The sequence below is a fragment of the Aythya ferina genome, assembly GCF_964211825.1.
Source record: "Aythya ferina genome assembly, chromosome: 4".
NCBI classification, from domain to species: Eukaryota; Metazoa; Chordata; class Aves; order Anseriformes; family Anatidae; genus Aythya; species Aythya ferina.
Genome location: NC_140300.1, coordinates 45,756,691 through 45,811,035, shown reverse-complemented (window position 1 = coordinate 45,811,035; position 54,345 = coordinate 45,756,691). Strand labels below are relative to the sequence as shown.

Sequence of the window (54,345 nt, the reverse complement as noted above, 5' to 3'; positions counted from 1 at the left end):
GTTTTTTTTTTTTCTGTATTCCTTTCCTCACAATTCCAGTGGTTTATTTGGGTTTTGATACTAATAAGCACTGAAGCACTGTTTCCATGGAGTCACCTACCACATCGCAATGGTCTCTATCATGAGCACTAATGATCAGTTCAGAGCCCATTGCTTTGAATATGAGTTTAGGATCAATTTGATGAAAACAGATAAAAGTTATTTAGAGGACCCTTTCCATATAGACTTGGGAAACAATATCTTGTCATGTTGAGATTTTGGCCTTCATGTGATTAAACAGATTTTGGAAAAAGTTTATTGCTCTTTGAGGACATCAGATGGCACTGTGGGGTTTGTAGTGGAGCTGCTAGTCAGTAGTAATGAGCCTATGCAAAATACATATGTGGAGGTATTAGTTAAATGTCTCTACTTATAGCCTGGATAGGTGTTGCAGGCTAACACTGATAGATGCCATAGCTCTGTTGCATGGTAAAAAACCATGTCCATTGGCTCTGCTGCTTAATGTACAGCTTTTAAGCATAATACATGTTTTGAATTCCTCTCATAAATTGTGGGAAGAGAGGGAAAATAGCCTGGCTGTATTTATTTATTTATTTATTTATTTGTTCTGGAGAAAGATAAAGATTACAGAGTTAAAACAAAAAATAAAAATATTAATAATAAAGGAATATCATTATTTTCCTGATCAGGAAATGTATTTGACTGTATTGACAAATGTAGGTCAGTCTCTGATTCACAGTTTCATTCAGTGGCCCTAAATGCTTTCATTAAATTCTATTATGTTAGTTCCATTAATATTTCAATTTCAGGCCTGTGTTTCCCTCCTTGTAAACAGATTTGTGCATCAGCATGGAGCACAGAGGATGTGTAAAGGAAACGTGAAATTAGTTGTACCATCATCCTGAAGTAATCGTAATCCTGGAAGTCAGTGCAGACAATGCAGACTACATTGTTCCAAAGCAAACTAGCTTTTTCTAGGATTTTTTTTTGGCAGACAGACGTCCTAAAAAATGACTTAAAAAGTACAAGCAAGGTATTTCACATGCCAATTTCTTATTGTGAAACATATTACATTTTTTCTATTTTCTGTTAACACCACTGTAAATAAGTTCCTTTCCAAAACAATACTATCAGCAGATACCAATAAATATTTCAGTGTATAGAGGAGGGTCTATTTAATATATTGAAGTTCTGTCCTCTCAACTAATTACAAAATATTCAGCAAATATTTGAATTTATTACTTATCTTTTTCCCACAAATTAGTGGATGTCTTTGTTTAACAAATAGAGTTCACTGCTCTTGCCCTCAAGGTAAAGCATACATTGTAATCTCTCTTTTTCAGTTAGTCTAAAAGCCAACATTTTCAAAGCAAAGCAATGGTTGAAAATGATCTCTGTAAATCAGTAAAGGGAGAGAATTTGCAATGTTGCACCTAATACCCCCATTTGAGGCACAAGCTGCCCAAAGCTAAATAACAATGTTTAACTTGTCTCAACTGATGGTTTGTTTTTTTTTAATATGTTTGGTGGATTTTCAGTATGTTGAAGTATAATGTTGTGTTCTGGGATGCAGAAAAACCTCAAGAGTGATAAAGCAAGAAATCATGTAATCTGAACTACGTTTTATGTTGCTCCATTATGTATAAAAAGTGATGGAAAAAGATGACCACAATAGCATAAGTCACATGCCAAATGACTTTTAGCAAACATCATAGCAGTTTCCCTGCTTAGAATAAAAAAAAAATAAATCCATCATTATTTAAGAATATATTCTAAAGTGAGGAAAATTATCTTTTCTGTATCCATGGTGTGCATGCAGCAAAATATCTTCTTAATTCTTTCCAAAACACTCTAAACGCAACCACAGCTGACATGAAACACATGGATATCATATTCGACCTCATGCAGCTTTCAAAGAATCAGAATCCTTTCCAGCACATATTGGAACAGAAACAGCCTGGATCTGTGCTGGTTTCATAAGTGAAAAGAAATAAAAGCCCTTCCTATAGAGAGCAACTGGTTGCTAATATTTACTGACTCCAGGTACTTCAGGAAGTGCAAGGAAGAACCTCTGCTGCACAGAGTGGACTGTTGAATTGGCAAAAATGTTGCCATTTGCATTTTGCCCAAGATGTAAACATTGAAAGAAAAAGTGAAAGATGACTTACACAACTTTTTTTCATTTTCACTTTTCTATTTGTAAACCAGTTAGTTTTATAGCATATGAGAAGCATAGCTTCATTAGTAGGTAGCTTTTTTATCACCTCAATTTCTCAGCCTAATTATCACTTCTAGCAAGTGTGCCCACTAATCTTTAGAGATTATTAATAGTACAAGCAGGGTAGTGTGTATTGGCAGTAAACTTTCTTTTTTTTTTCATATTTACTTTTGGGGGTTTTCAATGCTTTTTAAAAATTATTTCTACATTTAAGTTTCCATTAAAACAACAGCAAAAAAAAATGAAATGCTAAAATAAATCACTGTAGCATTTCTGAAATTGTATAGATTGATATTACAAGTTAGACTCTTAAAGTACATGAGTAGGAGTCATAAATTTGGAAAACTGTTGTTTTTCCAAGACGGTCATCAAAATAATCTGATATTCAAGGAATAATTTACAAATACGAGAATATTCTGACTGGTATTTCTGAGGGAAAATGTACTGTGAATAACAGGAAGGTGTTGGATACTCTCCATGTGGTTGTTTGACAAAAATACTAATCAACTAATTGAACTGAACAAGACTCTTCTAAATAAATAATGATTCACTTTTACTCTCTGCTTAAAAAAATAAATTGGAAAAAAAAAAAAAAAAGTAAACTGAATTTGAGAAGTCCTCTTTCTGACCATGCTAACATTAATCATTCCTCATTTGTTAGCAAATCAGCAAATAAGTTTACTGGAAGGAAAAAAAACTGGCCAACACAGCAAACTTATGTTGGGCACGTCGCTGGGTAAAACAAGGTCTCTAACACGTTTGTTTTGTAAAAGGGTCAGCTATTTTGCAGCCAGGACCAACCAAGAGAAAATGACATGAAAAGGAGGAAAACTATTACATTGCCATTTCGCTAAGAACACATGCTGGTTTTGACCTAATAAAAAGTGGGAATAAGTTACTTCAAAACAACGCAGTGTGAAACCATAGAACTAAAGGGAAGGAAGCAAAGAGATGAAAGGACTAATTATTCAAGGCTACACCATGACCATGTAATCAGTAAAACAAAGACATTGTCAGGTTTAAATAGTTATATCTTCTACTAAGAAGCAAAAGAGTTTAGAACCAGAAATACAACTAGGCAGCTCTTATAAATGCAATATAGAGATATTTGGTAATCATTAAAGAAATGTTTCAAATAGATTTACATATATGTTACACACAATGTGGTGGAAATTCACTGAAAATTCAGTTTTCCCATTCCTAGCCCATTTGTAGTCACAATAATCCTTTTTTTCTTTTTTTTTTTCTTTTTTTTTTTTTTTCCTAAATTCAAATAGCCAGTTATCTGGAGCAGTGAAACTGTTTTGTTGTTGTTGTTATCCGAGATATTGGTGACTTTAGCAAAAATTATTGCATTATAAATTGAAATTATTTCATTACAGCTATTGTAATGTATTAATTCTAAAATGTTAGCTTTTTTTTTTTCTCAGAATGAACAAATATAGTTCAGTGCCAATGTTGACTGTTGTCATCTTTTCTTAGTCCTGAAACTTTTGCCTAGAAATGCAAGACAAATTTTTGCATGTTCTGTTATCAAATATTCTTCTGAAAGAGTTTCCAATGTATATGTACTACTATTAGTAACAAAAGGGAAGGGCATGTTCTTTACTCTGTTAAAGGACAAGGGCTGCCTGGATTTAGTTATGCAGTTCACGTACTGTGTCACAAACATTATGTGCCCATGTGCCCTCGAGAGTACATCTGTGATTGAACCTGACCCAGTTATTGGAGGAAGTTCATTCCAGGAACATACTCGTGCTATACACACATAGGAAAGGAGTCCTGGTTATGCACAGCCACTGAAATTGAACTTCCAGGATCCTCTGAATCCCGTGTCATTCTCACACCAGCAAATGCAGCAAAGCAGGCTTGAGCAATGTGCAAGCTGTAATAGCAAGGAGAGTCACTTGTAGTTTCCTGAGCCCATGTTAACAGCACTAATAAAGAGATAATAGAAAACATGAGAGCAGTTGACTTGTATACATTTTTATTTACTCCATTTTCACTATTTAGGAAACAGAACTAGCCGTGTAAAAGGTGAAGTCTTGTCCTGAAAATGTATTGAATGAGGCAGAGTACAAACACAATCTCAGAGCTGGTCTCTGTCCCTGGAGAGATAGATAGCACTTTTATCTAGAAGCAGCATGTTTCCACAAACGCTTGTTGCAGACTTGTTGCAATAGGAAAGAAAACATTTCTTATCCCAGGATACTGATAGCACTAATACCCCAGCAAGGCAGCTTTTATCAGTCATTCAAACAGACTCCCTGAATTGAAGGATAGAGAATATTCATGCTTCCATTGCTTGTGAGAAATCACAGAATGTCACAGGCATGTTTTTCAGCTATGGCACTGCTCAACGTGGCTTTATACGTGCCTCAGTTTTATCATCTGCCAAGTGGGGGGAATGATGTTGAGCCCTTTTTGCAAAGCATGTTCAACTCTGCATAGAGAAAGTACTACATATGCGCAAAATGTTCTTAGCATTATCTCACATTAGGCTATGGATAGGTGTTGCACACAATTCAGGTAGTTACTGTGGCTTTTCCCTATGCTGAGTGACATTTCTGCCAGTCCCCATCCCAAAGCCACGTGTGAGTCTGCTTACACTTGTGTTACTAGAAGTAGCTTCTCCAGTCCTTGTTTCACCTTTCTGCCTCCTTTGAGACCTGGCTGGAACAAAGTGGACAAGTAGGAAGCAAGCTCTGCAAACGGGAGGAGTGTGAGATGAGTGCAAATTCTGGGAATCCACCTCAAACCACTACCCCACCTCTTCCCGCTACCTCACAGAGCCCGCCCCCAGCTCCAGCCTGCTCCCTTAAACCACTGTGGCTGGGTGCTGAGCCAAAACTGGCTCCCCATAAAGGTGCTGCTACCTTGGGCACCAGGCTGAACACTTTCGGCTGGCAGCGCACGGTGGGGCAGGCACGATGGGGCTGAAGCCAGGCAGATGGGCACCACTGGGGTATCTCCTTTCCTTGCTCTTCTCTACCAGCCTGGCGGTAAGTGGAGAGGCAGTGTTAAAAAATGTGTCAGAGCTGAAAATGCTGCTGGAGAAAATTCACTGAAAATGGTCTTGTTTCTTCTGTTCAGTACCTTCCCACCAGAGAAAACTGCTGCATATTAGATGAACGATTTGTAAGTACATGAACAATTTCCTTTTATATTAAGAGTCTAAACAAAGCCTTCCTACTGATTATTAACTGCCATTATCTTTTGTAGCTTCATTAGATCCCTATTGTTATTTTCAATACTTATTAAATGCACTGTGCTTAAACCCATTGTTGATTAGTAGCTATAAACATCTGTAGAAAAAGGCAGCTGCGCTGCTGATAAAAGCATTTTAGAAGACGCTATAAGTAACAGCATGCACTGTTTTCTTGCCAAGTGTGCATGTATACACAGTATGAAACTGAACTGTCTCTGTAAATTTAAACACCGCAGACAGTGGCAAATGCCTACCCCTTTTTTACCCAGTCATTTGTACAAACCATGACTTAGAGCTCTCCTGCCCAAATGTTCTGCTGTCCTTTTTTTGCTCCTGAAACATTATCATTTATTATTCTTTCCTCTTTAGGGTAGCTACTGCCCAACAACCTGTGGCATTGCAGATTTCTTTAACAAATACCGTCTCACTACGGATAATGAACTGCTGGAAATTGAGAGAATTTTGCAGCAAGTTACTAACGCCACAGGAAAAGCAGATTATTTGATTCAACACATCAAAACCCTCTATCCTCCAGATAAGCAGCAACAACAACGTGAGAATATAAAAATAACCATGCAATTGAAAAATCTTATGTCACTTGTTTTTCTAATTTGTCTAACTGCAATTATTTTATCCATTTGTCTGTTTTAGAGTCGGTTGAGGGTTTGACTCAGAAGTCCAAGAAAATAATTGAAGAAATCATCCGATATGAAAACACTATTTTGTCTCATGAAAGTACTATACAGTAGGTATCTCCCAACTTTTTGATATCACTTGACGGTCCAAATAATTTTATTTCTCTACTTTTATCAACTGCAATTAAGATTTCTTCAGAAAGGGTTTTTGTGCTTATGTGTACCACTATGCCCACACTGTCATTACTAGCTCCCTAGCAAGATACATTAGGATCATAAGGGTCTGATAGTGCATTCTCTGCTCATCTGCGTAATCTATTAATTGTGCAAGAAGTGCAAGATAAGAATGTCATGAAGCCTGGCAACATTTTTATGTTTCTTTTGCTGTGTCAACTACTTATAACTTTATTTTTTTTTTCATTGGCTTGGGAGAATATATTAATATGAATTTGCTTAGTAATGCAAAGTGTTTGGAATATTTGTGCAGTCATTCACTCTGGCTAGTTTTTCTGCATATATCCTAGAATATCAGCTCAGTTCCACATACATAAATCACAAGTAATTATAAAATCAATGGTAGTTTTCTGTAAGCCAATGTTGAAAATATAAATGAAAACACCATTAACTTGGCTAAAACTTGAGGATATGTTTTTTGTCCTGAATGTAGCAAAACCTCTGCCTCTATAACATTATATCAAATATGGCGTAGGCACACTGACTACTGCAGTAGTTTATTTACATAATTTATGTTTTACAAATGTGCCCACAATTAAGGAAGAATAATTTATCATTTACTAATGAGAACAAAGAAAAACTTTCCATAGCATTACAGTCATGCATGAATTGCTGATTTGAGTTTTGCTGATTAGAGGCAAGTCAAGTTTTGCATAAGATTAAGTTTACGGTTTCCCATTTTGGCTAATTTCCCAACTTTAAATATCAGTGTTAAGAGAGTCTTCCCCTTTTGCAGGGATGTATGTTGCAGCATACTACATCAGTCAGGCATGTGTGCAGAGAAATGTGTATTACTGTCATTAAGAAACACCTGAAGCAACGAGGCATTTTTATGTTTCCAGACAGTTGACAGACGCACATATAACGAACACCAACAAGATCGCACTACTGAAACAGAAGATTGCTCAGCTTGAGTCAAGCTGTCAGGAACCATGCAGAGATACTGCTGAAATACAGGAGACGACTGGAAGAGGTGCACAAAAAGTTTCTTGTATGGTGGAGGGTTAATTCAGTTGCGTGTATTGCCAGCATGCATCACAGCAATGAAGTACACGTAGTCTTAAGGAAGATAGATTTTTACAAAGATATGTAAGATTGCAAGTTCTGAAGTCAGCATTTGGAACAATTTAAGTACTGGGTAGGTGCTCCGCAAGTAGGACATTCAAATGGAACAGAGGTCTCACTTGCCCCTTTGGACTTTTTGACCAAAATATGATTATCCCAAAACGTATGCTATACATCAGTGACAGAAGGAGAGTTGCTGTGGACAGAGTGAAAACAGAAGATAACTCATTATGACATTTCTGCTGAGTAATATGAAAAAAATTAGCTCCAGAAGTGCTGTTTTTGTTGTTGTAGAAACTAATGCAATGGCTATATTTTACATTTAAGTTGCTTAAACTCCATGGAAGACCAAAGTCATTCTTGTCTTACACAAGTCCTGTGACCTTCAGTGAGTTTTTTTATGGCAATGACATCAAAGTATGTAGACTAAATAGTGAACTTTGCAACAGTATTTAGATGAGTTGTATTTTTTGCACTAAGAAAGTTGCAATATCAAATAAATGTGAGGATAGAACTGCAGCTAGATTAATAACAATCCTTTGAATATATGTTTATTTCAGATTGTCAAGATATTGCAAATAAAGGTGCCAGAAGAAGTGGTCTTTACTTCATCAAGCCTCAAAATGCTAAGCAATCATTCCTAGTCTACTGTGAGATTGACTCATACGGCAATGGCTGGACAGTATTACAGAGGGTAAGCCACTTGTGTATTATTACCATAAGCAAGCTGACTGCATCAGCACTGTTTTTATTTGCTTACATAAAATATATCACATTTTGGTTGATTATTTTTTTAAAATATTTTTTTCCAGAGATTGGATGGAAGTGAGGATTTCAGAAGAAATTGGGTTCAGTACAAGGAAGGATTTGGACATCTGTCTCCAGATGACACCACTGAGTTCTGGCTGGGCAATGAAAAGATTCATTTAATAACTACACAATCTACTCTGCCGTACACCCTGCGAATAGACCTGGAGGACTGGACTGGCAAGAAAAGGTATTTGCTCATGAAGCTTCTGAAAATGATGGCTTAAAGCTTACTGCTTGTACTGTTGTGTTGCTTTGTACATATTTTTGAAAAAAAATGTGGTGCTGTTAGGTCTACTAACATACAGAGGACACTGAACTCACAAGTGTAATGCCAGCCTCTGTGTGTGTCTGCCTAAAGGCCATACCACAAGCAGTCCTAGTGGATTTGGCAGAATAGATCTGTTCCTTCCTCCCTCCGAGAATTTCCTTATGACCATAGTAAGCCTAAGCAGTAGGGGATACATACAGGGATACACACGTGTGTGTGTGTGTAATGTAGGTCTTCTGTACATCACTGAAGACTAGGAGTCAGAAAACGCATCTGATGCTGGAGCATAGAAGTTGTTTGTGAATTTTTCATTTGAGCACATACTAGGAATGCAGTATGCTTACGTTCACCATTATCCTCTGTTAACAGCACTGCTGATTATGCTGTATTCAAAGTGGGAACTGAACAAGACAAGTACAGATTGACCTATGCATACTTTATTGGTGGCGAAGCTGGAGATGCCTTTGATGGCTTTGATTTTGGAGATGATCCAAGTGACAAATCCTATACCTTCCATAATGGCATGCGATTCAGTACCTATGATAACGACAATGATAACTTTGAGGGCAACTGTGCTGAGCAGGATGGATCTGGATGGTGGATGAACAGATGTCATGCTGGCCACCTGAATGGCAAATATTATATAGGTAAAATATCTTCTAAATACCTACTTTTATGTGGAAAAAAGTAAGCAAGGACAATATATTTCAATGACAAAAAAAAAAAAAAAAAGGTCACTTTCATTGAGTATATTTTGCCATCTGTTTTCTGCAAAATATACATAGCCCATTTTTTTCAATAACTGTTAATATTAATGCCAGAAGTAGGAACTTCTGGCAGCTCTCCAGCCCAAAGTGGAACTATCAGTCCTCAGAGAAGTAAACTGGGGGACAGGGGCAGTGAATGCATACTGTTAGGATGCCTAGGGATGTCATAGAAGTGTTAGTATCACAAATATGAATGGGATGAGCACATTAATTATTTTAGAAACAACTAAATATTTTGTGCCAACTGATATTTTTAGATGGCGTGTACACATCTCGAGATTCTGATCCAGCTGGATATGACAACGGCATTATCTGGGCAACCTGGCGTGACCGGTGGTACTCCATGAAGAAAACTGCAATGAAAATCATCCCATTCAACAGACTCTCAATAGATGGACAGCAACACTCAGGCAGCATCAAGCAGGTTCGACCTCAGGAGAGAGGAGATGTTTAAAATGAAAACAGAACATAGTTATCATTTTGAATACAGAGCATGGACAGCTGAAGTATTAAGCCCTCTGCATCCTAGGGGCATCAGCTTTGCTTACCATTTTGTCATAGAAATATTTGTGTTTTGATTTTAGTATATCTTCTACTTTAATGTTTCTTTTAACAGATAGATAAGTGGTTGGTCTCATGATCAGAAATAATTCCTTGCCTCCTTTTACTTTGAAGGCTACGTTTTTAAATTCCAGCTAGTATCACAGAATCATTAAGGTCGGAAAAGTCCTTCAAGATCATCTGGTCCAACCATCCCCCTACCACCAATGTCACCCACTAAACCATGTCCCCGAGTTCCATGTCCAACCTTTCCTTAAACACCCCCAGGGACAGTGACTCCACCGCCTCCCCAGGAAACCCATTCAAATGCCTAGCTACTCTTTCTGAGAAGAAATGTCTTCTAACTTCCAACCTGAACCTCCCCAGAGCAACTTGAATGCATTCCCTCTTGTTCTATCTGAGGCCAGTTATCTGAGGCTGACCCCCAGCTCCCCACAGATTCCTTTCAGGTAGTTGTAGAGAGCAATAAAGTCTCCCCTGAGCCTCCTTTTCCCCAGACTAAACAACCCCAGTTTCCTCAGCTGCTCCTCACAGGACTTGTGTTCCAGACCCCTCATCAGTTTTGTTGCCCTTCTCTGGACATGCTCCAGGGCATCTATGTGCTTCTTGTAGTGAGGGGCCCAAAACTGAACACAGCACTCAAGGTGCGGCCTCACCAGAGCTGAGTACAGGGGGACGATCACCTCCCTGGTCCTGCTGTCTACACCATTCCTGACAGAAGCCAGGATGCCACTGGCCTTCTTGGCCACCTGGACGCACTGCTGGCTCATGTTGCACTATCAACATGTCATTGTAGCCTTATGTACTTCTTTCTTAGAAGAACATTAAAATGCTGTCTTTTTTTTTTCTGTCGTAGGTTGGAGACGCATAAAGGGACAATTTAGCAAAGACTGATACGGACAGGGAAAATAAATCTTTCATCTGTGAGACACTGAACTTATCTCACTTTCCACAGTTTGGAAGTCAACTTTGTAAAAAGCTGTTGGCTGTAAAATGCTCAAGCATTTTCCTTGAGCAGTGCTTACTTCTTATGTGGTTATTTTTTCTGTACAAATTCTCAATAAATTTTTGATTACTACAAAAATGCTGAGCTTACTATTTGTGCTCTACTGTTGGCCAAACAAAACAAAGTAAACACTATAATGTTTGGAAGGTTACTCTGATCAAATCTGTTTGGTTCAGTCATTCCTGAATTGGACACCAGAAATTTCTGCTGTTTGCTTAGAAGTGTGTGTTGGAGCTATTTCTTCATAAAATGTGGTTTGCTTCCAAGAGTCTTCATTTTGTTTTCTGATGAAATTGTTGATTTGTGACACAGATCAAAGTACAAAGCAAATTGAAAGAGACCTAGTTTACTGCTAAAGGCCATATAACTGAGCTTACCACAAAGTAATGAATACATTTTCAACCAGGATATGTTAGGAAATATACTAGCATAACAAAGATATTTTATTTCAGAACATATACATTAACAAGTTTCCCAAATATTATTCAGAATAGAAGTTTGGTTTTCTATATAGCACACACTACCACACTGTACAATGATTATTCCTGAATGCTATTGTAAAACTATTATTCCTGAATACCATATTCATAAGCATTTTAAATGATTCTAATGTATATAGCATGATTTTCAGAGCAAAGATGTTAAAATTTGCAGTAGAAAATAATTACATTTTTGTTGCATTTGCTTTTCCTAGATACAGTAATAATTTTCCAGCAATCCAGATGAGCAATCCAACAGCACAGTTCAAGAACAGCAAAAAGTTTGAGATGCTGCCTGAATGTACTCATTCAGAATATTTGATGAGTATTTCTGGGTTCATTAGCAAATCAGATTAAGTTTGTGAATAAATTGCTCAATGAAAGATATGTTCAGGCTAGAACAGAAATATAGATGCATGTCAAGTTGATATATGAAGAAGTGCTTCCTGGTCTTTCCTTTTAGCTACCATCGAGCAGCCAGAAGTTCACTGGATATTTCTGAATAGCGCATCCAAATAGTTTGTTTTAAAGACAGAGAAGTGTAAGAGGAAGGCAGGTTTTTCAGGAGTAGGTCAGAAGAAGCCATTGCTAACATGGTGCCAACACAGGGTTAACCGCTGTTTGGGACAAGGGACAACCCCTCCTCACCACTGAACCAGTACATTTGCATGGCTCTGTTGCATCCATGCAACCAGCTGTGCTTTGCAGCCCAGCTCCAGTCTTGACACACAATTCTTCACCAAGCAAAGCAGTTATCCTGAATGTTTTGTGCAGTGAGGCCTCTCCTAGGGTTCCTCATGTGGTACATGTAGAGAGGCCTGTGGGAAGGATGCAAGCTGGAAGCTGGCCAGCCCAGCCTGATCCTGGTTCAGCAAACAGTCTCTTGAGTGGCGTTGGCCAAGTCACTTTCACTTTCTGTTTTCAGTTTATCCCACCTATAGGATAAAGGTGGTTAAATAATCTTAAAATCCCACCTATGAAATCTGTAGCAACATTACTCTAGGTCTGAACTGTGGTTTCTCCCCCCTTCCCCCCCCAGTCTATCTTTTAGCTTGCAGTCACTTATTTGATGAGAATCTGCTGTAATTGCACACATTTAGTTGGTGTAAGCTGTCATTTTATGGGTTGCTTACAGGAGCTAAGGTTGGCTCATTCTACCAGTTGTTTTGTTGTCCTAAAGTCTCAAAAATAATTTCTGCTCCAGAAGTCTGTCAGGTCAGGGCTGTTGAATCCAAGTAGCCTAAGGAGTCACATAAGTCCTCTGCCAGTGCTCAGAAGGGAGTCTGACAGATACCAATCTGCAGCTATACCCCATGGGCTCTGAAAGAAGTCTGGCAAGATTCGTGCCTTTTGGAGATCCTTCCTATTGTTTCCAACCATCTAGCTATCAGAAAGGAACCAGAAGAGATCTATTTCGTCTAACTCTTAGAGAGAGAATAATACTCTCAAGTTGTGTTTTGGTGTTTGTTGCTGTTTGTTTTTTTTGTTTGTTTGTTTTTGTTTTAAATTTGTTTTTGTTGTTGTTTTGTTTGTTTGTTTGTTTTCAAGTAAATACATTGCATTTTGATTTAATGCCTCCATTTTATATTCTAAAAGATCTTATTTCTCCTTTCTAAATCAGTCTATAATTGCACACGACCTTCAGAGCATAGACAGTATAATATAGTGTAATCCTTTATATGTAGGCTAACCTATCCTCCTCTGAGTTTATAAGAGTTCGTAACAGGGTTTGGGTGCTACACTGTTTGCCTTCTTTTTATACGCTATGATCACTCCAAAGTAAAAAAATAAAATAGGAAGAGATAGAGGGGTAGTGAGGAAAATCAAGTAGACAGACTGAAAGACTTGGGTAAAGAAACTAGGACTGAGAGGGCAAGTGAGAAGGTACTTACTAGCATTGGCTGTCTGGCCAGTAGAAGCAGGGAAGAAAACAGACTGGAGGAAGAGGGTGGTGCAAATTCAGAAACACAAACACTGACTTGGGAGCTCAAGTGAAGCTGAGGCCCCAGCAATGTTGACTGGGGGAAACATGGGACCAGATGCAGGGACTGGCTAGTAACAAAACCAAGAGAGGCTGAGGAACATGTTAAGAACAAGTGGAGCTCGGAGCTGGAGCTAGAGGGAAACTGTATCTAAGACAAAATTTCCAGAGGAGGGACAGGAACAAGCAGATAAGAGGAGGATAAGGCACCTTCTGGCAACTTGTGGTGGGGTTTGGTGGTAAAACAGGAGACAGAGGCAATGATGGGCAAACAAGAGCTGGTAGACACTAAGTTGAACATGAGTCAGTGATGTGTCCTGGCCACTAAGAAGGCTAACAATATTCTTGGCTGCATTATGCAAAATATTGCCAGCAGGTCAAGGGAGGTGATCTTTTCCCTCTACTCAGCATTGGCGAGGCTGCACCAGGAGTGCTGTGTCCAGTTCTGGGCCCCCAGTACAAGAGAGACTGGGACATACTGGAAAGAGTCCAACAGAGGACTACTGAGATAATCAAGAGACTGGAGCACCTCTCCTGTGAGGAGAGGCTGAGAGAATTAGGACTGTTCAACCTGGAGAAAAGGAGGCTCAGGGGAAATCTCATCAATGTCTATAAATGCCTGAAGGGAGGGTGCAAAAAAGACAGAGAAAGGCTCTTTCCAGTGGCACCAGTGCCAGGACAAGAGGCAGTGGGCACAACTTCTTTCCTGTAAAGGTGATGGAGCACTGGCACAGGCTGCCCAGAGAGATGGTAGAGTCTCCTCATTGGAGATCTCCAAAAGCCACCTGGACGTGGTCCTGGGCACCCTGCTCTGGGTGGCCCTGCTGGAACAGGGGTTGGACCAAGTGGACCCAGAGGTCCCTGCCAACCCCAGCCATGCTGTGATTCTCTGATTCAGAGCTGGCTCTCAGCCAGGGCACACAAACCAGAACTGAATCCTGGAATCCCCAACTATTGTTGTGGCAGCCTGCCAAGAGCAGGGCAGCCGAAGCACTAAACTGCACTTCTGTCCTTTGATCATGAATTAAAGTTAAATCCAAAGTTTATTTAGCTCTTAGCCTTTAGCCTTCTCAAACAAACAGACAGAGAAGTGACTGGATGATTGCAACAGGAAAGCAAAGGTACAGGCTGAAGGTCAGGCCCAGATTCAGCCCTCAACTGGAAAGCCTGAGGAACTCCTCCTTTTCCCCAGCTTCACATATGAAGCAGGAAAACCCTCTTAGCTTACCTAATGTTTATGATCAGTTATCAGCTTTTTTTTTTCCTTTTTTTTTTTTTTCTTTTTTCTTTTTTTTTCTTTTTTTCTTTTCCAGCCCCTCTAGCCTCATTGGCTGGGTTTTACTTGAACCAGAGCTTAAGGTTTTTTTTGTGTGTGTTTGAAGGTCACCAGAGCACCCTCCATCAGGGTCAGAGGAAAGCTGTCTCATACTACTGCAACGTCCAGTCTTACACTAGTAGTGTATGTGTATCACACCATCTAGCAAATTGTCTAACCCTCTTTTACCGTGGTTGAAAAGGCAGAAATCCTTCTACTTGATGTGCTCACATTGCAAGAATGTGGACATGAAGAGAATGGTACAAATTTCCTGTTTCTTCAACACATTTTGTTTTTAAAGCCTAAAAAATTACAAAAATAATGTTCAGAGAGTATTGAAGATCACAAAATCAAGCTCTTTCAAGTTAGGAAAATCCAGAACTAATGTGACACATCACATCTGAATTATGCTTACATATTCATTATGATATTGTCCTAAAGATATTTATCACCTAATTCTTTTTTTTGTTGTTTTTGTTTTGTTTTGTTTTGTTTTGTTTTCCCAATACATTATTTGCCTAATCAGTGCTGAGCATGGGAACTGGTTGCAAGAAGAATGAAGGACAATTTGTTTGTTGTTGAGGTTGTAACAAATGTAGTGAGCAAGACCAGACTGGGTACAGTCATCTCTTACAGCCAATACTCCGCAAAATTAGGTACTGTTCCTGACCTCTTCATCTCATTCCCATGGGACCACAGGCAAGTCACTTGGTGATCTTAGACCTGGCTGCTGGATGTTCCTCCAGACCTCAGTGCTGAGTGGAGAGCTACAGCTGAGGTCAGAGGGGTCTGCACATGCAGTGTATTCTGAAAACTCAATGTATCAAAAAAGATCCCCAAACCTAAAAGCTACTTTTGGACTTAACCTTCTCACCTGGCTTCTGCAGCCGTGAAATGGAGAAAGTGGTGCCCCACGAATGAGTGTTGGTAAGGCACTGGGATAGTTGAGTGATGAGCACCACAGAAAAATCCCTGAGGTTTAAGTCTTCAGAAAAGAACATACAGCTTCAGGCAGCAATGTACACACTAAACATGATCAGGAGAAGGGAGAATCACAGGTGATCCAGCAGTACAGCCAAGTACACGTTTGTACGCACAAGGAGGGCATGTGGAGGTGTATGTGCAATTCTTGTGTTCCTGAGCATGGAGGGCGTAAAGCCATGGTCTTTGAGCAGAGTTTGGTGTCTATCAACTATGCTAAATTAGAGCTTATTAGCTTGAGTGGGGACTGTCTGTGGACCCAAGTATATTTTGCATGTTGCTCATTTTATTCTGTTCTTTGAAAAAAATTATCTTATTGCTACAAGTCTTTTTGTTATCATGATCTTTCCCTCCCTCAAGCATGTTACTGTTTTCTGAGCTTTTCATAATTCCTTAAGATTCTTATATTTCTTTCACACTACTGTTACACCAGAGTCAACACAACTGTGTAGGACTTGGAGTGGGGAAGAGTCATCAGTCTTGCCACTGCTGAATTTAGCAGCGGAGAATTTATGAAAGTATATTATGTGCTTTGAGTTCAGGAGCTGCCTTATGGATGTTTATCAACCAAACAACACAGCCATGGCTGGCTGATCTTCAATCTGAGCAAAGGTAACATGGGGTCTGTCTGGACTTCTGTGGCTGAAGTTAGTTGGATTGTTCTGTTTCTGAAATTAGAAGGTGTTTCTTGCATCATAGCATTACTGGCACTGCGTGGGATTCAACAGAAGTCTTTACAAAACAGCCTGCAGGAAATTAAAATAAACAAACAGTCTTGTTTCAGCTTATGCATGCACAGGTAAGATTAAGTCTTAAATGTAATAGAACCCCTTTATATCTCATTTGCAAAGCCAGATTCTGGCGATATAGGTGTAAATCAGTGGCATAAATCAATGTAGCATCATCTTATTGAACTGTTCTGTTTCCTGCTACCTGAGAATATGACTCAGTAATATTGGTATATGATCTGTTTAAGCTTAAGAGGGTTTTCCTGGGTAAGGGAAATGCGCAATGCAAAGCCAGAGATAGGAGAAAACAAAGGGCCCAATTCAACTTCAATGAACTTTACATGGAGAGCGACAAAGACTTCTGAAGATGGAAGAAGAGGAAAAACAGAGGAAAGGAGGATAGGAGAAAACTCAAGAGGCTGTTTCAATGGATCCAAAGCTACAATCAGCTATTTGTAGTTAAAAATGTACAGTGCCAGAATCAGGCTTAAACATGCCTCTGTGATGCAGAGTATGATGAGCAACCTGTAGTTGACAGAAAGTTTTGTGAATGTCATATTATTTAAAAAAAAAAAAATAGAGTGTTTTATTCTTTCAACTGATTAAGCTGACATTTGCCCAAGCAAAGATTTTCTTGCTCATTTCTGCTCACTGTGGTGGCAACTGTGGTGGAGACAGGCAGCATCTTCAGGTGTTTGACAGCCATGTATAATATTCCCCAGTAATAGTAAGGCTCGTTATAGATCTCACAGCAGCAGCACATTATCATCAATTGCCACACATAAACTATATCCTTTGTTCAAAAATAAATTTTATATATATCTATATATCTATATATATATATATCCCCTTAATTGTTCTCAACATTTTTCTGGGGCATTTTCAAATACTACTATTTTGTGCTCTTCATAAGTATGTGTTCAATTCACACAGTCCATTTGGTCATCAATAGCCTATATCAACCTTTCTAAGACAAGTACTTGCTTTAGGAGGCCCACGGGAACATAGTCACAGAGAAAGGGCAAACCAATGACTTCCTTTTTCAAATATCAACTGTTTGATTACACTAGCTAAATTCCTGTCACACAGAGTGTGTCTTCCAGTGGTTGAGTATTCCTGGATGCTACTAGATCCTGCACACATCTTAGCTGAACATCTGTTTACAAAAAACTAAGCTTTAAACAGATTATTTTTTTCCTGGAATTCATGGTGTTGCCCTCATGCTGGTGCTCTACAATCTTATCTGGAGCAAACAGCACCAGAAACTTGTGCAAGAGGCCTTAGGTAATCACCTGGGGACATCTGGCATGTTTTGTCTCCAAACAGAGGGAAAATAATGATTAATCTCAGATTTTCATTAAGGTTTAAATTGCATCAAAAGACGAGAGAAGAACATCCTCTCAGTCAGAGTTCTGCTCGCTCTTCTCTGAAGATGATATCCATGAGGATCCTCTGTGTGTTGCTCTGCCTCAACTTAGCCTGGGTATGAGTTTGCTTACTTCATTCTTTTCATATCATGATGATTTGAAGAATGAAGGTTTATTTAATCTTAATTCATTAGATATGTTTTGGCTGTCACCTAGCTTGGGAAATTCAATGCGCACACATATGCACAAGCTTACTGTAAGCAATTCAGTGCTGGACTTTCACATCAGCAGTTCTTGAATATCCATTTCTGTAGTTTTTCTTAATCTGTTTTTGCGGAATCTGCCTTGCTTTAGGAGCAGCAAAGCAGATACATTAACATGAATTCCTAGATTCATAGATGATTCTGTGAATCTTAAAACTGACTGACTTGGATGCTAGTGGCTCCAGCAAGTCAGGAACTTTAAAGTTTATTTTAGGGTAAATTCTACTCTCCTTTGGGTAGAACATCTCAGTTTACCTCTACAATATTTTCCAGCTACAAATAACACATAATGCCTTTATCATAAAATACCAATTATACAACAGTGATTCCTGTGACAGCAGCATCAGGTTAAAGCAGATTTAAGCAAGAATCATTTTTTAGATAAGGAAAGTGATAGTCTTGATTTTCAACTATGCTAATATAACTTTGCCCTTTTTTTTTCATTTAGGTCTCAGCCCATAATCTTGTTGTAGTCTTTATGTTTCTCTTTGTGACTGTGTTTTGAAGAAAGTGGATATTTTAACAAATGACAGGAGTTATACAAAGCAGATCTGACAAAACAGAAGCAGTCATGTTGGAGCTGTCAGTGCTGAAAGGGCACAGACCATCTAAAATTAAACTTTTTATTTGTTATTTTGTTAACAGCCAGTTGGGCCAGATCCTCAGGATGAATTAAGCAAAAATGAATAAACACCCAATTCCATAGGGATAAGGTTCTGGCCCTGAAGGCTGAAATTAGGGAAACTTTCTCTGCCTCAGAATAAAGCATTAATATTTTTAAGCATTAATTATACTGCTTGAAAAGAAAGTAAGATGTGTGCAGAGGAGTCTAGTCAGACTTAATTACATATCAAGTCTTAAAACAGTCTACTTCATCTTTTATGAAAAAATAATTATTTTCCAGTCCTTTACTGAGCAATAACGCAATAGGAATCTTTATAATATTTTGATTTAGAATTAGCTAGTGTAAATGTATTCTTGCTTCTCAGATTTCAAGAAAATCTCAATACTTATCTTTCTTCTCTTTCCATTAGCGGAGTAGAATCCATTCATCACTGACATTAGTAATTTTATTACAGCGTTATTAGCTTTCTTGTTCTTTATGTTGGGCAAAACACAGCTACAAAGTTATAGTTAGCAACTCTGATTAAAATCAGAAACACTAATGGGAAAACAAAATTCATATATATATTTAAGACAGTTTTGTGTAGACTGGAGGGGGTAGAATGAAAACAGAAACTTAGAAATATGACAACAAACATAGTGTTTCTGTGTACAAACAGAAATTTCTGTGTAGAACACAGAAATTTCAAAGCATATGCTTTACCTTAAGCAGTTTGAATCTAATTTCAAGTTGTTTTTTAACATTTTTTAAGCTTACACAGAGCACAAGATCACCTTTTAATGATATTATCATATATTCTGAGCACCTTTCATTAATTTTAAGGTGTGTTAATTTTAAGAACTGAAAAGCTTTATTGTAAGAAAATCATATCTTACAAGAAATGCCAGGAATAAAACCCTTGCATTGCTGGGTGATTCTTTCCACATGTCTGCATTTTCTGCAGCCGTGATGACACTGAGTGCTTAAGTGCTTAAATTTCTATTCTCTTGACAACTGTTTAGACAATCTCAGGTTTGCACTTCCCCTTTTTTTACCTGGCAGGCGCAGGATGGAAAGAGCAGCTTTGAAAAGGAGGGCGGAGGTGTGCGTGGTCCCAGGATCGTGGAGCACATGCAGCAGTCCACCTGCAAGTATGAGAAGAACTGGCCCATCTGTGCGGATGATGACTGGGTGAGCAATGAGCTTTGGGGATGAAAACTGGGTACTCACAGCCTTCAGCCAGCCTGCTCTGATGGGTGTCATGCAGGCTGTACACATTTGAGCCTTAGATCTGAGAGAGGGCAGCTAAACCTTCATATCAGGACATCGTGGTGTCCTGGGGAAAAGAAAGAAAGAAAGAAAGCAATGCAGCTGTTACTGAAGAAGAAAGAAAGGGAAGGAAGAACAGTTTTCAGAGGTACAGAATCAGTCTGGAATAGAAAGATGAAATAAAAGAAGATTATTCTGTAAAAAATGATTATTATTTTCAGAATTTTGATATTGCTGCTTTTGGAGTTGGTAAGAGAAAGGCAATTGAAAGGAAAATGTGTGACAAAGAAAAATAAGTAAAAACAACTCATATTTCAGGAGCTACTTTTTAGAAAAACTGATGACAAAACATTCAGTAAAAGATTCGTAATGACTGACTGACTGTCTCTGTGTATAAACTGTCAATTTGTCTTCTTCTTGCCTCTTACATCTCAACTCACCTTTATGCTATATTTGTAAGATGTAATTTTGCCAAAGAGCTTTAGTTTATAAGAACATTAGGCTTTTCTGAGGAAAATTTTGCTTTAATAACTTGACCTAAGACACCCTTTCTCAAACTGGACAACAAAGCTCTCCTTACAGCAGTCTTTTGGGAAACAAATAAGGTTTTTTGTTTGTTTTATTTTATTTTACTCTTGAGGAAAAGAGTAAAAGGAAAATTAAGGGTTCCTAATCCCTGTTTACAGCAGGTTTCATGGGATGCACTACAGTGATTCCATCACACCGGTCTCAGAGGTGCAGGACATGAAGGATGAGGTGGTATGCTCTAAGTCACACAAGTCCTTGGCAAAGTCATTGGATGAATAGGGCAGAACAGCTGAAAAGAAGTTGCAGAATCTTTTTTTTTTTTTTTTTTTTAAAGTGTGTTTTAAGTGCTGGCAAAAACCAGTAAACATTGATAAAAATAAGGCATGCTCATGAAGACTTTAACACAATTATTTCTTTCTTCCAATCTTAGGGTACAAAATGTCCATCAGGTTGCAGAATACAAGGACTGATTGATGACATGGACCAGGATAATAGTCACAGAATAGACAAAATTAGGCAGCTGCTCGCAGACAATCAGAACAACTATAAAACGTCCAATCGGATAATTGTGGAAACCATAAATGTAATAAAACCAGGCCTGGAGGGTGCCCAGCGTAAGTATCTCCCTCAGTTTTATATTTCATGGCTGATTTTTTTGTGTGTGCATAAACAGCATTTAGTGAAAATATATGCTGTACTGGCCCTCATTTTCAAAAGACAGAATAAACATAGTAATACATGACTCTTAACTAGTAACTGGTAAAATCTAATGTAGGTTTTTTAAGTTTACTCTTATGAGAAATATGTTAAGTACATATTTTAATTGTGTGTTTTAACACATGACACTCTTTTAGGAAAGAAAATCACACAAGCATAGCTGACCCTGATGCATTTGTGTTTCAGAGCTTGATGAGAATTATGGGCAGGTGTCAGCAGAACTGAGGCGGAGAATTGTGACATTGAAGCAGAGAGTTGTCACTCAAGTGAACAGAATTAAAGCTCTGCAAAACAGCATCCAGGATCAGGTGCTGGAGATGAAGCGCTTGGAGGTAAGCAGCTTCTACACCATGCATATTGTTTCCAGAGCTTAGCTACAGAGCGAAGAGGGTCTGTTATACCAAGCACAGCAACTGGTGCTCCATCCAGAAGGAAAATACTATCTGACCTGCTGAGGCAAATCCCCAAATGAGTTGCTTTCTGGGGGGCTTGCTTTTCTCTTCCTGCTGCATGAAAACCAGCATTAACTGAGGAGGGCTCCTTCTCTCATCTGCTCTCAGTCAGGCAGCCAGGATTACTGATGCTGTATCTGCTGATAAGTGGCTCCGTGTGGGGCAAGTCTCCTCCTGTAAGGAGCTGCAAGTCGCTGGGGACAAGGGGGGAGATGTCCTGTCCTTCATAAGGACACCCTTATGCCCCAAGAGCAAAAGGAGCAGTAACTGGGAACGTGCCACAATGTACTTCTCCATGGCACTTATGTGCATCGTGCCATTGTGTGTGTTGTATTTGCAGTGGAAATGAAGCCAGAGTAGGTTTCAAAATGGAGCTTTGGAAAAGCTTGGCTGTAGATGGGAGGTACCAATGCAGCTCCCAGTTTTGCCCAGTCCAGTTAAATAATATACTTGCTTGTGAAAGTCAGACAAGTTCCCTAACCAAGTTATTTCTCTCTATTCATGTAGGTGGACATTGATATTAAGATACGAGCTTGCAAAGGAAGCTGTGCTAGAAGCTTTGATTACCAGGTGGACAAAGAAAGCTATGATAACATCCAGAAGCAGCTTACCCAGGCCAGCTCCATCAACATGAACCCAGACCTTCAAACAACCACCTTGAGCACACTGAAAATGAGGCCACTTAAGGACTCGACTGTGCCTGAGCATTTTAAGCTTAAGCCTCTGCCAGAAATGCAAGCTCTGAATGCATTTAATAACATCAGGCAGATGCAAGTGGTGTTAGAAAGACCAGAAACAGGCTCGAGCTCCTCCCGAGGCGAGACCCTGTATCACGTGGCAGAATCAAGGGGGGATGGACATTCCCACACCAGCAAATTAATTACTTCTCCCCATGGGAGAGACACCCCTAGCCTGGGAGACAAAACCACCACTGTTCATAGATGCACCAAAACTGTCACCAAGAAAGTTGTTAATGGCCCTGATGGCCCCAGGGAAGAAATAGTTGAGAAAATGGTTTCCTCTGATGGCTCAGACTGCTCCCACTTGCAAGGACTAGGAAATATTGGAGGTGAAGGAAGCACGTACCATATCAGTGGGCCAGGTAGCTTCCACAACCTAGACAGGTTTTTCCCTGAGTTAGAGCCCTTTCTTACCCATGAATCTGGATCCAGTAGCAGTAGGTACTCTAGTGGATCTGGCACCATTTCAACTGGCGGCCGTGTTACGGGGACAGGCAGCAGCCACCTGAGTACTGGAACATCCAGCCACACAGTGTCTTACGGAGGGAAAGACAAATTCACTGACTTAGGAGAGGGGGAAGAAGATGACTTTGGAGGACTCCAGTTTCAGCCTGGATTCTCGTCTAGCGGTGCAAGTCACTCCAAGACTGTAGTTACCAGCTCCTCTTCTAGTTTCAACAAGGGAGGCTCCACTTTTGAAACCAAATCACTAAAGACCCGTGAAATATCTGAGCAGCTAGGTGGGGTGCAACATGATCAGAGTGCAGAGGACACCCCAGACATTCAGGCACGCAGCTTCAGAGCGGGAGCAGTGAAGCAAAGGACAGCCAGCACTGGGAAAGGTACACAGGCTCACAGACATAGCTAATGAGGTAGTGGAGCCAAACTCCATCCATAACCAAACTGACAGAGCGGTTTTAGGTACTGCAGTATAATGATGTGATGATAAAATGCCAGAACTGTGTCTGTTTGTTGCCACCTTGGAAAAAAAGGAAAAGAAAAAAAAAAAAAAGAAAAAAAAAGGGGGAAATTATATCATTAATATTCGGGTATTACATAGACAATTCACAGTTTAAGAAATACGTAACGTTTTCTTCTCTCAATTCTTTTTAACATTGCCTGTCATTATACCTAGTGTAGTCCAAGACATGTTTAACAAATTTTCCTCAGAGCTATTGCTACTTGGATTCCTCTGAAGTTTTAATTAAATTTTACTGATAACTCCTGTCAAACCAGATCAACTTTTTTTTTTAGACTGCGATGATATCCGCCAGAAACACACTTCTGGTGCCAAAAGTGGCATTTTCAAAATCAAGCCAGCGGGATCCAATAAGGTTTTGTCAGTTTATTGCGACCAAGACACCACTTTGGGAGGATGGCTATTGATCCAACAGAGAATGGATGGATCAGTGAATTTTAACCGGACCTGGCAAGACTACAAGAGAGGTTTCGGCAGCGTGGATGCCAAAGGGCGAGGAGAGTTGTGGCTGGGCAATGAAAACATTCACTTGCTGACTCAGAATGACACTCTGCTTCGCATAGAGCTAGAGGACTGGGATGGAAATGCTGTGTACGCAGAGTACATCGTGCAGGTAGGGTCTGAAGCAGAAGGGTACACCCTCACTGTGTCCTCCTACGAGGGCACGGCTGGGGACGCGCTGGTTGCCGGCTGGCTGGAGGAGGGCACCGAGTACACGTCCCACGCCCAGATGCGGTTCAGCACCTTTGACCAGGACCACGACCGCTGGGAGGAGAGCTGTGCGGAGATGTACGGGGGCGGCTGGTGGTACAACAGCTGCCAGGCAGCCAACCTCAATGGTATTTACTACATGGGGGGCCACTACGACCCGCGGTACAATGTTCCCTATGAGATCGAAAATGGTGTTGTCTGGATGCCTTTTAAAGCCTCTGATTACTCCCTGAAAATCACTAGAATGAAAATCAGACCCATGGACACCTTGTAGAAGGACAGGCATTTATTATATGTGTCACAACTAAAAGATGAAAAGATTTTTCATGTATATGTGCATGACATACCTTGACCCTATGAATGTGAAGGCAACTGGACATAAAGCTCATAGCTTACAAAATAAACACTGATTAATTATTAACAAAATAGTTCTTTCATCTTCTTTATAACTGAAAAACTTTTAAAGGAAATACTGATTTTAAAAAGCTTTTTATATAAACCTTGTCTGCAACCTTTCTATCGGTCCCTTTATAAAACTTCAGTAAACATCTCTCTGATGGACAGAGTACTTCTTACTAACATGTTTTAGGCTTTTCAACATGCTAGACATGTTAAAGGTCAAAAACTCACAAAATGACTATCCCTAACTTATGCCTTACACAATTGTTCCAAAGTGTGAGTGAAAAATTACATTTGTGCAGCAATTTTCTAAAAAGCAGCTTAAGTTTATCTTGATGGTGATTTGGAAGGAGAGTCTTGGGTATGCCAATAGTAGTCACATCAATCTACTGAAGAAATAAGCAATTCAAAGTGACAAATTGTGGTGCTCTTTGGAGCAAGTCAACAGACTGGACTTCAACTTAATAACATTTGCCAGACTTAATCATTTACTTCAGCTGCAGAGAAAAATCCCAAATCCAGGTGATACCTGTATCAAATATGCTGCCTCTAGTTTTATCACAATAATTTAATATTTAAATGACTGCCTTGCACCTTCCTTCTGAGAACTGTAAAAAAAACAAAAACATATTTTTTTATCTCTCAGGTTTATTCATTATCACCAGCATAGAAGGTTTCGGGGCTGGATGGTTATTTTATTGCAGTTAGTACTGGATAGATGAGGATATATAAAGTGTACTGCTCACATTTCTGTATCTACACCACGCATGCAGCACTAAGCTACCTAACCTTTCATAGGTGTTGAAAATAGATCTTAATCCAGTTCATTCCTCTACGTGAACACAAGACATACATGGAATAGAATTCAGCCATACAAAGCTTGTAGGGCTAGACCCCTATTTTAGTGAAACCAGCAGGGAGACACTTGCAATATGTCCAGGTTTAGATCTTTTGAATGCGATTTTACTATTTTTACCTGATCTTTTTCATGTTTCTCTCCACTGCTAAGATTCATATTTATGGATAAAATTACACAAGTATTTACTCTTTTTATTTTTTCTATGCTTCAATTGAGAAACAAGCATAAGCAGAATTGCTTGCCTTAAATCTTACTGCTCAGCTTTTTTCATACCATTTAACAATATAATAAAATACTGAGAAGGCTCAATTTCAGCCTTTTTTTCAGGGCTTCTCAAGCACAACCATTGCATAACATTTTTTGAAATTTTGCTGAAGTGCAGAGACATCTTTACAGCCAGATGCGTGGAGAAGTTTCTACACTTTTGGAAAAGTTACTTCTGCTTTATGCCGTGTGTTTGTTCCCTAGTGTCACTGGAAGCCTGTCTGAGGGGACACTGAATATTTGCAGTCATGCAGTGTGATGCTGCTATGACATCTCCTCCTTGTCCTCCTGGACTCCAGAGATTAAATAAACATGAGAACTGTAAATGAGAATTTTAGACTGCCATCATAATCAGCTAAAGAATTGTTGAAGGTGAGAAGGGTAGCCTCACTGACAAAAGATCTTGATCTATACAGAGAGCTTGGTCCAAATCACAGATGGGATAAACAGATGCATTTGGGAACAGGGAACAAAAGGATGACTGTCAGAATAACATTGATACATCTCTGTATTGTATTAGATGTCTCTAGAAAGAAGGCAATTTGCATTGTGTTTGCTTAAACTACCTTTATTATTCACAGGTAATGTACACCTGGGTAGGATTTATACAAGGAGATGTTTTGTTTGGAGGGCTTAGCTGGTTTTAATAAAACCTTTTTGCAAATGGCAAAATGTGCTTCTCATCACTGCCCATGGTGTTCCCCCTGCTCAGTCAGCTCACTGGGTCAAGGTGTACCCATGCAACTCACAGGCAGAGTTCACAGGCAACTCGTGTTGTTGAGCCTGGCCACCTTTCTGTCCATAAAGGAAAACATTCGTAATAAAAAAGCCAGTATACAGATAGTCAACCTCACTAACTTGCTCTCTTACTGCATGCACAGCACCCCATCCCTCTTTGCTACAATTGGGTTTGTATCTTGCCTGAACTTCCTTCAGCACTTCCAGGTCATAGGAACTTTCCTAGGCTTCTGTGCAAGCAAGCTATTGATCTGGCAATGGGAATGGAACAGGGTAGTTCCCTCCAAAGCAGCTGTAGTAACAAGCCCCAAAGTCCCAATTACCCCATTAAGTGGTAAAGATAAGGGAAGACTGCAACAGACAGGGGCTGGGTGATTTGGGAGGATGCCAATACAAAGATAGGCAGGACCTGAATACTGTATTTAGCCCAGAGCCTGAAAGCCTCTCCACTGTCCAGTTTGCAGTGTTCTAATGGCTGCACAGGAAAATCTGAGCAGATATAGGGGAAAAAAACATCACAAAGAGAGTGAAGTGGAGCAGGCTGCCCATCAAGGCTGTAATATTTTCAAGATACTCAAAACTTGACAGGGCAAAGCCCTCAGAAACCTGATCTAACTTTGAAGTTGGCCCTGATTTGAGCATGAACGTGGCCAAGATGCTCTCTAGTGTTTCCTTCAAACCAGAACTAACCTATGACTGGAGTTACTAATTGCTCTTGTCCTGCAACAGTGATTGTGTGAAAGACTTACCAGTCAGCTCTCCTAATACCATATAGGATATACTATAAAGACTGTGGGATGCTGGAAAGGATATTATGAGGTATGGTATGCAACTGAGTTTCTGTAAAAGGGCATATTTAATCCAGGAAATAGGATGTGAACTAAGTGACTGTTAACCTACAGATTTTTTAGATATACATATTTTTTCACTTTATTCCTTCTCAGCTTGTTACACAGGTAGTTACCACATCTTTATGATATAAAAGAAAAACAACAGTGCTTTCTTTGGTGAAATGTATTTGCTTTTCCCCCAATAACGCTTAAAGACTTATAAGTTGTGGAGAAAAAATCAGTTTTAAAGCTTTATTTATTTTTTTTAGAAAACATTTTATAATAATCCTCTTCCTTTTCAATTTTGATATGGAACTTCTTTGTAACAGAGTGAAACAAGTGTACATATACATATTTTATCGGACATCTTCAAAACCAGTACTTCTGTCTTGTGAAGAAATGAAAAATGGAACAAAATACACTAGCAGCTCATTTTCATAGTTCAGATTTTGATTTTCAGTTGCCATTGCCTTTCATTTTAGGTCACTATATAGTCCTACATATGCATTTGGTTCTCATATGTAAAGACAAGCCTGAATACCACGTTGAAAAACATAACTAGGTACAAATATGAAAAGAAAATCCCTGTTTCTTTACACTTAGATCACTTCTATAGCAGTTAATCTGGGAAGTATGGCTTGATTTTCATGCTAATCTTCTTCATTGAATACCATGACCCTTTCCAGTTCATCCATACAATACCATCATCTGTACCATGTTTTGCCATATCCCAGCTGTAGGACCCTCCCCAGTAGTATCTGCCATTGGGGTTGGCTGCGTGGCAACGATTGTACCACCATCCACCACCATCTTCTTTGGAGCACTGTTTTCTTGAATCTGTAGTTAACCTGATGAAGTAAAAGGAACAGTTAAGACAGATGAACATGCAAATAGATGAGAGTGCACACACATGTCCCTGTACTGAAATTTTCAAACCACAACAAATATTTAAAATTCTTCTCTGAACTTTACGTAAAAGATTTACCATTGCAAGCATGTGCTATACAGTACACTTGGAACATGAAGCTGCTATGAGAAATAGGTAAAATTTTATCTGTATCTCTTTTAGAATGTCTTTTTAGTTTACTAAATGAAAAATACAATTACTTGCAGTTCATAATGCTAACTGCAGTATCAATTCAATTTAGGGATATTAGAAATAATGATGATTGTATGTCTTCCCAAATTTAAACAATTCCTTTATTCGTAAGTAGGTAATCGGGTCTTAAGATAGACATATAGCATATATTTTAGAGACAGAGTGCTGAATTACATCCTTTACAAAGGAGCTCCAGTCTTCTGAGTAGGCTTTTTTTTTTTTAATAATCTATTCCCTCAAGACTCATTACTGTGTTACAGGGGAGAGTACCAATATTCCTACTCAAGCAAGACAGTGCTTAGGACAAGCACTGCCACCGTCAGGTTCTGATGTTGAGAATATTGTACCAGATTTGCCATTTTGTCTCTGGTAACATCATTCATGTACTCAAAATCATTCAGTGTGCCTGCTCCTCACATGGCTGTGGAGCAGTGCTACCATAATATAGTTTTACCTGCCCTTTAGCTATGTCAGTTCTGCCATTGGCTACACCAGTGGGACAGCGTGAACTCTTGGCTAGTAACTTGCAGTGAGAAACTTATTTTAGGTTACTATGAAATGCTGTGCAAACTAGCATCAAAGTAGAGAAATATTCTATATTTCTCTTAAGGAGAGACATATGGTCTGATAATTAATTTCTTTTAACTGTCTAATGTGGTTACATACCATCCATCATTGTCTCTGTCGTAAGTACTGAAGAACATGCCATTGTGAATTGTCATTGTTCTGTTTTCTCCATGCAACGTTGAAGCTCCTTCCATCAGAGCATTGCCTGCATTGCCTCCGTAGTTACTAACTGAAAGCTGGTACTTGTTTCCTTCATTATGTATGGTGAAACCTCCATAGCGAGCTGATACTTTATCACCATTCCAATCTTCCATTTCAATTAAAACTTTAGTGGGCCCTATCTTGGTAAGTTGGCTGATTTTGTCATTTCCAAGCCAATATTCACCTGAGAAGCAACAGACGAGAGCTCTGTGAAATTGATTTCACAATATACTTCAAGGTAACTTTATGATTTACCCACGTCTGCCAAAGCAGATTGGTTAATTTTAAAAAGTCAAAATGCTTCAAGAAATATGAGAAAACAGTTTCAGTACGAACTCTTCATGTTTCATGCTCGGTGTTTTACCTGGTGTATCACAGTAGTTCTTCCCTCCACTCTTTGCAACATTTCCAAATCCTTTTTTATATTCATCCCACGCTCTTCCAAAATTAACACTGCCATCCTGGCGGTTCTGAATCAAAGTCCAGCCTGCAGGAGCAACAGTATTTAGATTAATTTGCTCTTATGAAAGGAGCATGAAACGTTAAGATACAGCCCTTCTATCATCATCTCACAGATGATGTGACTTCCTTGCAGCAAGTATGAGTTTTCACTGTTTATGAGTTCAGCCTTGCCATTTTTACTCACTCTGAAGGGGTGCATTGCTTCATGAGCAAATGTGGAAAAAACGTAAGGTGAAAGAGTGACCCAGTTTTTTTTTGGCTAGCATGTAGTAGCAGGGTAGGAAATGAGCCAGACCCTCCACTTCTGCCCACCCATTGTCCATTTTAGCCATAGTAAGTATTCACCAGTCCCTTCCCATTAATTTATTTCCAGTTTCATTATAAAATGTCCTGCAGTGTATCTGAAGATGACCAACAAGACTTTCTTGAATTAGTCAGACTTAATTCTCAAGTAACTACAAAAATTGCAGTTCTGTATGTGATTGTTTAAATTGCAAGTTACTACTTCTTTTTTTTTTTTCTTTTTTTTTTTTTTGTGGAATTCTTATTAATTAATATTTTAACAACGTTGTTATTTCACACTAACCTCCATTATCTGTTTCCATGTCACAGTATACTCTGTATGGTCTGACGAAAGGATCTGGTTGGATGAGGTACATTTCAGATGTTTCACCTCCCTTTCTGAAAATATCCTCACATTCTGCAAGAATAAACCAGAGACTCTGTTACTGAAAGAGCGCCAAACTCTTTGGTTTGCTGATTGCAAGGGAACAATTTTAAAGATGTATTTATGTACTTTGATTTTGATTTCCATACTACATTGTATGAAAGAAGCAAGGAAGAAAGAACAGCATACTTGCATTGATATACTTTTCTAGATAAGAATTTCTAAAAGCTCAACCTGAACAACTGAGGACTATTTATATTTTAATTACTTTTTGAATTGGACAAACTTGTAAAAAGAGAACCTTTCTTGATTGAAAAAGTAAAGAGTACAACTACGAGAGTCACAAATGTATTACCTTCACCTCACTGAAGGTGAACGTGGTTTACCTTAACTCTTCAAAATGCTATTGGCCAATGATTATGACCAGTTATTAGATGAGACAATCTTTGGTCTGACCAGTACAGGTCAGTCAAAAGATTTTTTCATGTTGGATAACCATCTGTCTTTTCTGCTATCCTAATCAGTGTCATAGGTTTCAGAGCAACCAACTCACACCACCAACAACTGAATGATGTGTTTATCAATATGCATAGTGATATAAATGTGAGAAGAAAGAGATGTTATTACAGTTAAATGAGTACCTTTGCCTGTAACCACTGGAATATTACAGGAAGCAACGCATGGGGAACGGCAGTAGTCTGTTTGGGATGCAATGGCATTTTCCAGTTTCTGGATCTTTTTGTATAAAGTTTCCGTGACTGCACGAAGGACCCTGAGGCTTGATGGGATGTTATTGTCCAGATTATCCTTTATATAATTATAATGCAATTCCACTTCTGTGTTATACTCAGAAAGTAAAATATCATTGTCTAGAAAAACAATTAGATGAGAAGCAGATTAATTTTCAATGTTATGAAAAAGTCAAGAGCAATCTGTAAGCACAATCTGAGAAGCCACTTGTTTTCTCAGTGGGGAGGAAGGATATACGTGTCTTTTGATTACCTTTGCACACTGTGCAAAAACTATGAAGAGATTCTTGGAAAATTATTACATGTGCACCATTATTTCTTTGCAAGCTCATAGATTTATCAGTGTCACTATATTCTGCCAAAGAACTATAACTAGCTTCTCTCCAGAGAGCCATGGTGCCAAGCCAGGATCTGGGCATAAAGGAGTTGGATGGATCAAAGGAGTTGTCAGGAATCAAAGAATTGGGAAGCAGCTAAGAGAGGGGGCAACCCTTACAGTTAAAGGCCTAATAAGAATCTTGCTTCAGTATCCATTCCTTTGACTCTCTGAAATTATTTTTTTTTAAAGATTTAAGATGGCAGAGTTATGGAACCCTACTTTGCTAGATATTCTACTGCATTTTCAACATTTTTAAAAAGTCCTCTTAGCAAGTAATAGTAGCAGCGTCACTAGAAGTATAATATCATTTACATTATGATTCATAACAACAGCATACCTTTTCTTTGTTTCTGTGTCTTTATCAGTTTGTCATCTATCATATTCACATATTGATAGAAAGTTGTAGAAGTATCAGAAAATTTGGTCACTTTGTCTTTTAGATCACGAATAACTGATGTCACAGTCTTTTCCTGTTTTACCAGTGCAGTTTGCAGTTCACATCCAGTTGGACAGAGTACTCCCTTAAAAAAAAATAAATAAATAAAAAACAAAGGCTGTGCATAAAAATGAAGTAAAAAAGAGAAGTTTCTAAACTAGTCAGTGAAAGGCCATAGCTTTGAAAGCATTGAATAGTTAGTAATATGTGACCATATATTTAGGCATCAAGGTACAGGCTTAAGATATTTAACTTTATGAAGAAGCTGCAGTGTGAAGGGAAGGAAGGTGTCTTGAATACCCCCAACAGGACTCCTGTTGAAGCTCTTTGGAAAAGGCCTCTCTTCACACTTTTGGGTCCACTAACTGCTTTTCACTTTTCTGTACTGCTAAATGTTCACAGTGTTCAGCCACCTGATCCATGACTAGAATCTGTCAGGAACTAGCTGGTGTTCAAGCATGTTTATATCTACCCCTTCCTCTTTCACTATCCTCAGAAAATCAACCATGTTCTCTATGCCTTGGTTATGTATGTCTCTCTTGAAATGGCCATGTATGTTTCATTAAAAAATGGTCATGTCAAGAACTGTGAGCACTATTGCTTCTTCAACAAGAACTGCACTGACTTCAGTCACTGGAGCAGTGACTGAATGTAGACTATAATTATGGTTTGAAACAAATTTTAAGATGTGAGTTTTTGGAGCCCCTTGAGATTACCTGAAATCCAAGCCATCTCTTTTGCAGAACTTTTTTTCTGTCATTCTTAATAGTCACCTATGCAAGCCAATGGGTAAATCTCAGGCTAACCCACAGATGCTTCCTTTCCTCATTTGTGGTTTGAACCTTTTCTCTCTCCCCTTACTCACTGTAGGCTGTTTGTCTTTGTGACTATCCCATGGACTCTATAGCACTGCACTTCTGAATGAAGCTCTACCAAACCCAAACAAAAAGACATTAAGTTTTGCTGCTTTAAATGAAAGATCATTCTGTGTTTGGCAAAGAAAACTATTGTTCAGCACACTAGAAGGCTGTTAACAACCGTGCCATCCTCCATTTCTGTTTAGACAGGGAGACACCTACCAGCTCCTCGAGAGGATGCTTGCAGCCACCAGCATCGGGATAGATGATACGTTCCTTCTTGCTGCCCTGCTTATCCGGCTTTCGTGGCCGGGGCTGGTACCCAGTTCCAGAGATGGGAGGTGCCACAGGTCTGAGCGTGGGGGCCGTTTCTCGCCTTTTGTCTAGGGGTCGGTGGCCTCGAGCCTCAGGTTGAGTGCTTTCGTCCTGCAAAGCCAGGGGAGAGGAAGCTCTCTTGAGTCTAGGACTGCTATTGCAAAATGCTATGCACAGGGTGATGGTATCCATTCAGCACTCTATTTCAAACAGCAAAGAAAATTGTGGATTGGAATAGAAACAGCAACAGCTGAAATACAATACTGACATTATGTACAAATTATCACAATGTTTTTCCTTGTAAAAGCAGTCATACTCTCTTCACCTAGGGATAGACAAACTAAAAAGCCTTTAAACCAAAGCAAAACGATATTTCAATGTTTCATTCTGACTAAGGAATGAAGTTGATATAGCTCAGAGCCACTGAGAATCATGAAACTTTAAGTGGTGAGATTAAAAAAAAAAATGTTAGAAATAAGAGGGGTAGGAAGAATATTCATCATCATGTGAATATTCAGTGTCCCAGTGGCTTAATCAAGAAGATTGCTCAGTCACAGCCCTCCAGCCAGGTTTTTAGAACTTCTTTGGATGCCCATGTTCCTCCCCCCTCCCAGGAGCAGGAACAACAACAGCCCCCCGCATCCCATGCTGTGTTTTTGCCAGCAGCAAAGGCTTACACATCGTCTCCTAAGAAGAACACTACCCCTGTGAGTCTTACGTATAAAAATTGGCAAACAGAAACACCATCTTAACAATTTCATTTCTTTGAGAAACTTCCATCCTAAAGTTTATCCTGAAAGACTAGTAAGTCAAGCAAGGAAACTAAATTATTTGTTGAAATGAAACCTTCAATCATTAGTTGTTTGAACAATTGGATCCAAATCTTTGATCATGTCCAATCCCACTCGGACTTAACTGCAAATAACAAACATTTGTAAGGACCAAAATTGGATCCAAATCTTTGATCATGTCCAATCCCACTCGGACTTAACTGCAAATAACAAACATTTGTAAGGACCAAAAGTAGGCAGCATGCAAATTTCTGAAAATGATTTAGTGTGGTAATCTCATCAATAGTCAATGTACAGACATAAACATTTATGTTGTATAATGGAAAATAAACTAATTTCTGGTCACCTGACCCTATTTCTGACCTATTTCATTTTTGCAGGGATTTCCAAAATATAAAAACCATTCTGAAATTATAAATCAAATTTCCTAATAAAACATTTTACTTGTTGAAAACTAAATACAAGTTAAATTATTTTAGATTGATCCTCATTGCTTACCTTTTGGTTTAACTATCCATTTACCTCTCCATTTCAAATATAAATCTGGCAGTTAATGATCTGGTGGCTAATTTATTTTTCCCAATGTCTACTGAATCTATAGTAAAATTGTTCCTGTCTTTCAGACAGGACTTGATTAAATACACGTTTCTATGCCTTTGCACATCACAAATGAATTGTCCGTAACATGTCAAAATTGCTACATAAATATCCTTAAATAAATTTAGCTGAATAACTAATCTTACCATTCTTCATTCCCTAAAGAAAGGAAAGAAAGTATATCCAAAACCAGAAAATAACTGTTGCACTGTTAAATACCTATGAAGAAATAACTGAAAGATTATTTCTCTGAGGAGAAAAAGAACACGCACTGTATAATTTTCTAACTTAGCTAAATCACATAAGCCAGGTAAGTCATGCATGCAATTAAATAAAATTAATAATTTTCACTCTTATTATTATGAATTCCAATCAGTATTACAACCTCATCATCGTAATCAGTAGAAGCCTGGGATTTAATGAAAGGAACACAGAGCAGGAGCAACAGGAGCAGCTTCATGGCGCTGGCTTGCTTGAGCTGCTCGGTGACCCTCTCCCATCAGCAGCTCTGACGGGGCAAGATCCTCTCTGTTCCTATATATACAGGTGGCAATCCCAATTTCCAGCTTGACACTGATAGGTCCAACCCTTCAAAGCAATCACTGCTTTCCTGTTAACATTTAACATTTCTCTTCTCTGTGTGCCTGAATACATTTGATGTTGAGCAATCTCTCTGGACATCTCTTATCTACGTGTCCCAGAGACCTCTGTTGCTGCTGGCATGAATTAAATGTTTAAAAACTTAAAAGTACCTCCTGCTCAGATTACACAAGTTACCATGTTCTCAAAAATTACGAGTCTTACAAGACTGAAAAAAAAAAAAAAATGACAGCTGAAAAGCTGAACATCCAAAGAAAAGAAATGTTGTCAAATATTGACTGTGACATCTCCTTGCTTATTTTCTCCCTGATGAAAATGTGGATGCTTCAGCAATAGCATATAGAATTTGAATTAAACTCACCTCACACAGAATGCTACACCCTTGTAAACAGTTCTAATGGCACCTGGATATGCAAGCCTTTGGGTCTTATTAAGTACAGTACATCTGAGTAAACATATTAATTTGCTGTTTTCTTTTTTAACACAAGAAGTATATATGTCATAGCCTTTATTTAAATACTTTTAATAATCTTTTAAAAGAATATGGTATGAAGTTATTTGTAATCATAGTGGGTCACACTTTCTGATACTTTTTAAGAATATGGCATATCACTGCTCTCATATTAGCAGTTTTAACATTTCAGTGCCTGCATATTCTATAATTTCTGCATGGATTATGGATGATTTTGTTACACTGAATTATATCTAAGGTGCAGAATGAAAGTCTGCACACTTTTTTAAAGTTATTCCTATTGATGTCTGAGGACATTAGCAGAGGCAAGCCATGGGCTGAGCTTCCCTTTCAGAGACCAACTTGATGGAGCAGGAGATTTTGTGATAAACAAAGAAAAGAACAGCTAAAATTGCTTGTTTTAGTCCTTTTTCCTGTATTCATGCCATTGTCAGAGTTCTGGTAAACTATGGGGATTCCTGAAATATGAAAACTGTTTAACCTGACGGGTTTAATCATTAAACAGCTTGGCCCCAAATGAGCCATGGCTCAGGAAGCTCTTACTCCCCCGAGTATGATCCTATGTGTAAGGACGTCACTTACACTAACACTATTAGCTTTGGAAGAACACAAACTTATCCCTATAGAAATTAAGGAAGACTGTCTGTGGCCAAAACTGACATCATCAATGTGTTATTTCTATGTAAAGATGCCAGCCAAGATACCATACGCCCTGTCATCACTGGTTCTGGGCATCTCCCAGAACCTTAAATGCAATTTTCCCCACACTGTGCCTTAAGGAAAGTTCAGTAACCCTTATTTTCTGTATAAGGAAGGGGCACAGTGATGCTGAGCCTCTTGCCCAGAGCTTACAGGTACTGGGCCAGTGGAGAAATAAATGGTGTCCCACTAGTCCTGAGTTAGGAACTTGGCCATAAATTATCTTGCCTTGGTCCATACAAATCTTCATGATATTTGTCTTGAATTCATTCTGAAACAACCACTATGTTCTGCAGTAGCTCATGGTGTCCTTCCTCAGGCACTCTTTGCGTGTCGTGGCCAAAGGTGGCTATGTCCATGCAGAGCCTGTCCAGCACAAGTGGCAGGGGTTGGCACAGGAGCTGAGCCTGCTGCAGAGTCCCAGCACAGGAAATCCCCAATTTCATCTGCCTTCGGATGGGATTTCCCCTTCGAAATCCAGCCTTTGACCCTCTCTGCTCCAGTGCTTTTCCTTGGCTTCCCCAAGAGGGTTAGCCAGTAGTATCTCCCCAGGGAATTACCAGGAGCCACAACAAATGAACAACACACGTCTGGATTGTGGAGTTGGGTCAGTGAGCAGATGCTCCAGCAGGCGTTGTGCAGGGCCTCAGTTGGTAGGGGGAGGCTGGGCCTGCACCACAAAGGTCTTCCCTGAAGAGGCTTTTCAGCAATGCTGTGCCTGTACAGGAACACAACTTATGCTGACCAAAAAAAAAAAATAAAAATAATGCTTCCAGTGTGACAGTCTAAATCTGGAACTGCAGACGGAGCAAGGTATACTGGCAAACATACATGCATGTATCAAATATTTTGGCAGCAGAACTTAATCTACATGGGTTAGCTTGCTGGTTATGAGACGGGATTTTTATTTCATGCTTGCAACCATTACAGCTAGTCTGACACTTTATAAGGACTGAGTGTAGCCTTACAAAAAGCAAAGAGCAGGGCTTAAATTTATCCTAAAAACGGTATGAAGGAGGCTTTATTTTCCAAACAGGACACCTGATTTTTTTTCCTCGTGTTTTCCTCATATTCTCCCCAACACACATGGTTAATGCGAAGAACTTCCCAGACTCATGTCATGATACCACAACAAACTTGCTATTAGGAACTGTAAGAACAAAACATTGATCTGATGGTGTTCCAGGACATCTCTTTGTACAGTGGGTTTGTCCTGGAGGGCTACTTACGGGCAGAGGTGTATGTGTGCTTTTAGGAATGAATATTTGTTTGCCGCTTCTCGTGTTTGTTCTGCCGATTTGGCTGCCCATGGTGCAATACTCTTTACACAAACCCCCATCCTTGAATCTTGGCTCTTCCAAGCTGAACGTGTCCCTGAGGTGGTCTTGGTGAGGGGGAACAGAGACTTCTTGGGCCGCTGACAATCTGAGATGGTTACTAAATTAAATTTAAAAAGACATCCAGTTGATTTAGAAATGTTCTTTGAAGCCGCTAGTGTTGTAATAATGTCATACTGTGACAAGAATACCGTGGAATTAAGTGCTCATCTCAGGTGTCCTCTTTTGCTCCTTTAACCGGTGTCCTCTTTTGCTCCTTTTACCAGTAAAAAAAAAAAAAAAATGTTTCTAGGGTTTCTTGTAAATGAGAATTAATGTTACCTTCATATTCTGTGAGTAAGCAAGTTCTTAAACATTAATGAGGGAGGCTGTTCATTTTGATCTTAAAAACAGCACTGAAAGCATATTCAGTTTACCAGTCATCTCTTCCTTAGTGGTCATTTATTAAAAATAAGATAAAATAAAATAAAATAAAATAAAATAAAATAAAATAAAATAAAATAAAATAAAATAAAATAAAATAAAATAAAATAAAACAAATAAATTACATAGTTTGTTATTTCTGGAATTAGAGCCATAGCTGACATGTAAGAGCACATCACATAGTTGATGTATTGATTGATTTAAAAAAAAAAAAATTGATTCAAAAAGTTGTTTCAAAATGAATAAAGTGAATATTCTCATGAATGTTGCTGACATGATTTATTGAAGATCTTGGACTATATTTCAACTTAGAATAAATCTGCTAAAAAAAAAAAAAAAAAGCAAACATAACAGATTAATTTGACCTCTGGCTTTCTAAAGCATTGCAAGGCGTGTATCATTGTACATCACTGTACTTTATCCATTGGCAGAGATTAGCCCTTTAACCATTTCCACATGTCAGATTCAGTAGTCAAGCAGACACGCATTACTTTTTGTGTAAATTTTTGTTTTATTGTTTGAAATCCCTTCCCTCCAGATCTCCTTTTACACCTTGTGTCTCCTCTATCTCGGGGAACTGCTACGGCAGATGCGGGACGTTTGTGGCCCACCGCCATCCCCAGCATCCGTAGTGGGTGCAAGGGGCATCACCCCGGTGGTGGAAGCCACGAGCAGCACGTGTAAAGCTATTGCCACCAAAAATGATCCATCAGTGCCATGAAGGAGAGGAGATGGTCGTCGTGTGAAGCGGCCAAGTTGCGTGAGGCAGTGATCCCAGGCTGCCATCCCATGGCTCATGAAAGGGGCAGGTCTGCGTGCAGCTCCACGTGTGTGTTTGCTTATTTGGCTTACACAGGCAAGTGGGAAACCTGTCAGGTCATCAGGATACGGTGTGAAACGATAAAACTTCCCCAGGGGCCGCTGACTGCTCTCAGCAGTGCCACACTGCACCCGCGCGTCGGGCCCCGTAACTGCAGCCTGGGGGCAAGGGCGGGACTCGAACCCGCGACCTCAGCGCCGCCGAGCCCAGCCCAGCCCAGCCCACTGCGGCGCGGCCCCGCCCCATGCTTGGCTCCGCCGCCCGCCTTCCCGCGCGCGTTTAGCACGTCGCTTCCGGCTCGGTGTGGGGAAGTGTCGGAAGTGCCTCCATTGCGGGCGGCGGCGGGGGGCGAGGAGGAGCGGCGCCATGGTGGAGGTGTGCTGCGCTGCGCTGCGTGTGGGGGGCGCGGGGAGGTGGTGGGATCACCGACCCTGGGGGTGTTCGAGGGAAGTCACACTGTGTGCAGAGACTGATGATTGCCCCTGTTCGATTTTCTGGAGTTTGTGAAATAAAACTTAACGGAGTCTTTTCAGACTCAGTTGCTGTACTGTTTACATATAAAAACGCCTGGAAAATATGAAGAAAAACATTTGCACGTTTATGCATTTGTCATGTAGATGCTAGTGCTGAAAGTTTGATTAAGTTTCTGGCTTAGGTAACAGGTAACAAGTATAAGATAGTATATAACAGTTTCCAAGGGGAGTGGTGTTTTCTGTGAACTAAACAGTGTTGTTATATCATCCGTCTAATGCTGCTGAAGTCTGAAATTGCTACTCGATTCAAGTTTTGTTTTGGTTTTCAAATTTTCATTTAATCGTGGCTGAATTTATTTAAATATGCTTTGCTTTATTTTAGGAAGTCCAGAAGCATTCTGTGCACACGCTTGTGTTCAGGTCTTTGAAGAGGACCCATGACATGTTTGTAGCTGATAATGCCAAACCTATACCATTAGATGATGAAAGGTAAGTACTACAGTCAGTGAGTTAGGAGTGTGCCTCAAAGCTTTGTACTGCTTTGTACTTTTGTGATTGCTCTGTCCTATTGGCAAATTCAGATGTTTCCTTCTACACAATTAGCAATCTAGTGCTGAGGGAAGAAAAAAAAAAAAAAGAGGATTGTAAAGTAAGTTGTATAAAACATTTTCTGAAATATTTCAGAGCTTATTAACAGTTCAAGTCAGGGTTTAATCAGGGTTGTGCTTTGTTCTTCCAACAGCCACAAAGTAAAGATGGCAGTCAAACTGCGTACAGAGTATGGCTCGGTGTTGCACATGCCTACTCTTAAAGAAAACATGAGGGAGAAAGGAGGCCCAGCCACTGGGGATCCTTATGGACATAAACAGTATTCTGGAAATCAAGGTCAGTTTGCTCATCGCAGTATAGTTTTCCTCTGTTTTGTAATAGTCTGTGATCTTCATTTTGAAGACTGTTGTTAACTCATCAAAGATTCAGAAGGAAATCAAAATATCTGTTTTTTCATTTGTTGGTATTTTCCTTGTTATTTTCCTTGCTACAGTCCACAGGAGGTAAGGGGTTCAGGACAAGGAGAAGGCTTATTTTAATAAGGGAGTGGTAGGATGCTGTGTAATTTAACTTGTTGGTAAAATGAGTGTTTTTTAAGGTAGTGTTAGTACATGCTGTACTTGAGTAAAGAAAAAGGTCAGTGATGTGCTTCACCTTTTTACAAATTGATGATAGTTAAGGACTTATTTTGTTTGTTTTGTTTCATATAATTTTTTCAGACTTCTTTTAGCTGGGCACCTATTAAAAGAGAAATACTTGTTTTGATTTTGTAGGTTTTTTCAGCTTGTGTTTGATTACATATAGAAAGTGTGCACGTTGGGTAGATTTATACAGAAACTTCTCTTCTGAAGAATGCCAAAAGCCTTCTCATTTTAGTTGATATTTTTCTGAAATACTGCATTTGAAAGTATTCTGAGAAATGTTGAGAGACTGAAAATACTTTAAGAAAAAAACTTTTGCTTGTATATTTCTCTTCTGTCATTGCACACAATGAATTTTTGTAAGTGGCTTGCATGTCAGACACGTTGTTTGTACTTGAATCTTTTTTCATGATACTTTATCTACTTCAAAAGGCACCTTTGACAGTGCGAAGGATTTTTGTTTGGGGGGAGTGTCCCTCTGGATTGAAACAAAAAAGCCATTAGTGTTCTTACGATGTAATTTTACTATTGAATTTTAGAAAAGGTAGTCAAAACAAATTAAAATAAGAATTAAATTTCTGTGTAGTTCACTAGAAATTAAGTTATTGCAGGTTTCTTTTGATCTGTTTTCCTCAGTTTCCTGCTTGAATGCATTATTTTGTGATGTAGTGTAAAATACAGTTATTAACATGAAATTCTATTGTTTTTTAGGACAGGAGCTTGAATATATGATAACAGGTACACATCCATATCCATCTGGGCCTGGTAAGTAAAATTCTTTGAGTTTTGACAACTTTGTTGCCTTCCAGGCATCCCATGTCCTAGCAGGTTTCCTGTTGCAGTGAATCCATAGCTGACAGTAGTCAGTAGTAGTGGGAAGTAACATTTGAGTCTTTCATAGTATTGATGCAGAGTTTTGTGGCTGAAAAATGTTCTGGATTAGGAGGTAGTAAGATTTGATGAAGATGCGGTGTCTTCTTGCTAAGCCTTTGTGGATGTGATCTTGCTCTGAGGATGTCATTCGTTTCTGTGAGAATTCCCCTGTAGTAACGCCGTCAAAAATGTTCTAGGAATTTTCTCCCTAGTTTTGATGTTCACTTTCTCTTGGAGAACTTGCCAAGACCCATGGATTCCTAGTGCCTCCACTGTAGTGGCAGAGCTGCTCTTAGAGATTTATCTTGAATAAGGAGGAGGATTGCAGCTAGAAGGCAGTAGAAAGACAAGGTGGGAAAGTATCCTGCTTTTTATTACTAGACCGGAAAGGTGTAGGTATCAGCAGCCTTGCTTTGAGAAAGGGGCAGTAGTGTCTAATAGCTGTAGTGTCAGCTGGTTTCATGTATGCTTGGAAAGATCATTCCTATGTTGTTGCATTGGCCACTGCTAATTGGTGCTATAATTGATCAGTCTCTCTTTGTGGCAGTAAGATTTGTCTGTTGATCTTTTACTGTTAATGCTTAAGTTCACTGTAGTGGGAAATCTGGTGTGGCTTGATTTGTAAGTTAACAAATGAGAGTTCAGAAGTGCTTACTTGTCTGTAGCTGTGAATTAACAAAATCTTTGTTGCTGTTTCATATTTTAACCTGGGCATCTCACCCAAATTTTGTCTTTGTTGTTAGTTGCCAAAACTTTGGTTAGGGGGGGGAAAAATAGAGAAATGGGAGTGGAATAAATTCACCAGTCTGCATCAAAGCTGCACCTTTCAAAGAGTTGTTTGTATGTTTGTTTTTTTTGTGTGTTTTTCGGTTTTGTTTGGGTAGATTTCTTTTGTTGTTTCTTGCTGTTCTGGATTCTAAAGTGACCTACTGTTAGGATGAGGAGAAGTTCTAGTCTGAAATTCTCACTTAATTAGGACTAAACTTTTTGTAGTTCCTGCACCACCCCATGATACCTGCCACCACGTAGGGACAACATAATAAACTGTGCTGAAGGAACAAGTCAGCAAATACTTCTCAAAAATACTGTTTCTTTCTTTGGTGTTTGGAGTTTCACAGTGGTTGAAGCTGGATAAGAAGATGGGCACTGCTTCTGGTTAGGCTGCTTTTGTTTGCAATGACAATCATACTGTTTTCCATGCTAGAGTCTGCATACATCTGTAAGCAGTAGAATCACAGTAGAATGGATTTGGACCAAAGTACAAATTTCAGTGGATTTAATTCCACAGAAAATTCTGTGGTTATATGACAGTATTACAGAGACATAAGTCCTTGTGTATGGGTCTATGTGTAAATATCTGTTTATACGATATACTTTACTAAATTTTCTTTAATAGTTGTCTTTGCTTCTGCTGTGTTGCTTTTTTTTAAGGTGTGGCTCTGACAGCAGACACCAAGATCCAGAGGATGCCTAGTGAATCTGCAGCTCAGTCCTTAGCTGTAGCACTTCCTGCTTCTCAGACCAGGTACTGCTGTGTTATTTTTGTTAACGCTCCTGTAATCTGTGGAAACTTCAAGGCAAAACAAAGGAGTTGGGATAAATGTTATTTTGAGTATTTTGAATATTCAACTATAAAATACTTAAACACTTTTTATATGGCCAGGCACCATCTTAGTATACACTGTTTTTTTTCTTGGGTTTCATGAGAGGTATGTGGACAGAAGTGGGAACATAGGGAATTGTGATGATTAGATGTAATAGGAAAAGAGGGACATTGTTTATGGGTTTAAAAAAAAAAAATATAAAGTTTACCTTGAGGTGGTCAGAGACTGGAACCTCCCCGGGCAACCTGTTATGGAATCTCCATCCTTAGAGACTCAGCTGAATAAAGCCCCATGATACCTTATCACTTCATGAAAGACTAAGTTGATTCCAATCAGTCAACTGTTCTCATTCACCCTAGGCTGGATGCAAATCGGACAGCTGCCGGTGTGGGTGAGATTTACAGGCATGCTGGAATATCTGAGCGTTCACAGCCTCCTGGGATGTCAGTGGTGAGTTTGTTGCATGTTTTAATGTGAAAATTAGGTAGTGTTCGTCAGATTGGTTCTGCATTCGTGTGTTGTGTGGGGATCTTACTGACTAAATTTGATAAGTATTGAGATGTCAGAGCAAGGAAGCTTTAGGTTTTATGTGAAGAGATTTAGTTTTGAAGCATAAGAGTAACCTTTTTAATTTACAGGCTATGATGGAAGCTGGTGGAAACAAAAATTCTGCATTAGTGGCCAAGAAGGCTCCAACCATGCCCAAACCTCAGTGGCATCCACCTTGGAAGCTGTACAGAGTAAGTTACAAACTTATGGCGTGAATTCAGATAAACTAATGGTTTATCTTGTATTAAGATACCAACACATAGATTTTAATTTCTCATTCACAAAATAGAATCAAAAGAAAGGTGATCACACCTAAATTTTACACACACTCTTTCCTTTACAAAAGATGTGATTACAAATATTGTTCATTCTGTTTAGTAAATTACTTTGATTTATTCTTTTTACATTTTTTGTTTATGTAGATTTAGCTGTAGTATCAAATATTCATTAGAGATTGTGAGGTTTTTCTTTCTTTTAAGATTCTTTGGTACAGGAACTCAAAGGCAATATGCAAAAAAATGAAACTAATGACACATTAAAGAAATGACTGTAGCTGGTCTAACACTTTTAGAATGAGAGTAATTTCAAAAATCATTTAATGTTGATGAACGTGGCAGGGTAGCTGAGCTGCAGGGAAGATCTCTAAGCATATGTATTGGTTCAGATCTTAACTTTTCAGGTACTTCTGTTTCAACATGCACTCCCTTCTAACGGGCTAATTCTTCCTATAAAGCTTGAGCAGTTCTATATTTTGTCTGAGAAAAGGTGAATATTTCAGGCATATGTTTTCCTGGTTGAGATGTAAGAATCTCTCACTCTGGTGTCAGGATTGCATTGGTTTTGTGTTGTTCATCTAAATATAGCACCCTATATAGACAGTTAAATCTTCAGAAGAGTACTAAATGTTGTTTTACTGATTAGGTGTAAGCCTAGTTGTAAAAAGTAGTTTTTTGAAAAACTCAAATATATATTGATTCTGAATACAGCAGTATTAGAACATGCTCTATATAGAAATTAAGGCAAGTGTAATCTATTGCAATGTCATCAAAATAAACCTAGAAGAGGTGCAAGGCAAATGCCTACTTGTTCTGAGGACTTTCTTTTCAAAGAGTGTAAGTACAGATCAAGTCACTGTGCTACGTATCAGCTCTTTGTTAGCAAAGGTTTGCTGTCAGAATCTTTGCTCAGCAGGACAAGAGCTTTTTCAAGTAACTTGGAAGTAGAAGTATAGATAGAACACCAAATGTGGGTTTCCTCTTAGCTACTTAACTGTTTCACCTGGTCTTCCTAGGCTTGATGTGAAGTCATTTGTGGAAGACGGAGACTTGACAAAAAATTTAGTTGACCTATTTTGTGTCTTGGAAATGCTTGTGTTTTTTTCTAGACTATGAAGAAATCTAGACAGATATTTCAAATGTATGTGGCTGAGGTCTCATCTGGTCTGAAGAATACACATTAGCTTACCAAATAATTTCTGCTTAAGAACTTCTGTTGCATTGTAGGTCTTTTGAAATTAGGTGTATGATAGCACATGAAGTACTGCATCCGGTGAACCTAATTGTGAATTTTTATTTTAGTTGTGTGACTTGAGAGAAATTAGTGAAACAGAAAGCTTGCTTACAGCAGCCTATGTATCAGTAAAGCTTTTATTGAGATTTCTCTAGTATTTTGTTGCCAGAAAGATTCTGATATACTTGTATCACGCCTTATTTGGGGGGGGAAAGGAGGTGGCAGCTTGTTTTAAGAGGTAACTATTATTTGCTAATATAATTTAAGATTTTATGTAATAGTTCTTGAGCTAGTTACTATATAAGCCCTATACAGTGATATAAGGAAGTTGCACTTAAATACAGTATTTTTCTGTGAAGTCTCAAGTGTTGAACCACAATGTTCTGGACTCAAAAGACTTGAAAAAATTGCTTGTAGGAGCGGTGTCTTTCCCTGTTACACATTTCCTAGGTGTGGTGTATGACAAATTTCTACTAAAGTAGAAATAAAAGTTAAACTCTTTTCAGATCTAATTTCAGATTTGATTGTTTTGAGAAGCATGTGTTTCTCAGTTAATACTAACAAATTGTAGTGTTGGAGAATGAAAGTTTTATTGACTGATCTGTGTATTTTTCCTGATTTAAGAAAAAAAAACGTTTCCTTTTTTAAAGGTTATCAGTGGTCACTTGGGCTGGGTGAGATGTATTGCAGTAGAACCAGGAAATCAGTGGTTTGTTACTGGCTCTGCTGACAGAACTATAAAGGTAAGAGGTTGGAAGAAATTATTAACAAATAACTCTTCTGTTTCACCCCCTTCACATTTTAAAATGTCTTTAGCTCCTGGAAACAATGTCTTGGTTACTGTGCACATAATGCTGTGTACAGAGGTACAGAACTTTTTTTCCTTATTACCTAGTCACAGATGGAACAAGATTTATGGAATGTTACTACTACTTAGTATTTCATTTATTATATGGTAGTAGTTGAGGAGTAAATGTTTATGCTGTAATTTTTAGTTTTAATCCTACTGCTTTTTACCTGGGCTGTTTTCTCATGTTACCATAGCGTAGATTTTTTTTTTTTTTGTCTACCTCAAAATACCTGTTTTGATGCAGATTTGGGACCTTGCTAGCGGCAAATTGAAATTGTCTTTGACGGGACACATCAGTACAGTACGAGGAGTGATAGTGAGTGCAAGAAGTCCATACCTCTTTTCTTGTGGAGAAGACAAACAGGTGAAATGCTGGGATCTTGAATACAATAAGGTAAGCTGTAGTTTCTGTAATTGGAATTAGTTGGTACTGGGAAACATAAAAATCAAAGCACTTGAAATAATCTTTTGAAGATGTTAAAGGTTGTGTCTTTGTGTTTTCATCTAGGTTATCAGGCATTACCATGGTCACCTAAGTGCTGTCTATGGTTTAGACTTGCACCCAACAATAGATGTGCTGGTAACATGTAGCAGAGATTCAACAGCACGAGTAAGTATAACCTTGATATTTTTTAATATATTCAATGTATAAAAGTGAGTAGTTAGCAAATGTTAAGGATGTGTATTAAGATGAAAATACAATGAAGGTTTCTGTTAACTTTGCCTTCCTGTGTAGGAAAAAAAAAAGCCTTTGGTTATAACCTAAAAACAAGCAAAGTATCCTTTCAGGGGAATGTTTTATTTTTTTAATTTAGTAAGTAGACTACCTAAGTAAATATAAGATCAGTCATTTTACTGTATTTAGAAAGTTCTGTTTTTATGGTGACTTTAAGTTATCTAGATGTCTAGAAATTTAAAGGCAGGTTTCCTGTTCCCCTTGAAATTTGACAGCTGGGGCAATGATGTGATGAACTGTTGGGTGAAGTAAACAACTTAAACATCATAATTTAATCTCTAAACCTATGACAATGAATTCATATAATCATGACAATGCCTAAAATACACTGAATAGGCTTCTGTTCTTAACCTCTAATTTATTTACTGTGGATTCATAGATTTGGGATGTGAGGACAAAAGCCAGCGTGCACACATTATCAGGACACACAAATGCGGTAGCGACAGTGAAGTGCCAAGCTGCAGAACCACAAATTATTACAGGTATAATGGGCATGGTTTCACATATAATGATTAACAAATACATTAGTGATTAGGTTTAAGTAATAAACCTTTTTTATTATTTAAGTTTATGTAATAGGTTTATCTAATAAACCTAAATGATAATAAATATGATTTTAATAATACTTTTATCAGGTTTATTGCTTAAATCTAATATAAACCTAATGATTTTGAGGTTCATACTCTTATCTTTAACCTAATTCACCTTTTTGTTAGATTTTCTGTTGAAAATGGGCCATGCAATGGTTATTTCATACAATTAATGATATATTTAAGGAAATATGGCTGTGGATTGTTTAAAAGGTTTTCTGCATTTCCTATGTTTAATTTTTTTTTTGTAATTTGTATTGAAACTTCGAATATTCTGTAGTAGTCCACAGTTCTCTACAATACAGTTACAAGGGTCTGGTACCATGATTAAAGTGCATCTTTCCCGTTATGTCCAAAATACAGCTCTATGTAACTACTTAGTTCTTGAATTTCAGACTGCATAAAAAGACTTGCAACAACCCATCATCTTTCTCTCCTGAAACGGCATTAGTGTTTTATTTCCCTAACAAATATCAGTTATTTTTTACTTTCACATGTAATGTTTTTGGCTGACTTATCAAAAAATAGTAACTTTTATAAGAATAAAGTTTTTTACTGTTTTCTTTTCATTGCAGGCAGTCATGATACTACCATACGACTCTGGGATTTAGTGGCAGGAAAAACTCGTGTTACTTTGACAAATCATAAGAAATCTGTAAGAGCAGTAATACTACATCCAAGACAGTAAGTTTTCCTCATTCTTCTACTCTTTCAAAATTTGTAACATAAGAACATGAGAGAAAGCTAATGTGAATGATGATTTGGAATAGTAGGGCATAATAACATGTTTTAAAAAAAAAAACTTACAAACATAGAATGCTTTAAAATGTACATATTGGTAGCCTCTTAGTTCTCAAATACTTTAATTACACTGTGCTTCCCAGATATTGATAGTGGTGTACATTAACAATCCCCAGAATGTGTTTTATATACTCCCACAGAATTTCTTATGCATGTGCTTTGACACGATACTTGAAAAATCAGCAGCACTGGGCTTTATAAGGCTAATAATAAATATGTAACTGAGTGATTATTAGCAGAAAGTAATGCATTTTATACAATTGTGCATGTGTGAATAAAGGAAGCAGTGATTAATGCAAAGGGATGTTTTTTGGAATATGTGCTTCACTGCATAAGGTATTCCAATCTAACAGGCCGTAAAAAGAAACTTCTTGTGGATGTTTAATCTTTGAAGCAGGTGTTATTGGAAATGCTCCAAATTAAGATACAATATGTTGATTCATCAAAAATTGTCTGTTAATGCCCATTAAAACAATGGAGAAAAATTCACATAAAATTCACTTTTTTACAGTGCGTTATCCTTGCTTGCATAGTTCTGGAAGACTAGCCAAAACTATTTTTCCCCTCATACTTCTGCTGCTGATGCCATTATACCTGAAAATTTGTCACAATAGCAACAGATGAGAATATTGTTTTACACTGTCCAAAACTTAATGTGCATTTTTAATGTTTGTTTGCATATTAACATCCTGTATGGTATAGGAGAGCCTTGTGATTCCTAAAGTTTAGGTAATCTATGAAACTAAAGGAAAACAATAGATAGATAACTTATGATTTCATTCATAACATCATAAAACTGCTTAATTTTATGCAAAGTACAGATGTCAGAGAAGCAGTGTTAAATAATTCTGCAACTAGCATTCAGCAGTAGATTGAACAAAGTGTTATTTATCTTCAGATATTTTTGCTTTAACATACTGTGTGTATTTTCTTTCAGTTACACATTTGCATCTGGTTCTCCAGATAATATTAAGCAATGGAAATTCCCAGATGGAAACTTCATTCAGAACCTCTCTGGTCACAATGCTATTATCAACACACTTGCTGTAAATTCAGATGGAGTTCTGGTATCAGGAGGTAAAACAAGAAATGTGTGTTTATATTCCTTCCACTCTACCCCATACTATGAATATATGTCCAGAGGTCCTTAGACAAAGACCTTCACCAAACTCTCATTTTTCTGGGATAACAATCCTGCTACAGCCTACAGCTTTGTTTTGCTGCAAGTAGTGTCACCTGAATTTTCTTTGTTACTGAGCTGCAAGCCCAAAAATGTGTTTGAAAGGAATTTCAAGGCTCCAGTAGGGAAGAGATTTCCTTTTCTCAGCTGGTTGTTGCCAAGATTAGTAGCTTATCTCCGAATTTTACCTGGTTCTGTGAGTCAAATGGAGGAGAATCCTGAACGCTTACTATATCTGATCATGAATAATTTTATGTAAAAATATTCATTATCTTTTATTGCAGGTAGCATTTTCCTATATGTCAATTACTCAAGCACTGCAATAAAAATATTTTGATGTTAACACTTAAAGTATTTTATATTTATTAAAACCATAATCTTTAATGTTTCTGGAAGTCTTATCTTTGCATAAGACAGACTACATGTGTAGACCTTATTTTTTTTAGGGACAAGCTTTTATGAAAGTAGCTTATAGATATTCCAGCAGAATTCAGATATTGTCATTAAAGCATTGCCTATGTAATAGGAACTGGTAATTTCTGTAGGGCTTTTTGTTTATTGTAAACATTATTATAAACATGGAATGAATTAGTGTGAGGAAAGTTGTAACTTTATGGCTTGAGTGTGAATCTCTAGAGAGAGCCTACGATAACGTAGGAAAACAGTTAAAGCAGGAAGTTAAACCCAAATTTCTGAAGTCCTAGACCTATTATTTAATTATGAGTTTGTCCTGGCAATGCTCTAGCTATTGTGGGAAATGAAGCTAAATTGTATTGCTCCGAATTACTAGCAGGACCTGAGTTTTCACCTCTTGGTTTTGCTTATCTGGGCTTGCCCTTCTAAATACAGACTTTGGATTGCTATGAATTCCCTGAAGCCACTAGGAGTTACAGTGACAGTAGTTTAAACTGGTATTTGAAATAGAACCTCTATAAACATAAAGCTGTTAACGGGTTCCCTACTGTCTGCAATCTATTTGGCAGGATAATAGCTTTTTGTTCCATTTTAGTGGAGCTACTGAACAGAACTTAATATTCAGAATGCCAATCCTTTCTTTGCTTCCAGAGCAACTTGCTGCAATTGCCTTGGGATATGTTATATCATAGCTTTGGATTATTGGAAGGAAAATGGGATGAGGAAGCTTCATCAGCCACTTAGACAAGATCAGCCTTCCTTCTTCGCTAAGAAGGAAACCAGCAGAGTACAGGAAACCTTATAGGATGTTGAACTTTGAATATTGTGGTCAGTTTTGGGCCCCTCACTGCAAGAAGGATATTGAGTTGCTCTGGTGTGTGCAGAGATGAGCAATGAAGCTGATGAAGGGACCAGAAAATAAGACTTGAGGAGTGGCTGAGGGAACTGGGACTGTTTAGTCTGGAGAAAAGGAGGCTGAGGGGAGACCTGGTACATCACTCTGTACAGCTATGTGAAAGGAGGCAGCAGCAAGGAGGGTGTCGGTCTCTTTTCTCAGGTGACAAGTAATTAGAACACAAGGCAATGGCTTGAGCTATTGAATACATGAATATTTCATCAGATATATTTCTGATAAATTAATTAGATGTTCTTGATACTGTTTTTAGAAAAATATAATATTAATTCTTGTGTTGTTTCTTTAAGCTGATAATGGTACTATGCATCTTTGGGACTGGAGAACTGGATATAATTTCCAGAGGGTGCATGCAGCTGTACAGCCAGGCTCCTTGGACAGTGAATCAGGAATATTTGCTTGTGTATTTGACCAGTCAGAAAGCAGATTGCTAACGGCTGAAGCTGATAAAACCATAAAAGTATACAAAGAAGATGATACTGCGGTATGTTAAAGTGTCTTTTTAATATATTTTCATGAAATCAGATTTCAAATAAATGTTTCACATTTTAATAAAACAGATTCAACAACTCTGTATATGTTCAAAAGGACATGTATGCACTAATGTAAAGAAGACAACAGCCTACTCCTGATTTCTTACTAACTGCTATAGAACAAATAAGTTGCATGTCCATCAACTCCTCCGCACAAATCCTTTATGAGAAAGCTTGGATAAATATCATTAAAATAGTTGTGTGTATTGTGTTTTGAAACCACTAGGGGACTGCTTGGTAGTAACCATTAAAACATGAATTAGCAGAAAGATTGAATTTGGAACTTTTATAGTACTTCTATATATGATCTAGGTTCAAAAATTGTCAAGACAAATGACTAGTGTTCAAAGTAAATAGATCTGGAAATAACAGTTGAAAATAAGCTGAATCTATTTACTAATAAGGAAGGCAATAAATTATATATAGTAATATATATATTACTAGTATATACTAGTAATATATATACTAGTATAGTTTATCAGAATGTCTTCCATGTAAATAATTATTTTTTTATTAAACCATTGAGCTTAGAGTAACTTGTAAAGGAATAACTTTTTAAATGTTTTTATACATTTTGCTATTGATTAAGCTGCAGACGTTGTGGCATTTGCCAGAACTCATGTACATCACTGGAAGACATTTGACTCATTGACTGTTCATAATGTTTTGATCACTACACTGTTCTTCCTGAGCTGCCACTGGCAACCTGATTTTTCTTTGTTACTTTAAAAAAAAAAAAAAAAAGGCATGTCATGTACTTCAGGCAGTGGAATGGCATTAAAATTTAATGTGGGTAAATGAATTACATAATACATTAGGTAATTATAATGTTATGTATAAAATATATGTAAATCCTATGTAACAAATACTTTAAACTCTATTTGCAGATTGATTTCAAGTTAAAAATAATCCTTATGAGACTTTGCTTTATTTTTTTTCCCCCTTTTAGACTGAGGAAACTCATCCTGTCAGCTGGAAACCAGAAATTATCAAGAGAAAACGATTTTAATACAGCAACATACTTGTGCTATAATTTTGTTTTGGTTTTCCGGAGAGCATTCACATTATGTTCTGCCTACAGCAGCAGAGCAGGAAGTTGGCAAGTCATTGCTTTTTCAACATGTTTTGTAATAAATTTTATTCTTCTTTCTTTTTGTCTTTTTTTTGGTGTGAACTCAACAAACCAGTTGCAGCTGTTAATTTTTTCTTTGTGGCGCATGTATAGTTCATGAAAAGGATAAATGTGCAGGTGGTTACTTTTTTATATGTATCTACTGAGCATAAGTCTAAATGTTTTGGTGAGCCAGGTTTTTTGAAAGCCCTTTGCTTCACTATAGAAGTTAATTGTAAATTTATCCATAGAGGCCATGTACTGGAGACTTCTTGAGTGACGTTTTTAGATTTTACATCAGTGTTGTTTACTGTATATATGCTTCGTATATGCTGAAATGCTGTAATGGAACAGTATATACACTGAATTACAGAATAATACCAAGAAAGAATTGGGACTATAAAATACCAATGTAGCTTGCTTAGTAAGCCACACTGGCAATGCTCAATGGCTGTGTTATTGAATTAAATGGATTTTCATAGTGTTTCTTTCTCTAGGAGAGTTTTCACATGCAACTCCACATCTTCATTACTTTCATTTTGGAGTGGACCTTCATATAGCAATGGCTACTGTCAAATTATGTTGTTTAGTCAGCAGTGGATTAGGACCAATTAACTTTCTTCAAATTATCTCTGTTTTTTTCAGTTATCCAAAGCATTTATGACATTAGATTACGGGGAACTTCTAAAACAGATCTGAGTGAAAGCTCTGAAGTCATTCCAACCTTAATTTTATTTATTGCTGTCTCCCCAAGATCTTAAAGGATTAAATATATACTGAAAGATGATTAATACAAGGGTCAGATGTGTAATTGCGTGTACAAATGGTCATGTAACAAGCAGTAAACATGTAAGCCTCCTTGGTACAGTTTATCCATGGTGCTGGTGTTCTAAAACACTTTGTCTTAGCAGAGGAGGAAAGTGTTAAATCATTGAGCCATTCAGTTGTCAGCAATTCTGCTAACATTTTCAGTGGCTGCAGTGGTGAGTTTCATGCAGGGTGGACACTGAGAATTGTTCTGTGGTGGCAACCTTGTAGTAAACTGTTCACAGTAACCACTTCTAATTTATGCCCGTCTGATTTCTTTCAAATCTGGGATTTGTATTAGGGAAGTGACAGCTTGTTGAAAGTTGGAGCCTTCTGTTTGAGATACTAATAATATAACTTACAAAAATCTAGTAAGACTAAGTGTCGTTTATATTCCAAGACTTATTTCTGTAGTAATGCATAAGAAATCTTGTGTATGTCCTCCAAATACTGTATTTATAATTTAAATGTTTGACAGTGTCGTCTTAAGGAGTCCATGCTGCATGAATAACTGAAGTTTGGTTGACAGCTATTGACTGAAGCATGATCACAAAATAGCAAGTTTTATACACCTCACTAACTTTGCTGTTGCTCTTCAACGCATACTGAACTTTGTTTTCCAGACTGCTGTGTTTGAAGACAAAATAGGAAAAGATGGGAATGGTGGTGATCTTACAATTATGAAAAATACAAAAACAACCCACATGAAATACGGATCAAAAACATTCACTTTAAACTAAAAAAAAATAACAATCTGATTTAACTTAAATATTTATTTTCAAATTCTTCTCTTTTGAAGTTAAAAGTGGTGTTTCAGGGGGAGGAGGGAAGGGGAAGGTAGACTACAGTAACATGTATGCAATCCCCTTTTAATCTGCTTCTCTTTGTGTATCTGCCTAGCCTGCAGTTTTTCACTTAGAGCATTAGTTTTCTTGCCGTCCTAGAGCCTGGAGAAAAATAAACCAATTATTATTTGTTTAAAAAGAAAATCTCACAGAGGATATTTATAGTCTGGATTAAACACCTTTTATTTGGTTGCTAATCTTTATTACAGCTGTTTTCATTTTAACTGATGTAATGGGGAAAATATAGGTTATAGCCCATGTGATTTATGCCTGCTGTTAATGCTTTGTTCCAGAAATCTGTGAAGTATTTTGGTGTTGTACGTAATTCTAATTCTTATGCTCATGGTTGAATTTTAACAGGAAACCAGTATGGAGAAGAATGACTTGGAAAAGGATGGTTTTTTTTGTCATTGTTTGTTCTTATTAGAAGTGTCTCTTTTGATAATTTGGAATCAGAAAGCGGAAATTAGAAGTTCTGGCTCACAGGTCTTGCACGTCTATTCTATACTGGCATTTCCCTTTAAAAACTGTTTTTATTTCATCGTTTAGCACTTTGAGTAGAGAACAGAAAGTCACCTGCAGAACCTGCGCTTCTTCCCTGGAGTTCGGCAGGAATCCACTAGCATGGGGGCAGTGGTTGCCAGGGCATTCTCTGTGGTGCTGTGGGTAAAGATCTGATTTACAAGTGAAAGGCTGTGTCACTGTTGTTTGGAATTACTTTTTTCTTTTTTGGCTCTCTAGTGTGCTGTCCCAGTTTTCAGTGTGACTTTTTTTATGTATTCTTTAACGTCTGATTTGCATGTTCATTTCCTTCCCAGTAGTTTTTTCTTCCACTTGACAGTAATGTGAATATTGTCGTATATGCTTCTGTAAATATCATTTGAGACATCAAGATTCATTTAAAAAAATAAAAAATCATT

General features: G+C 38.1%; 4 protein-coding genes and 1 long non-coding RNA gene across 5 annotated transcripts; 3 read left to right on the top strand and 2 right to left on the bottom strand.

Moving 5' to 3' along the window:
- The first annotated feature begins 4,911 nt into the window (after positions 1–4,911).
- On the top strand, positions 4,912–10,850 carry FGG (fibrinogen gamma chain). Its single transcript, XM_084518297.1, has 10 exons — positions 4,912–5,220; positions 5,312–5,356; positions 5,796–5,979; positions 6,078–6,171; positions 7,138–7,268; positions 7,921–8,054; positions 8,173–8,357; positions 8,808–9,085; positions 9,463–9,629; positions 10,623–10,850. The coding sequence occupies exons 1-10, from the start codon at positions 5,149–5,151 to the stop codon at positions 10,635–10,637; spliced, it is 1,305 nt and encodes a 434-aa protein (XP_084374423.1). The 5' UTR covers positions 4,912–5,148; the 3' UTR covers positions 10,638–10,850.
- A 347-nt stretch (positions 10,851–11,197) lies between these two features.
- Positions 11,198–13,181, bottom strand: LOC311436274. Its single transcript, XR_014692714.1, has 2 exons — positions 13,144–13,181; positions 11,198–12,186 (listed from the first exon to the last, which is right to left on the bottom strand). It is a non-coding gene; the product is annotated as an uncharacterized lncRNA (long non-coding RNA).
- Positions 13,182–17,599: 4,418 nt separating this feature from the next.
- Positions 17,600–24,307, top strand: FGA (fibrinogen alpha chain). Its single transcript, XM_084517447.1, has 6 exons — positions 17,600–17,739; positions 19,553–19,681; positions 20,718–20,901; positions 21,191–21,336; positions 21,964–23,038; positions 23,451–24,307. The coding sequence occupies exons 1-6, from the start codon at positions 17,689–17,691 to the stop codon at positions 24,158–24,160; spliced, it is 2,295 nt and encodes a 764-aa protein (XP_084373573.1). The 5' UTR covers positions 17,600–17,688; the 3' UTR covers positions 24,161–24,307.
- Positions 24,308–27,149: 2,842 nt separating this feature from the next.
- FGB (fibrinogen beta chain) lies at positions 27,150–34,640 on the bottom strand. Its single transcript, XM_084517446.1, has 8 exons — positions 34,482–34,640; positions 32,616–32,819; positions 31,438–31,621; positions 30,614–30,841; positions 29,892–30,005; positions 29,208–29,330; positions 28,742–29,027; positions 27,150–27,824 (listed from the first exon to the last, which is right to left on the bottom strand). Exons 1-8 carry the CDS (start codon positions 34,554–34,556, stop codon positions 27,596–27,598), a joined length of 1,443 nt encoding a protein of 480 aa, XP_084373572.1. The 5' UTR covers positions 34,557–34,640; the 3' UTR covers positions 27,150–27,595.
- A 4,077-nt stretch (positions 34,641–38,717) lies between these two features.
- On the top strand, positions 38,718–51,812 carry PLRG1 (pleiotropic regulator 1). The gene is made up of 15 exons (XM_084517131.1): positions 38,718–38,822; positions 39,303–39,409; positions 39,663–39,805; positions 40,822–40,875; positions 42,415–42,508; positions 42,947–43,037; positions 43,226–43,327; positions 45,296–45,388; positions 45,740–45,889; positions 46,004–46,105; positions 46,611–46,713; positions 47,397–47,505; positions 48,560–48,699; positions 50,420–50,613; positions 51,612–51,812. The coding sequence occupies exons 1-15, from the start codon at positions 38,814–38,816 to the stop codon at positions 51,669–51,671; spliced, it is 1,551 nt and encodes a 516-aa protein (XP_084373257.1). The 5' UTR covers positions 38,718–38,813; the 3' UTR covers positions 51,672–51,812.
- The last annotated feature ends 2,533 nt before the right edge of the window (positions 51,813–54,345 follow it).

What these genes read in the sequence shown, in the direction of transcription:
- FGA (XM_084517447.1), top strand. Translation starts at nt 17,689, where the DNA reads ATGATATCCATGAGGATCCTCTGTGTGTTGCTCTGCCTCAACTTAGCC. An exon ending in AGGCCTGGAGGGTGCCCAGC is followed by an intron (nt 20,902 to 21,190) that starts GTAAGTATCTCC and finishes TTTGTGTTTCAG; the next exon opens with AGCTTGATGAGAATTATGGG. An exon ending in GACAGCCAGCACTGGGAAAG is followed by an intron (nt 23,039 to 23,450) that starts GTACACAGGCTC and finishes TTTTTTTTTTAG; the next exon opens with ACTGCGATGATATCCGCCAG.
- FGB (XM_084517446.1), bottom strand. Translation starts at nt 34,556, where the DNA reads ATGAAGCTGCTCCTGTTGCTCCTGCTCTGTGTTCCTTTCATTAAATCC. An exon ending in CTACTGATTACGATGATGAG is followed by an intron (nt 32,820 to 34,481) that starts GTTGTAATACTG and finishes CTGGCTTTGCAG; the next exon opens with GACGAAAGCACTCAACCTGA. An exon ending in TCCAGTGGTTACAGGCAAAG is followed by an intron (nt 30,006 to 30,613) that starts GTACTCATTTAA and finishes TTATTCTTGCAG; the next exon opens with AATGTGAGGATATTTTCAGA.
- PLRG1 (XM_084517131.1), top strand. An exon ending in CTGCTGACAGAACTATAAAG is followed by an intron (nt 45,389 to 45,739) that starts GTAAGAGGTTGG and finishes GTTTTGATGCAG; the next exon opens with ATTTGGGACCTTGCTAGCGG. An exon ending in ACAAAGAAGATGATACTGCG is followed by an intron (nt 50,614 to 51,611) that starts GTATGTTAAAGT and finishes TCCCCCTTTTAG; the next exon opens with ACTGAGGAAACTCATCCTGT.
- FGG (XM_084518297.1), top strand. Translation starts at nt 5,149, where the DNA reads ATGGGGCTGAAGCCAGGCAGATGGGCACCACTGGGGTATCTCCTTTCC. An exon ending in TCTTCTCTACCAGCCTGGCG is followed by an intron (nt 5,221 to 5,311) that starts GTAAGTGGAGAG and finishes TCTTCTGTTCAG; the next exon opens with TACCTTCCCACCAGAGAAAA. An exon ending in ACAGGAGACGACTGGAAGAG is followed by an intron (nt 7,269 to 7,920) that starts GTGCACAAAAAG and finishes TGTTTATTTCAG; the next exon opens with ATTGTCAAGATATTGCAAAT.